General features: G+C 41.9%; 2 protein-coding genes across 3 annotated transcripts; both read left to right on the forward strand.

Moving 5' to 3' along the window:
* The first annotated feature begins 5,432 nt into the window (after positions 1–5,432).
* On the forward strand, positions 5,433–29,029 carry LOC113010250 (zinc finger protein OZF-like). Of its 2 annotated transcripts, XM_026149246.1 has the most exons (3): positions 5,433–5,670; positions 14,305–14,556; positions 26,899–29,029. In XM_026149246.1, exons 1-3 carry the CDS (start codon positions 5,508–5,510, stop codon positions 28,134–28,136), a joined length of 1,653 nt encoding a protein of 550 aa, XP_026005031.1. In that variant the 5' UTR covers positions 5,433–5,507; the 3' UTR covers positions 28,137–29,029. The 2 variants fall into 2 exon arrangements, with proteins under 2 accessions (XP_026005031.1, XP_026005032.1); XM_026149247.1 differs by lacking the exon at positions 14,305–14,556 and having other exon boundaries at positions 5,434–5,670.
* Positions 29,030–51,918: 22,889 nt separating this feature from the next.
* On the forward strand, positions 51,919–58,432 carry LOC113010262 (zinc finger protein 260-like). The gene is made up of 4 exons (XM_026149257.1): positions 51,919–52,174; positions 53,624–53,836; positions 54,293–54,520; positions 56,939–58,432. The coding sequence occupies exons 1-4, from the start codon at positions 52,012–52,014 to the stop codon at positions 57,901–57,903; spliced, it is 1,569 nt and encodes a 522-aa protein (XP_026005042.1). The 5' UTR covers positions 51,919–52,011; the 3' UTR covers positions 57,904–58,432.
* The last annotated feature ends 4,365 nt before the right edge of the window (positions 58,433–62,797 follow it).

Consider the following 62,797-nt stretch of genomic DNA (forward strand, 5'->3'; position numbering starts at 1 on the left):
ACTCTGTATGCTCAAATGTGACCCGTTATAGCCAACAGAAAAAAAGCGGAGGCCCGAAAAACAGGTGGGGGTCCTCCACCACCACCACTCACAGAGGCTGAGCAGTTGGCTTCCACATTTGTCATAATGTTGGCAGCATCACATATGATCTTCACAGTGCAGAGAACACAAATTAGCATCCATTACTATAATGAAATAATTTGTTAGTTTGAAATGCTACAGGGAACTATGTACCTGTACATTAATGCTGTGGAACGACTTCCTGTTCATAGTCTCCTTCATTTACTGAAGGAGCAATGATTGGAATGTGAGTGCCATCGATACAGCCAATCACGCCTGGGAACCGTGAGAATAAATGTAAAATTTAAGTAGTAGTCCAAGTATCACCACATCATGAATTAAGTTTCGTTCATCCTGATACCTGCAATTTTGTGGAATCCCTCTTTGATAAATCTTGTGGGTCTATGACCGGGGAACACCACAGACGAGTACAGGAGACGTTTCAGTGCAACTGTAACATTCCTGACTGCCCGACAGACGGTAGCCTTGGAAACGTGCTCAGTGTCACCAATATTATACAGAAAGCTCCCGTTTGCAAAAAACCGAAGTGCAATACAAATATGTACAGAACTGAGAGGATGTCCGCGATGTGTCACATGAGCAATATTAGGCCTGAGGATGTTATCCAAATAAATTATGGATTGTGCTGAAAAACTGTAACGTTCACACAGAAAATCATCAGGAAATGATAAAATGCGCGCAATCACTCTCTCCCGGCGGAGAGCTCTGCAGAGAATTTGGGCTTCAACATCTACTGGCTCTTCAAGGAAGGGGCACGCCATGTCCGACACTTCCTACAGTCAGGTTTCCGACAAAGAGGCGGAGAGAGTCGGGGTTAGTAGAAGTAAACCTGCTAGGGGGCAGGTTAGCTTCACGGAGTGTGTCATCATAGTAACTCACTCAGGATTAATCTAAACTCACTTTGTGAAACTGAAAACCCAGAGTTTTCGTTAACTCACGGTATGCTTACTCAGAGTTTGCACTAAACCGGCTTCCTGAAATAGGGCCCAGGTCCTCAACCGTACTCCATCAATGTCTTCTGAAGATGTTTCAGAACAAAAGTGGAGCACATAATAGCAAACACTGAACACACAACTCCCCTGTCTGCTAAGAGCATGTCTTCCTTTTTTATACCACCATCAGTGACATGAAAAAAGATTCAAACAAATCTGCGATGGTATTTTCAGATCAAGTTAGCCAATTAGTCATCACAGTGGACTTAATGCAGTCCACAATTCCTTAGGAGGTACCAAACATGAATTTAAACCAGCATGCAATTTAATTAAATAACACACCCCTCCCTCTCGGAGCTTCAGTAACACCAATTTGCATCAAAATCTTGATTAAATCAAAATTCAAGAATCGTCTTAACTGTCTGAGTTAGGTTCAGTCTTCACAGTCACTGGAAGCTCTAATCTTACCGACGTACAGGTTCCAGACCACAACTGAGGCAGCAAATAGTGATGGGTCGGTCGCGAACAAAATGGCTCCTAGAGCCGGATCTTTGAAGTGAACGATGCGAGCCGGTACAGAGAAAGGTACAGTAAAGAAAATGAGTGGCACCAAGAAAAGAAGCAAAGTCTGGAGCCATTTCAATCTTTTTGTCAAAACAAAGGCAGAGTGTAGAGTCTACAAGAAAAGGATATCATATAGAGCCGGCTCCACAAACAACATGCACAGGCACCTAAGAACTGTCCACCCATCAGTGCAATGGGAAGATAAAACGCAGTCAGTTGAGTGTGATATTATTATTTCTAAATGCCAACCTTTCCCTTAATTAAAGATCTGGGCGTTCTTTTTTTCACCCTTTTTTCCATATTTTAGTTTATATTTTACTGTGTTGTGGTTTGCAGTGTTTTGTGTTGTTTCACTTTAAATTTGTTTAAAAGGAAAAAGCTGAAAATTTAAGTAGTTAAAAGTTGAAATGTATGAAATGTAAATAGTTGGTTTTTGTATTTTATAATTTATTTATTTCATTTTTTGTGGAGTGAATAAATAAAAGAATATTTACAGTGGCCCCTAGAGACAAAGCACGTACAAACTCCAAAACACAACAGAAGTGCTCCAGGATGCTAAGGGCCGTGTTGAGCTTTTGTTACCTAGTGGCTACACAAGCCAGCAAGTACCAACAATCGGATTGGGTGTGTGGTAGTAACAGGTAAATGAAGTTTGTTTGTTTTTTCAATTATTTGAAAAAAAAAAATATATATATATATATAGTTTTTTAAAAACAAAAACAATAGACATATGCATTCGATTAGTGTAATTTAAGTGATCTAGGTAGCTCTGTATCAGAAGTTCAGTTAACGCTAGAAATGTGCTTTGGAATTTCTAAGTGCTTTGGAGTTTGTACGCGTTTCGTCTCTAGGGTTCCCCATAAGTATTTATATATAAACATACATAAAGAAAACCACGTTTTTTACATTACTATTTCCTTTTGTGCATACTTTTATATTGTTGTTGATAATTAATTAAAGCAACAAATCAACCTGAAGAGCCGGTTCGGAGCCGAAAGAGCCGGCTCTTTTTAGTGAGCCGAGTCGAAAGAGCCGGTTCTCTAAAAAGAGCCGGAAATCCCATCACTAGCAGCAAATCCAAAAGTGCTTTTCTCCACAGAACCAAACTAGGCCGGTCCTAAAAAGAAGTAACTAACAGGTGTTATACTAATTCATGTTTATCATTTTATTACACCATGCAGGCTGCACTTCATTTACCTCAGTGGCAATATAGTGAATTAGACATGTGTAATTAATCTCGTTTGACGTATAGATAGGTGGTCTTGTTATGTATTTAACCCATGTAGAAATTCTCTGCCCACTCACAATTTGAAAATTGTGAAAATTTGTTTATGCTTTATTTTTATTTATTCCTTCTATTGTCTAATATAACTTTGACCCGTGTCCACCAGGGGTGGTGAGTGACCTGGATGGACCCAGATAGCACTTTAGCTCAGTCCTACCACTAGTTGATACTAACTTACTTATATTTTTTCTCAAGTGAATTTAGTAATTCACGTAGCAAAAGTCCCTGTCCTTGAGATCGTCACTGTCTCCTCTGGCAGAGCTTCGACACCATTCAGAGGGAGACTGGGAACATTGAGTCTAAATGGACCATGTTCAGCACCTTCATTGCTTTTTTTTTTTTTTTTGCCTGTCCCGTTTGGCTCTTTTGCCATCAGAATTATTGTCTAAAGGCAAAGAAAGATGCCCACGGATTTACTTTACCAAATTGACCATCCCAGCCTTGCCATAATGGTCCATTTGATTCACCTTTTATTGTTTATTTTATTTTCACTTGCTGAATACGGGACGGAGGGAAGAGAAACAGCTGAGAAGAGGGACGGGGGAGAAGGGCAAAAAACAAAAACCAACAGAATGGGCAGCAAAAAAAAAAAGAAAAAAAGAAAAAGAAAAATGCATATATCGATCACCTGTTGAGAAAGAAAAAAGAAAACAAGCAGAAGAAAACAAGTGTAATAGAATAAACAACATCACAATGATATATGGGAATATGACAGTAAATACTAAATATTAAACATTATTGTGCAGCACATAAGATCAACAGAACACAGTGTGCTTTGAGGTAGGAGCCAAAAAGGGTGTAGTTTGTGGGTGTGATCACCCGTGTGTACACCTGTGAGCATGGACGCGCTTGTTTTTAAAAGGTTCCTTCATGTAATGATCTGCTAGAGGGTGTGGGGGGGCCACAGCCCCGTCCTCCAGGGCATGAAGCAGGTATGGAGGAGATCAAAACTCCAGACATCCAGAGGCCCGCAGAACACAAGAGACCAAGGAAGACCCACAGAGGGGCAGCCGCGCCACTGTCCCAGAAAGAGCTGAGGAGAGTCCCAGATGAGGGCTCACTCAGCAGCCGCGGAGCAGAAGCCAGGGGGAGTTGCAGTGACGCGCCCGTGAGCTCCGCCGGCAGCCAGCCGTGCCTGAGTGACCGAGCCCCAGGCCGAGAGGCCGGTGGCACCCCACCTCCGAAGTGGCCCGAGCGAGCCCCAGGCTCCAGGCCCCGATAAGCGGCTGCCAAGGAGTGAGCCGGTGTGTACCTGGACGCCCACCCCCGGACACAAAGAACCACCAACGCACCGATGTCTGAGGGAGTCCGCCACTGGCAGGGGAAGTGGGGGTGGGGGGAGATAGGCCTCCAAACCTTGGAGGGCCTAAGATGTCCCCAGAGAGGTGGCGTCTGATACCCAACCTGACATATAGACACAGACATACAGGCACACACAGACACAAACATCCATTCCCACCCTCATGCTCTCATATGCACTTACTCCACACTCAACCAACGTGGAGACAGACATAAAGAGACGCTGTACAAACGATCACACTCCCCAAGCATACTCTACGAACCGGGTCTAGGTACCCTTGCCCCTGGAGGGGGGAACTGCACCCAGACCCAGGTGGTGTTACCCTTTTCCCTGCGGTGGGGAGAGGCAGACCGCACCTTCATTGCTGAGGCTGCACCACTGAGCTGGGGTCCGTGTCGTGGTGGTAAACCCCTGTTGTGACTGTGGTTTTACATCTCCTATAAATACTACAAGATTTTTATTCTATTGTATATAGTATTTTATTTTATTCTAGTCTATTGTGTACAGTACCTTATTCTTATTCTTATTCTTATTCTTAACATCTTATCCTATTCCAGTGTTTTCTAATTTTTGCTGTGTAACTTTCTGCTGTAACAAAAGAAATTTCCCACATGTGGGACTCGTAAAGGTTATCTTATCTGATGTTATCTCTTATCTTATCACCCAGGACTGACCTGATGTATTAAATGCACTGAAAAAGTAAAAAAAAAAACAAAAAAACATGACCCTCACAGTGCTCACCAGCTGGCCCAGATGGGCGTAGGCACGATTGAGCAGTTATATCATGGCGTCCTCAGCCTCGAGGTGGGGCTGGTAACAAACTGAAGGAGATCCTGATGTGGCCTAACTATAGGGCGGAGCTGGTTGAGGATGAGTCTTTCCAGGCTCTAAATGTATGTAGTTTATTTATATTAATGTATTTGTATATTGTTATTTCACTTCCACTTCATGGACCGTACCAGAGAAATCAGGAGACCCTCGTTTATTAAAAAGATTTTATATAATTATTTTTAGAGTGACTATAATCAATGAAGGGATTATTCTTTGTTCTGTAAAATGATTAATGCTGGATCAAACTAAAGGGTTTTCCAATAAATCAAACTTAAATCAAAGTATTTTCTTCTTTCTTTATTCCAGGATATCACTAATAATCTCATGGCAAAATTGCAGTTTTCTGCAAAGTACCAGACTTTATGTTGGACTGGACTGACCTGATGAGGGCAGTATTACGCCCTTGATACCTATAAAAGAGCAATAAAAGAAGAATAGCGGCAATAGTGCCATTGAGAGATCCCGAGTTAAGTTTGAAGACGTTGGTTTGGCGGTATCGGTTGTTGTTGCAATAATGTCTTCAGTTCAGCATCTGAGAGAGTTCATCAAGGAGAGATTAAATGCTGCTACAGAAGAAATCTTCTCAGAGTTTGAAAAAACGATCGTCCGGCATGAGGAGGAGATCCGTCAGCTAAGACTGCTTAATATCAGACCCGGGATAAAGTCACACAATACAGGTGTGTAAATTTGTGGAGGCGTGGGGGGTTGCGGGATTGTGTGATTTACTTGGGCATGATCTAAATGCTTTGCATAAATGCATTGATCTAAACTAGTAATACACCCCAGTAAAGTGTATGCAGCTATATCTGTGCAGTGTTGAGAAGGTTACTCTTAAAATGTTTTCTACTACAGATTACAAATAAATGGCCCAAATGTAGTTTGAGTAACTTAAAATACATTTCAATGTGAATAATGTATTCTGAATACTTTGGTTTGGATTACTTGATATATTTTCCATTCTTTTTACAACTACATGAATGCACTATTGTCATGTGAATTATTGCTATTACTGAAGGCTACTAGCCACCTGTTACGCTCCTGTTTAGCCCCTAATCTCCTCAGTATGTTCAGCTGGTGCTAATTGGCCCCACCTAGTCTGGTGTTGATAAAAGCATACCTGAGGCAGGCTTTCAGGAAGCTCACTAGTCTTTGCCTTGGTAGCCATTTTAGCCAACCTGCTATGCCAATTTGAGATAAAACCTCTATCTCACTAACACTCTGGTATTCATCTCCTTTTTACTGTTGCGGCTCTTGAGCCGGTTTTCTGAGAGTCCATCCTACCTGACGAATCATCGTACCCATTGTTTCTGCGCATGCGCACAATACGAAATAAAGTTGCGAGCCGTCTTACCTTTGTGAAAATCAGCTAGAAAAATACTCTGACTGATAAAATTCAGTGCCAAACCATCCTGCCTTTGTGAATGTGACCTACTAGCATACTTTAACAGCTAAATTAAGTGGCAAATCGTCTTACCTTTGTTAATCTGAGCTAGAAACATACTCTGACTGGTAAAATCAAGTGCCACACCATGATACCTTTGTGACTGTGACCTACAACCATACTTTAATGTGTAAAATGTAGTGGCAAACCATCCTGGGCTTATGAATATGAGCTACAAGTATACTCTGATGGGCAAAGTTAAGTGGCAAACCGTCATACCTACTTAAATTTGTGGTGAAATTACTCTGTGAAAGCAGAAATGTGCACAAACTACTTGCAGTAGGACGTTTTGCCAAAGTAGGATGGTTTGTCAGAACACCGTAATGTCGTATAGAAAAAATATTCCCACCAAGCACACTCACCAATATTTTGTTTTCGAACTCCATTGCAGTTATTTCACACATTAAATCTTTGATAGAAAATAATAAAACGAAAGTAAACTGCAATAAATTACAGGTAGCAGTAAAACTAATAACTCTTTTATGCTACGTCCACACCAACATGGGTATTTTTCTATGCATTTGGTCCTTTCGTCCGCACGTAAACAGCGTTTCGAATCACCAAAAAGGTTGGAGAAAACTCAGTTTTTGCATTTACCTGTGGTCGAAGAATACGGAGTTCATCGCACAATGTCAGAGATGTGTGCCTTTCACATCACGCTGTGCGCCATGTTATTGTTTACATGAGATTAATTTCTGCAATGGCAGATTCAAAATACTGTTAATCTTACTATCTGCAGTTTTTACACACTTGCATATACACAAGCAGCTATTGTCCCTCCATTTAGAAAGGTGGAGGTGTCATGGTGTAATTATTTTACGTGTAGTTTTTCTTTTCCCCTGTGTAATAATAGTCAACATTGCTATCAAAAAGTGGGTTCAAAAACATAAACAACTGTGGGATACTGTTTGTGCATGATTTGGACAGCCTAGCGCATCCTCCCGATGCAGGGGAAACAAATTCTGTTGGGGGTACCTACTGTAGGAGCCATATGAGTTGTTCCTTTTTTGACTAAGTGGGTTGGTTTAAATGGACTCACTGTATTGGTGCACGGGTGTGGGGCGTGTCTCATGGGCAGTGTTGGGAAGGTTACTTTTAAAATGTATTCCGTTACAGAATACAGAATACATGCCCCAAAATGTATTCTGTAACGTATTCCGTTACGTTACTCAATGAGAGTAACGTATTCTGAATACTTTGGATTACTTAATATATTATCATGCTTTTTACAACAACGTGAATGTACTATTGCTGTGTGATTTATTACTATTACTGAAGGTCCGCGACTCCGAACTGTAGTAAAGGGACCTCTGACTAATACGGCGGGGTCCCTGTCGGCTCGTAGCCGAAAAATAGCTTTACTTTGTTGTGTGGGTCAACTTTTCTTGCGAGAGACAGAGAGAGGCGTTGAAAGACTGCTCCAACGGAACTTATTGTTTTCGGAGGAAAACACGAACACGGTGTACAGTCGAGTCTTAATAGCTTACTTACAACTGGGCTCGTCAGGCACTCTTCTTGGCTGCAGTGGTTATTATTATATTTACATGCTTCCAGCTCCCGTTTTTCCTCGACGACAACTCGTACCTTTCCACTCGCCTTTTTCTCCCTCCTCGCGCTCACAGACACATAACGTGTATGGCAGTGCATTCTCCCTGCAACACGGACTATACTGCCCATGATGCTGCATTCTTTAGAGCTATGCTTGTAGCATTCTGCCTGTTAGCTTAGCACAACAACAACAACGAAAAGGCGCTCTCTCACCCAGGAAACACACAGTCGCAGAAAGAGAGAGAGAGCGTCGCCCTGTAACCATGGCAACCGTAACGCTGCCGCCTGGAACGAAAGAACGTAGCTGTCAAACAAAACCCAAACAGTCCTGACCCGCGACAAAATGAAACAGGAAAGTACCGCAGTGTAATCCATTTATTTCAACAAAGTAACTGTATTCTGAATACCACCTTTTTAAACGGTAACTGTAACGGAATACAGTTACTCATATTTTGTATTCTAAATACGTAACGGCGGTACATGTATTCCGTTACTCCCCAACACTGCTCATGGGTGTGGTAGATGATAAATGTGGTTGCACTCACCTGTTCACAGCACCTGATGTTGATGAGCAGAAAGGTAGGGTGAGCATGAGGCAAAACTTTCTGTTGATCGCAGCTTGAGCGCAGCTTGAATGATCTTGATGTATTTTAACTGGAACTGAATGGTTTTTGTATATTTGTGCACTAATTGATGCCATGAACCAGGTTGTAATTTGACATAGTAGTTAGTGCAGTTATTGGAGAGTTGCAGTTATTGGTTTGTGCAGTCTGTGCATTTGTTTAATAGTTAATCCCATGTGCTGATTTATATATTGGACAGTTGCATGTGGAATAAAAGGAGCAAATGGTACAGAAGTGTATTTTATGCGTTTATTGTTGCGCGTCATCTGTGTCCTCATGTTTAGCCTGCCGCGGCCATAGGTTGGAGGAGCCGCAATACCTACCTTGGCACATGTGCAGGTGAAGCCAAAGGCAAGCTATGCTTCATCATATTTTCTAGTCTTTGGCTTTGAAGGAAGTTGGTTTGGAAACATATTCGGCGATGCTTCAACCTCTGCTTTGTGTTTTGTGTGGGAGCCCCGTCAAAAAAACCTGTCCGTTATTCTAGCAGTGTCCAAGCATTCTTTTCCTTTTTTTTTTTTTTTTTTTTTTCCTTTTAACATTCCCCCTGCAATGGCTCTGCACCCCCCACTTTGGGAACCCCTGTAGTAGGCTAACGTTGTGCAATGTGACGAAATATATCTGATGATGAAATTAAAACATCTATCGTTTTGAATTTCAATTCAATTCAATTTTATTTATATAGCGCCAAATCACAACATAAGTCGCCTCAAGGCGCTTCATAGATACAGAGAAAAAACCCAACAATCATATGACCCCCTATGAGCAAGCACTTTGGCAACAGTGGGAAGGAAAAACTCCCTTTTAACAGGAAGAAACCTCCGGCAGAACCAGGCTCAGGGAGGGGCGGCCATCTGCTGCGGTGAGAGAAGGAAGACAGGATAAAAGACATGCTGTGGAAGAGAGACAGAGGTTAATAACAGATATGATTCAATGCAGAGAGGTCTGTTAATACATAGTGAGTGAGAAAGGTGACTGGAAAGGAAAAACTCAATGCATCATAGGAATCCCCCGGCAGCCTACGTCTATTGCAGCATAACTAAGGGAGGATTCAGGGTCACCTGGTCCAGCCCTAACTATATGCTTTAGCAAAAAGGAAAGTTTTAAGCCTAATCTTAAAAGTAGAGATAGTGTCTGTCTCCCGAATCCAAACTGGAAGCTGGTTCCACAGAAGAGGGGCCTGAAAACTGAAGGCTCTCCCTCCCATTCTACTTTTAAATACTCTAGGAACAACAAGTAGGCCTGCAGAGCAAGAGCGAAGTGCTCTAATAGGGCGATATGGTACTACAAGGTCATTGAGATAAGATGGGGCCTGATTATTTAAGACCTTGTATGTGAGGAGCAGGATTTTGAATTCAATTCTGGATTTAACAGGAAGCCAATGAAGGGAAGCCAAAACAGGAGAAATATGCTCTCTCTTTCTAGTCCCTGTCAGTACTCTTGCTGCAGCATTTTGGATTAGCTGAAGGCTTTTCAGTGAGTTTTTTTGGACATCCTGATAGTAATGAATTACAGTAGTCCAGCCTGGAAGTAATAAATGCATGAACTAGTTTTTCAGCGTCACTCTGAGACAGGATATTTCTAATTTTAGAGATGTTGCGCAAATGGAAGAACGCAGTCTTACATATTTGTTTAATATGTTCATTGAAGGACATGTCCTGGTCAAAAATGACTCCAAGGTTCCTCACAGTGTTACTGGAGGCCAAGGTAATGCCATCCAGAGTAAGAATCTGGTTAGATACCATATTTCTAGGCTTTTCAGGGCCGAGTACAATAACCTCAGTTTTATCTAAATTAAGAAGCAGAAAGTTAGCGGCCATCCAGGTCTTTATGTCTTTAAGACATTCCTGCAGTTTAACTAATTGGTGTGTGTTATCTGGCTTCATGGACAGATAGAGCTGGGTGTCATCTGCATAGCAGTGAAAATGTATGCTATGTCTTCTAATGATACTGCCTAAGGGAAGCATGTATAATGTAAACAGAATTGGTCCTAGCACTGAACCCTGTGGAACTCCATAATTAACCTCAGTGTGTGAAGAGGACTCTCCATTTACATGCACAAACTGGAGTCTATTAGATAGATATGATACAAACCACTGCAGTGCAGTACCTGTAACACCTACAGCATGTTCTAATCGCTCTAATAGGATATTATGGTCGACAGTATCGAATGCTGCACTAAGGTCTAGCAGGACAAGCACAGAGATGAGTCCACTGTCAGAGGCCATAAGAAGATCATTTGTAACCTTCACTAAAGCTGTTTCTGTGCTGTGATGAGCTCTGAAACCTGACTGAAACTCTTCAAATAAACCATTCCTCTGCAGATGATCTGTTAGCTGTTTGACAACTACTCTTTCGAGGATTTTTGATATGAAAGGAAGGTTGGAGATTGGCCTATAATTAGCTAAGACTGCTGGGTCTAGAGATGGCTTTTTGAGTAAAGGTTTAACTACAGCCAGCTTGAAGGCCTGTGGTACATAGCCGATCATTAGAGATAGGTTGATCATATTTAAGATCGAAGAATTAATTAATGGCAGGACTTCTTTGAGCAGTTTTGTAGGAATGGGGTCTAAAAGACACGTTGATGGTTTGGAGGAAGTAATTATTGAAGTTAACTCAGAAAGATCAATTGGAGAAAAAGAGTCTAACTTAACATCAATGGTACTAAGAGTAGCTGTAGATAATATTACATCTGTGGGATGATTACTGGTAATTTTTTCTCTAATGATAAAAATTTTATCTGTGAAGAAGTTCATGAAGTCATTACTAGTTAACGTTAAAGGGATGGTTGGCTCAAAAGAGCTCTGACTTTTTGTAGCCTGGCTACAGTGCTGAAGAGAAACCTGGGGTTGTTCTTATTTTCTTCAATCAGTGATGAATAGTAAGATGTTCTGGCTTTGCGGAGGGCTTTCTTATAAAGCAGCAAACTATTTCTCCAGGCTAAATGATGATCCTCTAGATTTGTGACACGCCATTTCCTCTCCAGATTACGAGTCATCTGCTTTAGGCTACGTGTTTGAGAATTATACCACGGAGTCAGGTACTTCTGATTTGAGGCCTTAGTTTTCACAGGAGCTACAGTATCCAGAGTCGTACGTAGTGAGGAGGTGAAATTATTAACAAGATAATCGACTTCTGTTGGGGTAGCGTTCAGATAGCTGCTCTGCTCTATGTTGGTACAGGGCATTGAAGATGATAACAGTGGGTGGATTATATTCTTAAACTTAGTTACAGCGCTTTCAGAAAGACATCTACTGTGATAAAGTCTACTCTCCACCGCTGTGTAATCAATTATTGTAAATGTAAATGTTATCAGGAAATGATCAGACAGGAGAGGGTTTTCAGGAAACACTGTTAAATGTTCAGTTTCTATGCCATATGTTAAAACAAGATCTAGAGTGTGATTAAAGTGGTGGGTGGGTTCTTTTACATTTTGAGAGAAACCAATTGAGTCTAATAACAGATTAAACGCCATGTTGAGGCTGTCATTTTTAGCATCTACATGGATGTTAAAATCACCCACAATAATTATTTTATCTGAGCTGAGAACTAAATCAGATAAAAAGTCTGAGAAATCAGACAGAAACTCTGTGTAAGGCCCAGGTGGACGATAGATGATAACAAGTAAGACTGGTTTCTGAGTTTTACAGCTGGGGTGGACAATGTTAAGCATCAGGCTTGACACACTATTGTTTGTTTTGTGGTGTCGCAAAACACATTTACAGCAATATTTTTTCATTGGTTTCTTCACTGGCTATCAATCAAGATGAGGCAGAACCTGGTAGCTCCAAACAGAAGGACCAGCCAAAACAAATTGAGGATGTTATTCCTAAACCAGGGGCTCCCCCTGTAGGATGGACATTGTTTGGTTATGATAAATCTTACACGGATTAGAAAACTCAAACGCAAATTATGCCGCAAAGTGGTCTCCACCACAGACTCGAACACGACATTTCTGTTTGACCACCAATCATTTGAAAGGTTGTGGAGAGAGTTTATAGATGAGAAGCAAAAAAGAGCTGTCAGGTGCTCAAAATAAACCTTAGACTCAAGTGTAAGAACAGGCTTTTCCCCAAAACACGCCATATAATAAATACTCAGAACGAAAATGGCGGCCGTTACAACTTGTATCTAAAAATATATGGTTTAATGTGTTGGTCAAAACACAAAGACTTCCAGTCTGCCGTCTTAAAGTACTTTAAGCTTTCATGATCATATTCAGATCATGCTACTGTTCGTTCGTTTGCTTGTTTATTCACATTTGCATCCATCCAGAAGTGCTTTAGCCATGATATAGATATATTACAAATAGATATTAGCAATAATATAGATATGTGAGTATATTACAGAAATGGGTCTATTATGGTATGTTATAATGTACACGGTATGAAGTATGTTATGAATATGCTATATCTATAAGTATGTACAGGCTGTAGTGAGTACAAGCTATGAACAGGATATAAATATAAAAAACTATACAGAAATATGAGATATACAGAAATGTGAACTATGCAGGTTATAAACAGTTGTAGATTTAAAAAATTATCTTATTGTACAGAATGACTATTTACACAGAATTATACAGTAGTGCAGTTAAGATAAGTGAGGGTGTGGATAATTTCTACAGAGGCTATATAAAGTGCTAGTGGTTGTGAGTGGTGGTTTAGTGTGTGTGTGTGTGTGTGTGTGTGTGTGTGTGTGTGTGTGTGTGTGTGTGTGTGTGTGTGTGACCAGTCCATGTGTTAACGTGGGTCAGATGTCAGGAGGCAGAGTTCAGGAGTCTGACAGCTGTGGGGAAGAAGCTGTTCCGGTACCTGGTGGTCTTAGTCCGGAGGCTCCTGTAGTGCCTCCCAGAGGGCAGGAGGGTGAAGAGTCCATGTAATGGGTGACTGGGGTCTTTGATGGATTTTCCCAGTCATTTTCAGACACCGCGTCCTGTAGATGTCCTTTATGGCAGGAAGTGGTGCTCCGGCGATGCGCTGGGCAGTTTTCACGACCCTCTGCAACGCCTTCTGGTCCGAGACAGAGCAGTTCCCGTACCAGACTGTTATACAGTTGGTCAGGATGCTCTCAATGGTGCAGCGATAGAAGTTCACCAGGATGTCTGAGGACAGGTGGTTCTTCCTCAGAGTCCTCAAGAAGAAGAGGCGCTGGTGAGCCTTCTTGACCAGCTTGGAGCAGTTGGTCGTCCAGATGAGATCCTCGGAGATGTGGACTCCCAGGAACTTGAAGCTGCTCACACGCTCCACAGCCGTCCCCTTAATGTGGATGGGTGGATGTGGGTCAGCATTCCTCCTGTAGTCCACGATGAGCCCCTTGGTCTTCTCAGTGTTAAGCAGCCGGTTGTTTGTGTCGCACCACTCAGCCAGACGATCTACCTCCTCCCTGTAGGCGGCCTCACCGTTGTCACTGATTAGGCCAATCACCGTGGTGTCATCTGCAAACTTAATGATGGTGTTAGAACCACCAGCAGGTCTGCAGTCGTGGGTGAAGAGGGAGTAGAGGAAAGGGCTCATCGCGCAGCCTTGTGGTACACCGGTGTTCATTGTGATTGTAGTTGAGCAGTGGTTATCCACCTGGACATGTTGGCGGCGGTTGGTCAGGAAGTCCAGTAACCATTTGCACATGAGGGAACTGATGCCGGTCTGAGAGACCTGCTCACAGTGTAACTTTTTTTCTTGTGTGTTGTGTCCATCAAGACCTCCCACAGCAACGTGATTGTAAGGAAAATGTGGAACTGGATGACCCGCAGGTATGTAGCCAGGAGAGGAACTCCAGTTTGGACCAGCAGGACACAGATCCTCCACAGATTAAAGAGGAACAGGAGGAAATCTCCATCAATCATGAAGAAGAGCAGCTTGCACTGAAGCAGGAAACCAAAAGCGGCATCATCTGGACCGTGCAGCAGCTGGGCATCATGTGGAACCCTGAAGTAAAGTTGCACAGAATAGGTATGCAAAACCTTAATAGATCTAATTCACGTTGGGTCCTAATGAGACCTCAGAGATATGTTATAGAGGCACATGACAAATCTAAGGACAAACTGCAACAAGGAAACTGACGTAATATTCTAAGAGCCAAAATGTCTAGCCCTCACAGTGTCGCCCTTGTCAGGACTGTCCTAAGTTGGAAATAATACAGTTGAGTACAAGAGAGAGGAAGACACCCTACAATGAGTTGAAACATTGTTCCTGCATATACATTTTTGTCATTCATATTGTCACTTTGTTTGTCCCTCACGAATTGCAGTCATCACTCCTTCTGCCACATTTTTCAAGTGACCTATATTTGATATCAACATGTAAAAAAAAAAAACAAAAAAAACACAAACCTTAAATTATGCTTTTGGTGTGCCACCTCTGTTTTCAGTAGCCCGCATATGTCCACCCATATGAACAAAATTCGAGAGACACCCCTATACATTATGACCGAGTACATCCACTGGACCTTTTGTGGATAACATAATTATCCCCATTAGGACTGAACAATCAGTTTAAAATATTGATTTGAAACTGAGCTTTTAACAAACCACACAACAATATGGTAGTTGTGCCCTTGTGCCATGTGTTTCTGGTTCTTTCTTTTTCTGTCCCTTTGGATTCCAGCACAAGGCCTGTGCAGTGATGTTATTGGTGGATTTCCTGATTGTGTGGCCAATCCATCATCACTTTCTTTCAGAACTGGTATTGCTATTGGTTCCTGGTTTGTTCTTGACTACATTTTTTTTCTTTTTTTTTTTTTTTTTAATCTTCCCTGGCCACTGGATACAGTGTATTTGCTGCAAGCAGATGTTGATCAATGTCTATAACATCTGCTTGCTCCATGTTTATGAACTATAGAGATGTATAGGTTTGACCCTGATTTTAAAAATGCTCCGCTTGGTGGAATTTCTGACCTCTTGAGTTTCAAACATCTTTTTAACTTCTGTTTCTTTTTTCTTTCTTTTTTATAATATAATATACACCAACAAGTGGCCACCTGTAAATAAAACATACAAACAGATTTTAAGAGAATGCTAAGTGCCTTAACAGTACTGACCTTATAAAAGCATACAAGAGAAGAAAATGTACAAACAGGGTTCCATTGCACTAAGAATCATGAAACTCTCATTCCTTGTGTGAGGTGATATGGCATTATTAAAGAAAAGTCTCTCATATCCTATTAAAAAAAACAAAACAACAACTCCCACTATGATTTGTGCATAAATGATTCTTCAGTTTGTCTAACATGGCCTCCTTCACTCGGTTCATTTCTATTTTATTCATATAGGGAAATACAGTGGGATGCAAAAGTTTGGGCAACCTTGTTAATAGTCATTATATTCCTGTATAAATCGTTGGTTGTTACAATAAAAAAATGTCAGTTAAATATATCATATGGGAGACACACACAGTGATATTGAAGTGAAATGAAATTTATTGGATTTACAGAAAGTGTGCAATAATTGTTAAACAAAATCAGGCAGGTGCATAAATTTGGGCACCACAAAAAAGGACATGAAATCAACATTTTGTGGATCTGCCTTTTGCAGAAATTACAGCCTCTAAATGCTTCCTGTAGGTTCCAATGAGAGTCTGGATTGTGGTTGAAGGTGATTTGGACCATTCCCCTTTACAAAACATCTCTAGTTCATTCAGGTTTGGCTTCCGAGCATGGACAGCTCTCTTTAACTCACACTCCAGATTTTCAGTAATTTTCAGGTCTGTGGACTGAGATGGCCATTCCACAACGTTGTACTTGTTCCTCTGCATGAAAGCCTTAGTGGATTTTGAGTAGTGTTTCGGGTCGTTGTCTTGTTGAAAGATCCAGCCCCGGCGCAGCTTCAGCTTTGTCACTGATTCCTGGACATTCTTTTTTCAAAAAGGTCTCAAAGACTTTAGAGTCAGACCTGTTACAGATTGTCAACTTTTCCTTAATGTCAGGTGTGTTTCCAGAACCACTAAAAACTGCTGTAATCAAACCTATACTGAAAAGGGACAATCTTGACAAGACACAAATGAAAAACTACAGGCCGATCTCAAATCTCCCATTTTTAAGTAAGATCATTGAAAAAGCAGTTTCTCAACAGCTCAATTACTTCTTAAAACAGAATAACTGCTATGATGCCTTCCAGTCAGGTTTTAGACAGAACCACAGCACTGAAACCGCTCTGACAAAAGTGTTTAATGACATTTGTCTGAACACAGACAGTGGAAAAATGTCAGTCTTAGTTTTACTGGATCTCAGTGCAGCATTTGATACAGTTGACCACAACATATTACTCAAACGACTGGAGAACTGGGCAGGTCTTTCAGGAACTGTACTAAACTGGTTCAAAACATACTTAGAAAACAGGAAATACTTTGTATCAATAGGTAACGTCACATCTGAGCAGACTAGTATCACATGTGGAGTTCCCCAAGGTTCCATCTTGGGACCCCCTCTGTTTAACATTTACATGCTCCCACTGGCACAGATTATAAAGAACAACAAAATAAACTACCACAGCTATGCAGATGACACACAAATATATATCTGGCCTATAAAGCTCTGAATGGTTTAGGACCAAAATACATCAGTGACCTCCTAACCCAGTATGAACCTTCCAGATCCCTCAGGTCATCTGGATCTGGTCTCTTATCAGTTCCCAGAGTCAGAACCAGACACGGAGAAGCTGCATTCAGCTTTTATGCTCCTTATATCTGGAACAAACTCCCAGAAAGCCTCAGATCAGCTGAAACACTCAGTTTATTTAAATGCAGGTTGAAGGCTCACCTATTCTCAGCTGCATTTGAATAAAGCACCAAATCCACACTTTTAAGCTTAAATTTCAAAACGTACATTAACTACTGATCTTATCTAGTTCTAATTTTATCTGTTTTGATTTTACATACTGTTTTGTTTGTTAAGTGGGTTAGAGCTCTGGGTAGCTCCCCAACTGGGTCTAGACTGGGTCTAGAGAGTATTTTAAATTCAGGGAATTTAAAATAGAAAGTAGCTCGTCCACAGAAGGACTGGTAGCTCCCCTTACGATAAGGGTTCAGATCGCGCGAACAGGTGTGAAATGTGTGTGTTTAGTTTTGTTTGTTTGCTTGTTTTAATCAATTTTAAATCATACTTTTTATTTGTTTTTGTTTCTAATGTCTCTGTAAAGCACTTTGAATCACCTTGTTGTTGAATTGTGCTATACAAATAAATTTGCCTTGCCTTGCCTACAGGATCTGCTGATACTGAGTGGAATCCATGTGTCCCTCAACTTTGACAAGATTCCCAGTCCGTGCATAACACCTCTTGTTATGCCCAAATAGCTCATTTTTAGTTTCATCAGCCCACAGCACCTTATTCCAGAATGAAGCTGGCTTGTCCAAATGTGCTTTAGCATACCTCAAGCGGCTCTGTTTGCGCTGTGGGTGGAGAAAAGGCTTCCTCTGCATCACTCTTGCATACAGCATCTCCTTGTGTAAAGTGCCTGAAATGGTTGAACGATGCACAGTGACTCCATCTGCTGCAAGATGATGTTGTAGGTCTTTGGTGCTGGTCTGTGTGTTGACTTGGAATGTTCTCACCAATCGTCGCTTCTGTCTATCCGAGATTTTTCTTGGTCTGCCACTTTGAGCCTTAACTTGAACTGAGCCTGTGGTCTTCCATTTTCTCAATATGTTCCTAACTGTGGAAACGGACAGCTTAAATCTCTGAGACAACTTTCTGTATCCTTCCCCTAAACCATGATGGTGAACAGTCTTTGTCTTCAGGTCATTTGAGAGTAGACCCCCATGTTGCTACTCTTCAGAGAAAATTAAAAAAGGGGAGGGAAACTTACAATTGACCCCCTTAAATACTATTTCTCATTATTGGATTCACCTGTAAATGTAGGTCAGGGGTCACTGAGCTTACTAAGCCAATTTGAGTTCCAATAATTAGTTCTAAAGGTTTTGGAATCAATAAAATGACAACAGTGCCAAAATTTATGCACCTGCCTGATTTGGTTTAAACAATTATTGCACGAGGCAGGGCTGCCCACTCTCCCCTTCACTGTTTGCAATTTCTATTGAACCACTAGCAGCAGCAATTAGACAGAATTCAGTAATTAAGGGCATAAAATGCAAGAACGTGGAACTTAAAATCAGCCTTTATACAGATGTGTTACTTTCTCTCCAAAACTCACAAACCAATATCTCTGGCGTGATTGAATTGATAAAGTCTTGCAAGAATATCAGATTACTCAATTAACTGGCCAAAATCTACAGTCCTTCCGATTAATTGCTCCTTCCATTATTCTTCTTCTACACCACTGCAATCGGGGAAATATAAAATATTCAGGTATTAACGTTTTTCCCAAGCTTACAGATCTAACTAAATTAAACCATATCCCACTTTTAAACAAAGTAGAAGGTGATATGGCTAGGTGGAAATGTCTACCCATATCACTCATGGGAAGGGTTGCTGCTATTAAAAATGATGGTCTTACCAAAAATAAATTATTTATTCTCAATGATCCCAACTAAACCACCACAAGATTGGGTCAGGTCTCTAGATTCATGTATGTCCAAATTCCTTTGGAAAAATAAACTCCCAATTGTTAGCTTAAAAACACTACAAAAGACCAAGGATAAAGGAGGATTAGAACTACCTAACTTTCAGCACTACTTCTTCAGTTTATCTCAGGATGGCTAAAACATACCTTCTTAGACGAACCTTGTCTAGATGTAGAACAAGCACTTTGCAATAATCTAGAGATTTCAGACCTAACATTTATCAGCTCAAATATCCAACGACATGAATGCTTTAAAAGCGTCTGCATCAGCTCTTCTCTGACAGCATGGTGGGAGTTTCTAAAATTGACGGCGTCTTCATTAATCCCATGCAAACGTACACCTATCTGGAACAACCCTGACATATTACAAAACAATAATATGATAAACTTCTCAGATTGGAGTGGTAAAGGAATCAAATACTTAGAACATATATTAGAAGGAACAGAATTTATTCCATTTGACAGACTAGTTACACAATATGGGATCAACAAGAAAAGCTTTTTAGAATATCAACAAATTAAATCCATAGTAAAAAAGAAATTCAAACCGGGTCAAGTTGAACTAAAAACACCACCAAGTGTGGTTCAATTTCTTACTCTTAAAACCCTCAAATTACTTTCCAAAATATACAGAATGCTTTCTAAAACAGATGAATCAATATCACTTCCTATTGCAAAATGGGAAGCGGATTTATCAGCTAACTTAGACCAAAACTTCTGGTCTCATATATACTTAACAACCTTTCATTTAATTAGAAATCCCAGTCTTCAATTAATTCAATACAAAATATTACATAGAGTGCACTATACAGGTCATCGGATGTCATAGTTTGGTCCCACATTCGCTGTTGTGATTGGTGTGGGGGTAGCGACAGGCTTGGGGCGTCGGGGGATTCCCCAGGAGCATCTTCCTTGGAGGGCTCAACCCGGGGTTGCGGTCATGGCCTGTTTAGGGCTCTGTTGGCTCTTAGGCGACGGTTTCCTCGTGGCTGCGTGCAGCGGGGCTAGGGGAGGGTCTGTGCTGACGGACGTGGGTTACTGACCTGGTAGCCTGGCTGCCCTTGGGTGGGTCCAGGATGGGCATGAGGTTCTCGGGGTGCTCAGTCTGTGGGCTGGGGCCCTGGCTGGGCCTTGGGGGCTTGGGTCCTGTTTGGTGTGTTGCTGGGGTTGTGGGCGGGTGGGTGTATGGGAGCCCAGCCCTGGCGCAGGGTGCTGCCAGTGCATCGAGCCACCTGGGGGGCTCTTCAACTGGTGGGGGAGATTGTCACATCTTGCAGGAGGTCTCCTCTCTTCAGGAACTCACTCTGCAGGAGGGGGAGATATAGGAGAGATGGAGGAAGATCTCAGCCTGAGTGTCTATTGTCTTGTGTAGTCTGGAAGATGAGTGGATGACGGGGTGGGTGCAGTTTTCTGTGGTGGGGTCGGGTGGGCTGTCCCGGGCTCTGTGGGGCTGGGCGGCACTGCTGAACTGGGCCCCGGTCCGGATGGGCCTGGGGCCCCGGTCCGGATGGGCCTGGGGCCCCTTTCCCTGGCGGGTTGCGGGGAGGCATCTCCCCCTCTGTCCCCTTCTGGCCTCCTGTGTCTCAATTTTATCCCACAACTTAGACATTCACATTACTCACACTCTCATTACACATACATATAGGATCTTGGGTGTACATCAGGGTGTACAACCTCACCCCTGGCGTCGTTGCCTACCTCTCAATTTTAAATACACATAGACATTGAAGGCTATCGGGGGGGGGGGGGGGCTATGCGCTTTCCTGCTGCTCTCTGGCAGGTAGCTCCATGCCCTCCTGGGTTTTAAATGCACCTTAGAACACACATGCATCAACACTACATATGAGCGGGCGGAGCGAGGCTTGGAGTCTTCACACACCCCCGTTCTCTGCGGCCTTTTGGAACGTGGGGGCCAGGAGGAGGAGTTGGCCATCCGATTGGGTTCTGGAATGTGGGGCCTCCGTGCTGCTGCCGAGTCAGGGCAGTCTGCTTCTCTCCACCCCAGGGAAAACTGTAACACTACCTAGGTTTGGGTGCAGTTTCCCCCTCCAGGGGCAAGGGTACCAAGACCTGGGGCTTAGAGTACCCTTGGGGAGTGTGATTGTGTGTATAGTGTCTCTCTATGTCTGTCTCCACGTCGGTTGAGTGTGAAGTGCACATGAGAGCATGAGGGTGGAAATGGATGTTTGTATCTGTGTGTGCCTGTTTGTCTGTGTCTATATGTCAGGTTGGGTATCAGACGCCACCTCTCTAGGGACATCTCAGGCCCTCCAAGGTATGGAGGCCTATCTCCCCCCACCACTTCCCCTGCCAGTGGCAGACGCCCTCAGACATCTGTGCATTGGTGGTTCTTTGTGTCCGGGGATGGGCGTCCAGGTACACACCGGCTCACTCCTAGTGGCTGTTTGTCGGGGCCTGAGGCTCGCTTGGGCCACTTCGTGGGTGGGGTGCCCCCGGCCTCTCGGCCTGGGGCTCGGTCCACTCTGTCACAGATGGCTGCCGGCGGAGCTCACGGCACGTCACTGCAACTCCCCGTGGCATCTGCTCTGCGGCTGCTGAGTGACCCCTCATGGGGGGGCTCTCCTCAGCTCTTTCTGCAATAGTGCCGCGGCTGCCCCTCTGTTGGTCTTCCTTGGTCTCTTGTGTTCTGAGGGCCTCTGGATGCCTCAAGTTTTGATCTCCTCCATACCTGCTTTATGCCCTGGAGGACAGGGCTGTGGCTGAGCAGCTGTTGCTCTCAGTCCCCAAATCACGGTTGAAACTGAGAGGAGACGGAGTGTCACCCTTTTTAACTGAGTAGTCCAAATACAGTCAAATCCACAGTAATCTGTCATACAAAGTCAACGAAAAAAACAATATTTGAGAATCTACTCTTGTTGGGTTCAGTTAGGATCGTAAGGAGACTGGCAGTGGTAACTCAACTTAAAGACGGAATATCCCTCCACTCAGAATGAGACACTGACAACAACTTAAAGGGAGAAAAGTGATTTGAGTGTATTCAACATTTAAATGCTCCAAAAATAGACATGAACAAAAAATTTAGACCATTTCAAACATGTAAATCTCAACAATGTACAATATATCACTTAAAGTGTCCATAAATGTATCAGGTAGGCTGTCCATTTCAGTTCAGTGCACTTAGTATTCAGTGTTCTTAGTAAGTGTTAACTGTCTTTAGTCACAGTTTTGCTTTTTGATGCATCAGTTTTTTTGTGTTAAGTGGAATCAGATCTGACCCAAAAAAAGAAAGTAACAACATAAAGTGTCCTGAGATCTCAGAAAAAAAACGTTAATCCAAAAAAAATTGCAAATCGTTGTATCCTACCACCCTCCAAGGAAACAGGTGGCCTTCAGAGTGAGAACATCCTTTCTAGGCACCTCCAGTGGCATCCAGTCCTTAGATGGCACCGCTCGGTCCTTGCAGCAGATTTCTACCACGTTAAAAAAAAAAAAACCAGCCAGGATATTCTTCATAGAAAACATTAATTCCGTAGCGCAACACGTTACAAGACTGAATATCCACATAGCTTTGCGCATCTAGCTCCGTGCAGGCGGATGCAGTGAAAGAAAGTCACCACGCACGCGCTATGGTGCATTCACGGTACATGGGAAAACTCGGCATTTAACAAAACAGTAACACTTCAAATTAGAATAAAAACAGAATACAATTGGCAATAAAATAACCATGGGTTACACGAGCATTCTCTATTGTGGCTCCTAAGCTTTGGAATAATCTTCCTCTTCACATTAGGCAATCGACATCAGTGATTGTTTTTAAATCCAGATTGAAAACGCATTTTTATTCACTGGCTTTTGATTCAGTGGTTGACTGACTTGTATTTTATTGTTTTCGCTATGTTTATTATTTTATCGTATTTATTATTCTTATGGTATCTATTATGTTTCTGTTGTTCAGCACTTTGGTCAGCCTTGTATGTTTTTAAAGTGCTATATAAACAAACAATGATGATGATGCTCCGTGGCTGCTGAGTGACCCCTCATGGGGGGCTCTCCTCAGCTCTTTCTGGGATAGTGCTGCGGCTGCCCCTCTGTTGGTCTTCCCTGGTCTCTTGTGTTCTGAGGGCCTCTGGAGTCTTGATCTCCTCCATACCTGCTTCATGCCCTGGAGGACGGGGCTGTGGCTCCCCACACCCACTAGCAGATCATTACATAAAGGAACCTTTTAAATACAAGCGTGCTCATGCTCACAGGTGTACACACGGGTACTCACACACACCAACTACACCCTTTTTGGCTCCTACCTCAAAGCACAGTGTGCGCTGTCGATCTTACGTGCTGCACGATAATGTTTAATATTTAGTATTTACTGTTATATTCCCATAGATCAGACTTTCCCAAAGTGTGTGGCCTGCCCCCTAGCGGGTGCGCAGAGCCATGGCGCGGGATGAAAAGGTGGGGTGGGGGAGAAACAACGCTTGGACACTGCTAGCACGGGCGCCTACAGAAACTCAAAGCAGGAGATGAAGCATAGCTGAATATGTTTCCAAACCAACTTCATTCTAAGCCAGAGACTAGTAAATATGGTGAAGCATATCTTCCCTTTGGCTTCACCTGCACAAGTGCCAAGGTAGGCCTCCTCAGCAGAATTCCTTTTTCCCTTCGTCGGGAGCAGCGGTGGGGTGTTTAAATCACAGACAAACAGTATCCCATATTCGTGATTTTTAGTTCACAAACACTTGTTGTAATGACTAACTATTCCTGACATTTTGGAGATATACATACTATACTATACTTTATACAGTAAAGTTACAGTAATATCAGGCTGATCCTGCCACGATTTGTTCCCCCAGTTCAAATCACGGACAAACAGTATCCCAGTTTGTTTTTAAACCTATTTTGTACAGAGGCATTTTTTGAAAAATGTATTGATAGCAATGTTGAATATTATTACAGAGGAAAAAAACAACTACACGTAAAATAATCACATTGTGACACCTCTGCCTTTGTAAATGGAGGGACAGTAACTGCGTGTAAAACCTGCAGATAGTCAGATTAATAGTATTTCGTCTCTATCTGCCATTCTGCAATTCATCTCATGTAAACAACGTGGCGCACATACCTTTGACGTTGCGTGACGAACTCTGTATTCCTCGTCCACACGTAAACGCAAAAAAGGAGTTTGAAAAAAATCTCAGTTTTTGGTGATTCGAAACGCCGTTTACATGTGGACAAAACAGCTGCGTTTTCAAAAATACCCGTGTAGGTGCGGACGTAGCGTAAATTAGTTGGTAGTTTATTTTCTTACTACCTGTAATTTATTGCAGATTACTTGTATTTGCTTAATTGTTTACTAAATGTTTGAGGTGTGAAATAAACCGTAATGGAGCAAAATATGGGTGTGTGTGTGGTTGGAGGATGTGTTAGTGCGTGCATGCGGGGGGGCGCGAACATTTTTCTTGTAAAACAAAAGGGGACCCAGCAAAAAAAGTTTGGGAACCACTGCCATTTTTCTTTCTCAACAGGTGATCCAGGTGATTGATACATGTATTTTTTTGTCTGCTTATTTTGTTTTTTGTTTTTTGCCCTTTATCACCGTTCCTCTTCCCTGCTATTTTTCTTTCCCTCTTTCTTTCTCCCCTTTCTTTTCCCCAGTCAAGTCTGTCCCGTATTTAGCAAGTGAAAATAAAATAAAATAAACAAAAGGTGAATCAAATAGACCATTACGGCAAGACTGGGATGGTCCATTTGGTAAATTAAATCCGTTGGGCAGCTTTCTTCACTTTTAGACAATAATTCTGATGGCAAAAGAGCCAAACGGGACAGGCAAACCCCCCCCCCCCCCCCCCCAAAAAAAATCAAAACAATTATTGCACTTTCTGTAAATCCAATGAACTTCAATTCACTTCTCAAATATCACTGTGTCTCCTATATGATATATTTAACTGAGAATTTTTTATTGTAACAAACAACGATTTATACAGGAAAATAATGACTATTAACAAGGTTGTTCAAACTTTTGCATCCCACTGTAATCCCAACAACAGTGTCCTGAAGGGGGTTTATACTGTAAGGTAGGGCTGCCACGACTTGTCGACTAGTCACGATTACGTCGACTATCAAAATCAAATGGTAAATGGCCTGTATTTGTATAGCGCTTGACTAGTCCCTATTGACCCCAAAGCGCTTTACACATCCAGTCATCCACCCATTCACACACACATTCACACACTGGTGATGGCAAGCTACATTGTAGCCACAGCCACCCTGGGGCGCACTGACAGAGGCGAGGCTGCCGGACACTGGCACCACCAGGACCTCTGACCACCACCAGTAGGCAACGGGTGAAGTGTCTCGCCTAAGGACACAACGGCCGAGACTGTCCAAGCTGGGGCTCTAACTGGCAACCTTCTGATTACAAGGCGAACTCCCAACTCTTGAGCCACGAAATCAAATCCTTCAGAGGCTGCATTTGTAGGCCGATTGCGTTACAGCGACTCGACGAAGGCTGTCCAAATTCAAAGAATCCTCCAACTGCGGCCGGCAAATGTCCTTCATTTCCAGATTTGAAGGATGGGTCGGGTGTATCCTTCGCTGCCCAACCTATCCCAGGATTCATAGCGTGGCCCAGCCAATTCCAGTTTCCAACAATGGCAGCAGCTTCTTAGTTTTAATATTACCTTTATTACTCCTTCTGAAGCTCAATAAGGATAAAACTGAAATCCTCCTTATTGGCACCAAATCCAACCTTTTGAAGGCAAACCACTTCTGACTCACTATCGATAACTCCAGTTTTCCCTTCTCCTCAGGTTAAGAGCCTTGGTGTCATCCTAGACTGTTCACTTTCCTATAAATCTCACATCAATAATCTCACCTGTTCTGCCTATTTCCATCTACGCAACATTAACAGATTTCGTCCTTCTCTTGTCACCCAGTCTACATCCATTCTTGCCCAGTCTTGTTACCTCCCGCACTGACTACTACAACTCTCTCTTGCATGGTCTCCCCCAAAAATCCCTCCGTAAGATTCAACTGGTTCAGAACTCTGCTGCTCACATTATCACCAGAACTGCCTCCTACCAGCACATCACCCCTGTTCTTCAGGAACTTCACTGACTCCCAGTGAAATTCTGGATATTCCACAAGCTTCTTGTGCTCATCTTCAAGGCCATTCATAACCTCGCACCTCCTTACCTTTCTGACCTGTTAACCACTACCTTTTCTGTCCGCTCACTTTGATCTTCTTCTTCTATCCAGCTTTCTGTGCCTTCCTTCCGCCTCACCATGATGGGAAGCAGAGCTTTTAGCTGAACTCTATACCCCCAGGTATAAGAAAGATTGGTTCTCTCACCCAGTTTAAATCTCAATGAGCCTAATCAGGGCCACCTGATCCAGCCATAAATGTATGCTTTATCAAAAAGGAAAATTTTTTTAAGCCTAATATTTTTTTATTTTTTTAAAAAGAGTGTCTGTTTTCCGAATCCAAACTGGCAGCTTTTTCCACAGAAGAGGGACCTGAAAGCTGAAGGCTCTACCTCCCATTCTCCCCAACTTTAAGGCAATGAATGGTTAATCTAAACAATAAATAAATCCTGAAGTGAGTGTCCTGTAAAGTTTTTGAATAATTTTAAGCAAACTTTTAAATGTTTTGTGCACTTTGATAACAAAATTTAAGAGATACCACTTTGTGTGTGTGTGTGTGTGTGTGTGTGTGTGTGTGTCTTTATTTTCTCATCGTAGATGATCTGTCTAAGCCATATGCTTAATGGTTAAGCTTACCTTGTAATTTCTCAAATGTATGTTTTTTGATATGTCCCTTAAGATTTTCCACAACATGACTGTAAGGACGAGGATGGGCTCACAACTCAGCAGGTCTGTAACCAGGAGAAGAACTCCAGTCTACACCAGGAGGATCCTTCACAGATTAAAGAGGAACAGGAGGAACTCTGTACCACTGAAGTGGAAAAAACGGTTGTTCTAAAGCAGGAGACTGAAACTTTTCCTGCTCGTGAAGAAAGTGGCCACAGTGAACCAGAACCAAGCAGTGACCAGCTCCATTCTCACAAATCTCCTGACGCAGATCAGGATGAAATCAAGGATGGTAACTCGCACAGAAATGAGTGGGAGCAAATCGTATCAGGCCCGAGTGTTCAAAATTCCGAGACAGCACATTTATGTAGCACCTGTGGGAAAAGATTTTTTTGGAAGTCAAAGTTAACTAGACACATGCAAATTCACACAGGTGAGAAACCACATTCTTGCAGCACCTGTGGGAAAACGTTTAATCAGAAAAGCCATTTGAAAGTACACATGGAATTCCATGCAAATGAAAAACGATATTCCTGTAGCACTTGTGGGAAAAGATTTTATATAAAATCAAATTTGAGAAGCCACATGCGAATTCACACAGTTGAGAAGCCATATTCTTGTACCATTTGTGGGAAAAGATTTAGGTGGACGTCAGATTTGAGTAGACACATCAGAATTCACACAGGTGAGAAGCCACATTGTTGTTGCACCTGTGGGAAAAGATTTACTACGACGGGTCAGTTGAAGAGACACATGCGAATTCACACAGGTGATAAGCCACATTGTTGTTGCACCTTTGGGAAAGGATTTACTCAGAGGGGTCAGTTGAAGAGACACATGCGAATTCACACAGGTGAGAAGCCACATTGTTGTGGCACCTGTGGGAAAAGATTTACTACGAAGGGTCAGTTGAAGATACATATGCGAATTCACACAGGTGAGAAGCCACATTGTTGTGGCACCTGTGGGAAAAGATTTACTACGAAGGGTCAGTTGAAGATACATATGCGAATTCACACAGGTGAGAAGCCACATTGTTGTGGCACCTGTGGGAAAAGATTTACTACGAAGGGTCAGTTGAAGATACATATGCGAATTCACACAGGTGAGAAGCCACATTGTTGTTCCACCTGTGGGAAAAGGTTTATTCAGAGGGGTCAGTTAAAGACACACATGCGAATTCACACAGGTGAGAAGCCACATTCTTGTAGCAATCTAGAAAAGATTCAGGTAGAGGGAAACTTGAAATAACACATGCCAGTTCACAAAAGTGAGAAACCACACTGTTTCAGCACCTGTGTGAAACATTTTAGTTCTCCAGTACAGTTGAAAATGCAATTAGGAAAAGATGCTACATGCTAAGTTTCATTCTTAGAAAATGGTGGTGGTAGAACACATAAACAGTGTTTGGGTCATTGAAAACTGAAAATTTAAAAAGGCTTTCGGAAGCTCAGTTTCTGTTTTGACACATGGACAAGACAAAGTTTGTCTTGCACCATAAAATGTTTGCACCATTATCACCTTTTTCTGACATTGTTTTATAGTTTATAGGCTTTGTCTTTGCTGAAGTTTCTTCATTTTCTTTGGCATGGCCTCGACAGTGCTTGAGATATTTTTAGTGTCTTGATGTAAAAATAACTATTTCTCCAAAACACACTTGGAAATATCAGTTTAAAAAAAAAAACTACCCATGTAGTAGTTGGATTGACATTATGGCAAGTGCTTTTCAGATGGAAAGAGAATATTTTAGGGAATGACAATGTTGACAAGTTGATCTGTTCTCAAATTGTCTGTGATCCATATTTTAAGCTCATTTATTATTTATATTTATAACATAACTTATGGACTAATGTGTCATTTTAACAGTGTTGTGTTCCATTTTGACATTAAACAATCCAGTTTAAGATTGTAGATAATTCCGTTTAAAGATAAAATATTGATAATTATATAATAAAGGAGGAGGAGCTGGTGACTCATCTCCCATAAAGGAGCTCAGAAGTTCCCTGGGAGTCTTCATCTTTATTTATCTTTGTTTGCTTTTGGCCTCCATGTGCTTATGTCAAACATACTAGAGAGCTTTTTTTTTATTTATTTATTTTTTTTTATTTTATCTTGTATGTTCAATTAAAACTGTTGGCATCAAACTTTACATCTCCTGTAAATTTTGTGTTTTGGTTTAAATTGTGTTCCAAAACCCTGAATCAACATCTTTCCAGCCTGTAGAAATTCTGAAAAGCCTTTAAAACATGCGACTGCACAATCCTGCTGCTCTTTGAAAAACTAACAGTACTTCCAAACGAGCTGTTAAACAGGGCTTTGTGTGATCTGCCTTTTGGTGAAGCAACTGGCCAGGAAGATTCAACACATTCAAAGGGCTTTATCATACTAAGTTCACTGATTCTCGTCCTCACTTTCCTTTCCAGGTCCTCAACTGTACTCCATCAATGTCTTCTGAAGTTGTGTTTCAGAACAAAAGTGGAGCACATAACAGCAAACACTGAACACACAACTCCCCTGTCTGCTAAGAGCATGTCTTCCTTTTTCATACCACCATCGGTGACATGAAAAAAGATTATTCAAACAAATCTGCAATGGTATTTTCAGATCAACTTAGACAATTAAACATCAAAGTGGACTTAATTAATGCAGTCAACAATTCCTTAGGAGGTACCCAACATGAATTTAAAATAGCATGCAATTTAAGAACACACCCCTCCCTCTCGGAGCTATCGTAACACCAATTTGTATCAAAATCTTTAACTTCTTTATTAACCTATTAGGACCTGGCATCCACATCATAAAATATAAAAATTAATTAACTAGTGTTTTGAGGTCATGTAAAAAGGAATGTCATGAGAAATTATTAAATATGAATAAAAATAGCATTAAAGGGATTTGGAAAACATTAAATGCCATCATTAAAAATGGTTCTTGGCAGTTAAATTATCCTTTGTATTTCACTAATAATGCTAGTAACATGAGTGATGTGGTTAATGAGTTCAATAAATTCTTTGTAAGTGTTGGGCTGATAGAATTCCTGATACAAGAAATTGTGCAGAGAAAGAAACTAAACTCATTCAACGTAATCCTCATTTAATGTTTTTAACGGTAGTAGAAGAAAAGAAAATCATTGATATTGTCGGGAAATCACAAACACAAAATTCTACAAACTTTGATGACATTGATATGGAAATCGTTAAGAAAGATATTGATGGCATCTCCAAACCCTTAACACACACGTGCAATTTGTCTCTACAAACTGGTCAATTCCCAACACAAGTAAAAACAGCGAAAGTAATACCACTGTTTAAAAATGGAGATAGACACCAATTCACAAATTACAGGCCTGTTTCTCTACTTTCACAATTTTCAAAAATACTGAAAAAAGATTTCATTAATAGACTTGACAAATTTATAGATAAATATAAAATGATAATGGACAGTGAGTATGGTTTCAGACCAAACAGATCAACATCCATGGCGTTAATGGAACTTATTGAAAATATCACCAATAATATAGACAATACACAGTTGATGTTTTCATTGACCTAAAAAAAAAGCTTTTGACACAATTAATCATGAAATATTACTTGATAAACTGGAGTACTGTGGCATTAGCGGAGTGGTGCTAGAGTGAGTCAGGAGTTATTTGAGAGACAGGCAACAGTTTGTGAAGCTTGGTGAATATCAATCAGAGTGCCTGGACATTGTTTGTGGAGTTCCACAGAGATCAGTATTGGGACCAAAACTGTTTATCCTGTACATCAATGATATATGTAAAACATCTGATATATTACAGTTTATTTTATTTGCAGATGATACAAATGTTTTTTGTGCTGCAGAGAATTCACAGCAGCTTTTGGAAATTGTCACACCAGAAATGATTAAACTGAAAACATGGTTTGACAGAAACAAGTTATCACTAAATTTGAATAATACTACATTTATATTATTTGGACATTGTAAAAAGGATGCTGGAGCAAAATTGTTGATAAATTTTGTTGAGGTAGAGCAAGTTTCTTATACAAAATTTCTGGATTTGATAATAGACAACAAAATCTGCTGGAAACCTCACATAAAGCATATACAAGCTAAACTGGCAAGAAACAACTCTGTACCGAGTAAAGCTAAACATTTTTTTGCATTTTTCCAAAACTCCGGGTACTTTACTGTTCACTTATACTGCCATATTTGTAATACTGTGTGGAAATCCGGGGAAATACATACAAAACTTCACTTCAACCGTTATGTAAAATTCAGAAAAAAGCTACCAGGATGATTACTAAAGCAGGATTTAGAGACCACACTAACATTATGTTCTTGAAATTAAAAATTCTGAAGTTTATGGATCTTTTAAAATATAAAACTGCAAAAACTATGTACAAAGCCAGATAGAATATGTTACCAGGATATGTGCAGAGGATGTTTTTTGACGGAGAAGGGGACTATGAATTGAGGGGAAAATGAAATCTGAAGACTCTTACAGCACGGACAAAGGTTAAAATATTTTGTATTACCATTTGTGTGGTAAAACTGTTGAACAGTTTTCCTGTGGATCTACAACAATGTCCAAGCATTAGTCAGTTCATAAAGATGTTTCGAAAACTGCTTTTGGAAGAATATGAAACTGATAAGTTGATGACCCATTGTATATATAACTATGCTAAATTGTATCAAAATCATATCTATCACGGTAGCTAGGTTTATACATTTACTTCATTCCTTGTTTATTGTTTGGGGAAAGTAATGATAGGAATTAGGGGTAACAATGAATAGTAGGATTCAATAGAATGTTAAGTATGGTTTAGATATTAATAAGTATGTATTTACAGTGGCTTGTAAAAGTATTTTCCAGATTTTGTCACATTACAGCCACAAATATGAATCAATTTTATTGGAATTCCACGTGAAAGACCAATGAAAATCAAACCTTTTTCAGAGTTATCAAACATTATTTCAGTTATCAGTTATTTATTTGTAAAAAATGTTTGGAATCGTGTATGATTTTCATTCCACTTCTCACATGTACACCACTTTGTATTGGTCTTTCACGTGGAATTCCAATAAAACTGATTCATGTTTGTGGCTGTAATGTGACAAAATGTGGAAAAGTTCAAGGGGGCCGAATACTTTTGCAAGCCACTGTGAGCGACTATTTTGCACAGAGGCAGTGGCTTACGACACCAACTGTCGGCCATCTATAATCCAGTTTTGAGATCCCTTCCCAGACGCCTTAACGCCCACTCACACCCTGGGCAATCTGACCTCAAAAAAATCATATGATAGGGTGGGGCTAGGTAAATCTGGGTCTCTCCACCATTTGACTCTAGAACTGAATAAGCTTCTCAGGGGAGAGGTGAAACGTCTTCAAGCAACTTAAGAACAACTTAAGAAGTCCAGACACTTTTCTTTCCAAGCTTCTTAGACCATAAAAACGCAACTTTCAATTTTAGACAGTGGACTTCTTTTGCCTGAGTACAAAATATTATCTCAGTACAGCAGTGGCTTGTGGATTTTTAATTGTGGGATGTTTGGTTTGTCAAACGAAATGAATTTTCACTACACAGCTGTTATTATCAGAAGGGAAGAGAAAGGTGACCACAATTAAAACAACAGCCTCATCCTAATTGTCCGTGATCATAAATTTCTCTGTGCTCTAAATGTCTGTAATATATTTATATTAATGTATTTGTATATTTTTATTTCATTCCACTTCATGGACCGTACCAGATAAATTAGGAGACCTGGTGAGGGCAGTATTACGCCTTTGATATCTCCAGTCTACCGTAAGTTCAGTAGAAGAAGAATAGCAGCAATGGCGCCACTGAGAGATCCCGTCGCGATCCCGAGTTAAGTTTGAAGACGTTGGTTTGGCGGTATCGGTTGTCGTTGCAATAATGTCTTCAGTTCAGCATCTGAGAGAGTTTATCAAGAAGAGATTAACTTCAGCTGCAGAAGAAATCTTCTCAGAGTTTGAAAAAACGATCGTCCGGTATGAGGAGGAGATCCGTCAGCTAAGACTGCTTGATATCAGACCCGGGATAAAGTCACACAATACAGGTGTGTAAATTTGTGGAGGTGTGGGAGTTGCGGGATCATCGTGTGATTCATGTGGGCATGATCTAAACTATTGATCTAAACTAGTAATACACCACAGTAAAGTTTATGCAGTTATATCTGTGCAATGTTGAGAAGGTTACTTTTAAAATGTTTTCCACTAAAGATTACATTGGCCAAATGTAGTTTATAACGTATCCTGTTAAGTTACTCAATGTGAATAACGTATTCTAAATACTTTGGTCCGGATTATTTGGTATATTTGCATGCTTTTTACAACTACATGAATGTACTATTGCCATGTGAATTATTGCGATAACTAAAGGCTACTAGCCACCGAGCTAACATTGTTAGCTGGCTTTAGCTAAAGTTATAGACTAAAGACTGTTAGACTTGATTCATAGCATTAACATCCTGCTAGCTACAAACAATCATGTGCAGCAATCCCAAGTAAATTTTTAAATCCTGATGTAAAATGAGTAACAGTAGGGTGGACATTAGGTAAGGCTGCAGTTTTTGCAGCGATTTCGTATAGAAAACAATTTCTGTATCAGTAATAGATTTTCTTTCTGTTTGCTTTTAGAACTGCACATGATTATTTGCAGCTAGCAGGTTGTAATGCAGCCTTCAGTAATAGTAGTGAGTCACACAGCGATAGTACATCAAAGATTCCGAAGTGGGACATAACCTAGATAGCTACAACAACTAAAACAAGGTAGTTGTAGTAGGCTAATGTTAGGGCTGTGCAATATGACGAAATATGGGATGATTATATATATTATTGATTATATATAGATTATTATTATATATATATATAGATATAGATATATATATAGATATATATATAGATATATAGATATCGATATCTGATGTGGCACACCTGTGAGGTGGGATGGATTATCTCAATATAGCAGATGTGCCCACTACCACACATTTGGACTGATTTGTGACCACTGTTTGGGAGGGATGGTTATATTGTGTATCTGGAATGAATTTTAGGTCTCTACGTCCATCCCATGGGGAATGGGAGCAGTAACAAAGGTGTTGCGTTTATATTTTTGTTGAGTGTATATAATAACCACAATTGGATTGTAAAAATCCTGCAACTTCAGTGGTGTCAAACTGGCTTAGCTTTCGTCACTCAGATACACAACAAAGCACTATTTTTAGTAGAGCATGCTAGCGGGCCGTCGTTATTTTGTTATTATTGTTTTTTGGAAAATACGGCACACTTAAAATCAATCCTTTGATTTTTCTGAAAATCAACAGTGCCCCTTATAATCCCGTGTGTCTTATGTGTGAATTCTGGTTGTGTTTACTGACCTCGAAACAATTTTATGTGGTACACGGCGCTCGAAAATCTGTCAAATGTTTTAGTACGACTTTGCTGAGCTACGAAGCCGCACCGTTTGATGGATTGTCGGAGCATTACGGCTATCGTAGGCAGGAGCCTCGCGGAGTGATACGTACTGTGCTTCAACATAATATTACCATATTGTGTGTGCATAACCTCTTTTTGCGTTTTGTGGATATTATACATGGTTATGATGAGGATATGTCGGCCAATTTCCACCGGAAATAACTTTTGGTTAAACTGTCAACAAGGAATTTGCATTTGCACTGTTACATTTTTATATAAGTTTAATGCACATAAAACACAGCTGATTGTTTAAGTGAAAATACATTGATGGATTTTTTGGGGTTTTTTTTGCACTAATAAAGTTGTGGAGTTAATAAAGTATTTTGTCTAGTGTCAATTATATTGTCAGTTACATCGTTATCGTAAATTTTCAAATGTATATTGTGAGAAGTATTTTTGTTCATATCGCCCTGCTCTATAGCATATCTTACTTGCCGTTGTAAAATACTTTAAGCTTTCATGTCATCATCATATGCAGATCATGCTGCTGTTCATTTGTTTGTTTGTTTGTTTATTCACATTGTGTGATGATCACTGGCAGTCAAATCTAGAAATTAGACCCCAGACAGTTGTAAGGTTATCAGCATCACCCAATGAACAAATGACTATGACTGAATGTTTCTGTGGCAACATCTGCAAGAATGCAAGAGCCCTTGAAACCATAAGCTAAATTCTCAATAGGTGACCCCTTTTAATCCTTCTTGATCTTTCTTATTATCACATTAGTCACGATTTTCTTGTGTCTTTTTGTTGAACACGAAGGTCTGGATGATCAGCAGATCTGTTACCAGGAGAGGAGTCTCAACCAGGAGGACCCAGAGCCTCCACAGATTAAAGAGGAACAGGAGGAAATGTGTAGCAGTGAGGAAGGAGAGCAGCTTGAACTGAAGCAGGAGGATGAAGGGATTCATGTCTGGACCGGAGAACAGCTGGATTTGTTGTGGAAACCTGGACTAAAGCTGACCAGAATAGGTATGTAAAAGTGTAATATACAGATTTCATAATATGGAAATGAATATGACTCATAACAAAATGTCACAAAGACACATGGCGTGCATTACCGCCTGGGATACTGCCTCACTGAAGACATGTTTTCTGTTAGCACAGTAAAATAAAAACTGGGTTTCAAATCTTCTGTTGTTTAATAAAAAAATAAAATTTCCACCAGATTTAAGTCATGTTATCCCAGAATTGTACGCAGTATGTAGAAAAATGTTGAGACAATGAAAACTGTGGATTATTGGCCACAAGGACCAAGTTGGAGCAGCGAGCTGTACGCCTCATAAATGATGACTTTCTGCATGTAAACAGAATTATTCTCTGTTCACTGCATGAGAGAGAATATTTAAATATCGCTCACATATCTGAGAGACCTGCTCACAGTGTAACATCAAGACCTCCCACAGCAACATGATTGTAAGGAAAACTGTAGCCAGGAGAGGAACTCCAGTCTGGACCAGCAGAACACAGATCCTCCACAGACTAAAGAGGAACAGGAAGAAATCTCCACCAATCAGGAAGAAGAGCAGCTTGCACTGAAGCAGGAAACCAATGGCATCATCATCTGGACCGGGCAGGAGCTGGGCATCATGTGGAACCCTGAAGTAAAGTTGCACAGAATACGTATGCAAAACCTTAATAGATAGAGTCGGTTTTGTATTAAGAAATCTAACTCATGTTGGATCCTAATCAGACCTCAGATGTATGTTAATGAGACACATGATGAATCTAAGCACCAACTGCAACAAGGAAACTGAATTAATATTCTAAGAGCCAAAATGTCTAGCCCTTCCAATGTCGCTCCTGTCAGGACTGTCCTATGTTGGTCATAATTGTAATAAACTTGAGCCCAAGAGAGAGGAAGACTCCCTACAATGAGTTGAAACATTACCTTGTTATTTATTCCTGCATATACATTTTTTGTCATTCGCATTGTCACTTTGTTTGTCCCTCACGAGCTGCAGCAGCAAGGGACAAACTAGGCAGTATCACATTTAATAACAGGAAATGAATAGACATGTAATCTTTTCTTTTTTTGGCCACATTTTTCAAGTGGCCTTTATTTGACAAGATCATATAAAAAAAAATTAAAAACAAAACAAAACATTAAATTATGCTTTTGGTGTGCCACCTCAATGTTTTCAGTAGCCCCCATATGGCCACCCACATGAAAAAATTCTGGAGGCACCCCTGTACATTATGACTGAGTACATCCACTGAACCTTTTGTGAATAACATAATTATCCCCATTAGGGCTCAATGATCAATTTAAAAATGTAATATCGATTTGAAACTAAGCTTTTAACAAACCACACAAGACTATGATAGTTGTCCTTGTGCCATGTGTTTCTGGATCTTTCTTTCTTCTTCTGTCCCTTTGGATTCCAGCACAAGGCCTGTGTAGTGATTTTATTGGTGGGCTTCCTGAGGGTGAGGCCAATCCAACAATAATTTCTTTTCAGGATTGGTATTGCTATTGGTTCCTAGTTTGTTCTTGTCCGCAGTTTTTAATCTTTTCTGGTAAATAGAGCAGAGGACTTGTTGGAGGCAGCTGTTGATGAATGTCTGTAATAGGGATGGACCGATCCAATATTACGTATCGGTATCAGTCTGATACTGACCTAAATTACTGGATCGGATATTGGAGAGAAATAAAAAATGTAATCCGATCCATTAAATATCACAAAAGCACCTCACAAAACTTGCAACATGGCGTAACCCAGCTCATGACCTTAGCACGTCGGAGCAGTATGCGTCACATGATAGAGCAACTGTGGCCCGCAAGACCTGTCAGCGGTCTGGTTGAGCATTTGGAGCCTTGCTGCCAAACTGGCATCTCAGAGAAAGCTATACTAGAGAAGTAAAGCAAGTGTGTAAGTTCAACGCTGAACGTTTAGCTTAAAAACCTATTTATGGAGCGACTGCCTCTTTCTCTCCCTCCCTCTCCTGTTGCTACATCAATCATGAAACTGGTCAATGATCGGCTTTTCTGTCACGGGGCCTGTTTCTTTTGTTTGTTTATCACCCACTCTATGCCAGAAAGAGGAAACCAGCGGATAAACTTCAGCAGCACGTTAAAGTTTGCTAAGCTGTTGTTAGAATTTCTTTAATATTACTTTCTAAACCAGGATCCTTTTCTACGAAGCTGACAGCTGGTAACTGTGCAGGGGCGGGTCTAGTTTTGCCAGGGGGCCAGCTGGGGCACAAAGAAATACTTTTCTTTCTTATTGTCATTTAACATGTCTAGCTTTTAATAAATAATTATGTGAATCTTAATAATCTCGTAATCTTGTTAACGGGGGTGATGCGATGTCACTGGTATGCATGAATTAATTAAACAGTCCAATAACTTCAGCAGTTCTTATCTTGTCCTTTTTTGTGTTTATTCCAACAAGACATTTTAACATTTTAACATAACAGCGCAGTGGTCACAAACTGTTTGCCTTCTTACAATTAACAACACACCTGACACCGATTAGCTGCTACCTTTACATGAACCAGCCATATGAAAACAGGAAAAGGTGACCTCTAGCGGCCACATAAGGTATAAACCCAAAAATGGCTCCTACAGCCAGAATAGAGAGGATGGTGTAGGTTTAAGTTTATTATATTCATCAGCATTGCTGAACTATGAAATATTTTGGGTGCAGTGTATTTTTTTCAGGGAATGAATTCTCTTTTGGCTCTTGACAAAGGCAGTCGCACTTTTCTGGGATGAGACATGCACATTAAAACAAAAACTCCACAGTCTCCACAGTCCACAGTCACTTGATAACACACAAAATCCAACAGAGTAAAATTTATGAGAATCTCGTAGTTTGTCCTACAGATACTTTTTTGTGTTGTTTTGAAATCGCCCCTGATGTATGATTATCTTTTTATTTACATAAATTACATGTCAACCTTGAATGATACAAAAACTGAGCAGAAAGCAAGAAGTGAAGTGTTTGAGTTTAAAGTTTCCACCTCATGGGTTTTAATTTTTTCAGTCAATTTAAGGAATTCCAGGTTTCCTCTGCAGCATTGAATGAAAAAAATAATTTAAATAGATTTTGGACATGGATAAATGTAGTTAAATATTTATGCTCTGCTTTTTGGAATATACAATTCCAAACTTAAATTGATCACACAACAGGAGTGTTCTCAGCAAAACAGCTTCTCCCCCCAACATGGCTTTCATTGGTATATCTGTGCGACATGCTTACCACGTGGAGACCTGCTGGATGGTTAACTTGTAATTTTTCAAATGTATGTTTGTTGTTTGTTTTTTTTAATCTGTTGCTTCAGATCTTCCACAGTGTGACTGTAAGGATGAGCACACAAATCAGCAGGTCTGTAACCAGGAGAATAACTCCAGTCTACACTAGGAGGATCCTTCACAGATTAACGGTTTTATAATAATAATAATTTCAAAAATAAAACCGAATGACCTTTCAAACAAACGTAAAAATATTTCCCAAATTTAAAGGTCATTTACAACTGGTGCTCCTGGAAATGTGGAAGAAAATCCTTCTTTTCCCACATTTTCCATATTTCATCAAGATGTTTTTCCAATTCTGCCCATTACTTTGTCTCTTTTTCTCCTTCCAGCATCTGATTCTTTGCAGAGTCCTTGATGTCATAGTCTGTGTGAGTGTTCAGTGTTTTTCCACTCAGGCCTGGTCCTGCATTGTCCGCCTGGGTGGAGCTTGGAGTCCACACCTGCCTCCAATCAGCAGGAGGTGTATTTAACATCAGTGTCACCAATAGTGATGGTCAAAGAAGCTTTCTGAAGCACTGAAGCTTGTATTGAAAAACGGTTCATTACTCGAAGCTTTTTAACAGTCCTCTCTGGTGACATCTGGTGGCCAAAGATATGAAGAGCAGCTTGAATCCACAAAATAAAACCAACTGCTTCATTATGATTACCCACTCTACAGAGTGGAATTCTGTCTGATATTGGGCCGCTGTTGTTGCTTTGAACGTGCATTTTTTGGTGGTTAAAAAAATGTGTTTTATTTATTTAATAAATAGTTTTGACCAGTAAACTCTCCTTGTTTAAACATGCACCATGGTGTGGTCTTTCTTTGCTTATGACTTCTTGATGTTGGTACATACAATAATTGAAAAATACCACATTACATATAATTTAAACATATAATAATGTACAACACATTATGGAGTATGCTTCTGCTCTGAGGTCTTGCCTCCATGCACTTAATCGCTAGACGGGTGTATATATAAATAATATTATATTAGGGAAATTTTCCCAGACATATTTTTGACCTGGGGGTAGAATTGATTGTGAAATGGAAAAGGAAAAATGCTTATGAACTTGCAAATTAAAAACATGATGCATTTAAGGTAACCCTTTTCTATTTGTATTTAAGAAGAAAATTTGTTCTAGTGTGTGATGGCTGAACCTGTTCCTTTTCGTGGAGATAATTTCTCCTGCCTTAAGGAAAATCCCTTCACATGGCACAGAGGAGGCTGGAGTGCAGAGAAACTGGTAGAGATGCAGTTATACAGTCTAACTGGGCCCCACAAACTATCAGCTAAAGAGAATAAATAAATTAAATTGCTGCACATTTGGCAGACTAACATTTTCAGAGTAATTTTAAACAATAAAATATATATATTTTACAACATTACATGTAAAGAGTCAAGTGGAAGTTTTTCTAAAGTTATTTAATGATATTTATATTATGGAAGCAGATTTTTGACATTTTACCTTTTTCCTCATTTTCAGATATAATAAACACGCACAAAACAAAAGCAAACGGCCAGAACACAAAGCTGGAAAACCCACCCGATTTACAAAAATCAACTCAAAATTCTCCCACACAACAGAACCTCCGCTATTCCTCGCTGGCTCCAAATCTCTCAGTGGAATGATCAGTGGTTCGCTGTCACCATCAAAACACTCCACAAATCCCGCGAATGATTCGCTTCCTTATAAACCATTGAATCAGATACCGAAGCAGTTAGGCTCTAAATGAAGCTTCGGATGTCACTGATCACGTGACTCTGGCCAAACGAATCAAGCTTCGACACAGTGCTTCTGAAGCAGTGTGTTGATTTTTTTTGACACACGCACCGGAGCTTCAGCTTCAAGCGGGCCATCACTAGTCTCCACCAGTTCTCAGCCAGTCTGTCAGCTACCTTGTGGTTGTCACCAGGTCATGTAAAAGTTCTGTTCTATGTTATGATTGAAATTGACTTGACTCTCTTCTCCCTCCAAGTGGTCACGCCACGAGCCCATGTCACTTACCTCAATACCTTAGAGTTACCTACCTCTTCCATTGGCTGCTGATCTCACTCTCTGGAATACTGACCTGTCTGGCATCACGCTCCTCTGGATTTCCACCATCTCATCTGCTTCTTCTCCTGCCCACCAGTTTCTAATACTCCTGGAAAACAGATTAGAAGTTGTTTTCTCCTGGTCACTCACTCCGATTTTCCCTCCGATCATTAACTTTTCTCTCCTCTGTTGCAGTGCCTTTTACCCTGATATCCATTATCACTCACACGGCAGAACCAGAGCTCCTAGACTGATACCACGTAGCCATAATTGTAAATACACAACAAAGTAGTGAAAAGCAATTCTTGCCTCTGCAATGTGTCTTGCATTTGGATCCACGCTCTCTTTCTCATAGGCCACTTGGCCCTAACACTTGAGCTGTCTCATATTGCTAGGCAGCGCTGGGTTGTCTTCTTTGAATGTTGCAGGGATATTAGTAGCCATTGTAATCTCTCTCTCACTCTTCTGGTTCAAATCCTTGGGTTTTCCCCTTTTCTATTTCTTTTATCTGGATGTTAAATTTAATTAACTTACAATTTGTTTATGCATTTCCTTTTAGGTTGTTCTCATTTTAGTGTTAGTTTTTTGTTTTTATTAGTATTATCAATTCTTTGTCTACTTTTTTGAAAATCGTGAATATTAGTTTATTCTTTATCATTGCTCTGATCTTTATTTTAATCAATTGATCCCTTTTTTATTTCTTAATTGTTTATAAATGTATAATTTTTATTTTTATTTTTATTTATTACTTCTAATATAAGTTCCATCTGTTCCGACCAGGGCTGTGGGGTGACCTGCAGTATCAGCCTCCTTCCACCAGATAGAGGCAGATACAATAGCACTTTAGCTCAGTCCTACCACTAGTTGACACTAATTCACTCACATGTTTTCGTAAGTGAATTCAGTAATTCACCTAGCAGCGGCCCCTGTCCGTGAGATCTTAAACACTCACCTCTGGCAGAGCTTCGACAGCATTCAGAGGGAAACTGAGTTTGAATGGACCATCTTCAGGACCTTTATTGCTGAGGCTGCTGCACTGAGCTGTGGACCGTGTCATGGTGGTAAACCCCGAACCAGCTGGTGGACATCAGGCTGAGGAATGATTATGAGATTATGTCATGCTGTCATAAATAGGGATAGGTATCGAAAACCGGTTCTTGTTGAGAACCGATTCCCACTGTTTCAATTCCTTGGCCTTGGTTGCCATTTTTGCAAACGATTCCCTTATCGATTCCAGTCGCCCCGAATGACGTCACCACATTGCGGAGCGTCATTTACCTGGCAGGAAACACGGTGCCTAAGCTCAAACGCTCAAAAGTTTGATTATAGTTTACAAGAACGGATGACAACAGGGCAACTTGCAATACTTGCAAAGTAGATACTTCATTTAAGGGAGGAAACACTACGAATATGCAAAAGCATTTGCTCACAAAACACACGATGACCTTAAATGAATGTCGTGTTTTTAATTCCGCTCCGGATTCGTGAATCTCAACCCAGCAGCAGCGGTAACATTTGCACGTCCTCTCCCGTTAATGCGGCAGGTAAATAATCAACTAACAGTGCATATTATGTTACCGCGATCTGCCTTATTACAAAACCATTACTGTGCATTTAGGTGACCATGATGAGAGAGACAGACAGAGTCTGGCTCAGACGCTGGCAGTTCTCACTGCAGTCTACCGTTAGCGTCTCCTTTCAGGCCGGGATAGACGAATGTCACAGAGCAGAGACTAAGTTTGTGGTAAAAGGCTTGCACCCATTTGCCACAGCAGATGCCCCGATTTTCGGTAAGTGAATGTGTTTAATTGTAGGCAGGGACATTACTGGATATTCTTGTGTAATTGCTACAGAATAATTGATGTTATACTTTGTTATTGCTACAGAAGAATATTTATTTTATTATTTTACATTTACAATTTTTTTTTCCTGGGGACCCTGTGACACCCCATTGAAGAGCCGTAGGCTGGATCTCTTAAGATCTCACTGTTGGGTTTGTAAGGCCATGTTACTCCTAAATTTCTATCTTGTTCAAAGAGAAGATATAAAACAAAGTTCTAAGCTAATCGACCTTAGTGTTCTCCTTTTTTAAAAAGAATCGATAAAGAATTGAATCGTTAAACAGAATCGAAAATGGAATCGGAATCATGAAAATCTTATCAATACCCATCCCTAGTCATAAAATAGATGTTATCTGATATACTGAGACATTTGGAGTGGGTGTAGTAGACACTTAAACAAACTTCTCGTAATTTCCGTCCCAACTACAGCTGGACTGCATGCCATCGGGCATACCGGGCATTTGCTTGGTGTGAGCCAATGGTGATTTTTTGTTTTCATGGGCTGATATTTTGGAGTTTTGTTTGTTTTTTTTAAATAAATAACCGGTATAAACAATTAAAGGTGGTGGACTGGGCAAAGGGTCATGATCGACTCTGGGCTGGACCAATTACAGCCGAGGAGCTCCTCCTTGCTTGGGCAAAGGCCCTGAAAGCAATGTTATCACAGACAAACAGAAGAAAATTGTATTGAAGGGAAACCGAACAAGATTTTTCCCGTACTTCAGCTGAAAAAAGACACAAAGCTGGAGTTATTCTGTCTTTACCATGCGCATCTGCCTCTTCTTCTCTTTTCTCCCCCCCCCCTCCTGTTGCTACTTCAATCCTGAAAATGGTCAATGATCAGCTGATCGGCTTTTCTGTCGCAAGTCCCATCTCTCTTGTTTGTTTATCGTCCACTTTGCGCCAGAAAGAGGAAACCAGCGGATAAACAGCAGCACGTTTAAGCTTGATAAGCTGTTGTTAGAATGTGTTTAATAGTGATGGTGAGATGAAGCCTCGTGATGAACTGAAGCTTTCCATCCAACTGGTCGACTCATGGTTCGAAGCATTGTGATGATTCATTTGCTCTACTGCGCCATCAAGTGGACGATTCAAGTGAAACAGGCTCTGTGATTATAATGATGTGACGTGTAAACCTCTAAACTGAATAAATAAATTGTTTTCATGATTATTTATCCCGACTATTGTCTCAGTATGTCTGATACAAAAGAGAAAGAGGAAACTATCAGGACAGAGTTTTGGTATGATTGTGTAACTGTTAGGTTCAAGGTTCTTCAAGGTTCTTTATTATTTGTCACATGCATAGTTATACAGGTATAACACACAGTGAAATGTAGCCTGACACGCTCCTCGACATGTGCAAAAATTGGGGGGGTGTAGAGGAAGAACATTATATATATATATATATATATATATATATATATATATATATATATATATATATATATATATATATATATACATATATATATATATATACATATATATATATATATATATATATATATATATATATATATATATATATAATGTAGTACTGAGGCAGGTTATTGGTCGGTAGTTGGAGGGGACCGGTCCCTTCTTGGGGTCCTTGGGGATCAGGACCGTCCGGCCTTCAGTTAGCCATTCCGGGTGTCTCTCGTTAACTAGCAGCTGGTTCATTTGTGCTGCCAGACGCTCGTGGAGTGCAGTTAGCTTCTTCAGCCAGTAGGCGTGAACCATGTCGGGCCCTGGTGCTGTCCAACTCTTCATACTGGAGACCCTTTCTTGGATATCTGCCACTGTGATGGTTACTGGACCCTGTTCAGGGAGGTCGCTGTGGTCTGCCCTCAGATCCTCTAGCCACTGAGCATTGCCGTTATGGGTTGCATCCTTCTCCCATATGCTCTTCCAGTATTGCTCCGTCTCCAGCCTTGGTGGTGCTGTTCTCTTATTGTTCCCTTGCCACTGAGAGTACACCTTTGCTGGTTCTGTGGAGAACAGCTGTGGCTGTGAGTCTTTGCTTGGCAGTTTCCAAGGCCTCAGGTATGGACAGCTTGCTGTATTTCTTAGGCACCTTATTCGTCGCACCTTTCTGCAACTCCGTTAGTTGGCTAACCTCTCTCCGTGCTACTTTGATCTTGCCCTCTAGCCTCCTTCTCCATGGAGGGTACTGCCCCTTGTGGCTGTTCAACTTGTAGCCAAGCATCTCACTGATCACTGCTGCCGTATTGTAGATCAGCTTGTTAGTGTCGGTAATCGTGGTTGTAGGTATTGCCCGTAGTGCTGCATTAACATCATCTAGCAGACCTTCTGAGGGTACTTCACGTAATCTTGGTAACCGGCTACGGGGGATCCAGGTTTCAAGCTTGGCCATGAGGGACCTATGGAGATATATATATATATATATATATATATATATATATATATATATATATATATATATATATATATATATATATATATATATATATATATATATATGCATCGGTGGGCAAGAGACGAAAACAGGGCATTGTTGGAATGCTACTACGCAAGTAACCCTGGCGGAAGGGGCTACATGAATAGGATGAGGGACCTATGGATTCTTCGATACCCAACATCCACAATGACGGCGATCAATGGGGATGTGGCGTACAACACTAGAGGCCAACTCCAAGCCCATAGCACAAGTCACCATCAAGTGCGGGATCTACCAAGGAGATGCTCTGTCCCCACTGCTGTTCTGCATAGGCCTGAACCCCCTCAGTGAGATCATTAACAAGACTGGCTACGGATACCGACTACGGAACGGAGCAGTTGTCAGCCACCTCCTGTACATGGATGACATCAAGCTGTATGCCAAGAGTGAACGAGACATCGATTCACTGATCCACACTACCAGGCTATACAGCAATGACATTGGAATGTCGTTCGGACTGGAGAAGTGTAGTCGGATGGTAACAAAGAGAGGGAAGGTAGTCAGAACTGAGGGGATTGAACTACCAGAAGGCAACATTGCAGACATAGAGGACAGTTACAAGTACTTGGGGATCCCACAGGCGAATGGGAACCATGAAGAGGCCGCTAGAAAAGCTGCAACCACCAAGTACCTGCAGAGGGTCAGGCAAGTCCTGAGGAGTCAGCTGAATGGTAAGAACAAGATCCGGGCCATCAACACGTACGCCCTGCCCGTGATCAGGTACCCTGCTGGGGTAATAGGCTGGCCAAAGGAGGAGATAGAAGCCACTGACATAAAGACAAGAAAGCTCCTTACCATGCATGGAGGGTTTCACCCCAAATCCAGCACCCTGAGGCTGTACGCTAAGCGGAAGGAAGGGGGCCGGGGACTGGTGAGTGTCAGCACCACAGTCCAGGATGAGACAAGGAACATCCAAGAATACATTGGGAAGATGGCCCCAACTGACCGAGTGCTCAGTGAATACCTCAGGCAGCAGAAACCCAAGAAAGAGGAGGGAGACGAGGAACCATCATGGAAGGACAGAGCCCTGCACGGTATGTACCACCGGCAGATAGAGGAGGTGGCTGATATCCAGAAATCCTACCAGTGGCTGGACAAAGCTGGACTGAAAGACAGCACAGAAGCACTAATCATGGCAGCACAAGAACAAGCTCTGAGCACAAGATCCATAGAGGCTGGGGTCTATCACACCAGGCAAGACCCCAGGTGCAGGCTGTGTAAAGATGCCCCAGAGACAATCCAGCACATAACAGCAGGGTGCAAGATGCTAGCAGGCAAGGCATACATGGAACGCCATAACCAAGTGGCCGGCATAGTGTACAGGAACATCTGTGCGGAGTATAACCTGGAAGTCCCGAGGTCAAAATGGGAGATGCCCCCAAGGGTGGTGGAGAATGACCGAGCTAAGATCCTGTGGGACTTCCAGATACAGACGGACAAAATGGTGGTGGCTAACCAACCGGACATAGTGGTGGTAGACAAACAGAAGAAGACGGCCGTAGTGATCGATGTAGCGGTTCCGAATGACAGCAATATCAGGAAGAAGGAACACGAGAAGCTGGAGAAATACCAAGGGCTCAGAGAAGAGCTCGAGAGGATGTGGAGGGTGAAGGTAACGGTGGTCCCCGTGGTAATCGGAGCACTAGGTGCGGTGACTCCCAAGCTAGGCGAGTGGCTCCAGCAGATCCCGGGAACAACATCGGAGATCTCTGTCCAGAAGAGCGCAGTCCTGGGAACAGCTAAGATACTGCGCAGGACCCTCAAGCTCCCAGGCCTCTGGTAGAGGACCCGAGCTTGAAGGATAAACCGCCCGCAGGGGCGTGCTGGGTGTTTTTTTTTTTTTTATATGTGTGTGTGTATTCACATCATTTATGTTAATGAGAGTGTGGGGAGTGAGTTGGAGGGTGGGGTGGGCTGCTTTTAACTATGTAAAGCACTTTGTGCTACATTTTTTTTTTTTGTATGAAAAGTGCTTTATAAATAAAGATTGATTGATTGATTGATTGATTGATTGATTGATTGATTGATTTAACATCAGCGTCTCCTCCAGTTCTCTGCCAGTCTGTCAGCTATCCTATGGTTGTCACCAGGCCATGAAGTCTCTGTTGTATGTTTTGATTGAGACTAACTTTGATCTCTTCTCCCTCCAAGCAGTCATGACAGGAGCCCATGTCACACTGAGTTACTCACCTCTTCCACTTGCTGCTGAGCTCACTCTGTGGAATACTCACCTGTCTGGCATCACGCTTGTCTGAATTTCCAGTAGATTACTTCTGAAGCTCTAAGGACTCAAAAATGCAGAAAAAATATAGGAAACTAAAAGAACTGAATGTTGACCAATCCATGTGTTCTTCTAGAACAGGGGTCGGTAACCTGCGGCTCCCGATCTGTATACGGCTCTTTCATCCTTATACTGCGGCTCCACGTGGCTTGGGAAAATAAATTCTAAGTATTTAACTGAAGTGTATTTTATTTGTGTTAGTTCTTTTTTTTAACTTGTGGTTCTAAATTGGAAGATTATTGTGATCTTGAAATTCAAAAGTAAAATTATGTTTTATTATTTTCGTTGCTCAAAATATGTGTCACACTGGCAGAAGCCGGTATACCTCCCAAAACGCTGTGCATTTATTAAGACTTTGAACCCCAGTTAGGGCTAGTAAAGAGAAAAATGTAAGAAAAGAAAAATGTTCACATGAACATGCTTTTCTGCATCTCTTTATTGACCACTTTTCCCACACGTTTGCTGTACACACACAGCCAGCTGTAGCTTTCCAGCTCACAGCCCGACACATACCAACTCAACAGCAGAGAGAGCACAGACTTTAAGCCAGCGAGGAGTGATTGTGGATGCTGCTCAGGCACGTTCGCATCCCCTGCAGAGCATTGCAGACCACGCCCTGTCACACACATTAACCATATAAAATAAACATTTATGCAGATATTTTAATTTGTTTAAAAGAGACTTTCAACTGGGTGTCTTTCTTTTTTGTTATAATTTTTTTAAGAGTTCAAAATGTGTGTGTTCATTACATAAATAAAATGTAATTTTCTCTTTAGCACTTCATGGATTTCATAAGCAACACACTGTAGTTGTTTATACAAAGACTAAAAGTAAAAAAAAATATATATATATATATATATATACACACAGTGTTATCTTCATTTTAAATGTCAAAAAGTATTTGCGGCTCCCAGTGTTTTCTTTTCTGTGGAAACCAGGTCCAAATGGTTCTTTGGGTATTACAGGTTGCTGACCCCTGCTGTAGAGTGTAGTGGTGTTTTTAATCAAGTCCAGTTTATTATCCATGTATACTTCAAGGTATTTTTAGTCCTCTATAACAGCGGTCTCCAACCTTTTTTGCGCCACGGACCGGTTTATGCCCGACAATATTTTCATGGACCGGCCTTTAAGGTGTCGCGGATAAATACAACAAAATAAAACTAGTACCGGTACCGAAAAAAAGATTTATTCACAACACACGTGAAAAGACCCAGGAATACCGAGTTAACGATAAAAACGCTAACAAAATAACGCTGAAAACCGATAAAAACCCTGAAAATCATACATTTCACACCTGAGCCTCAACTCTCATGGCCTGGTACCAAACGACTTACGGACCAGTACCGGTCTGAGGCCCGGGGGTTGGGGACCGCTGCTCTATAACGTCTATAACGATACCCTGGATTGAAACAGGGGTCACAGGTTTCCTGGTCCTCCTAAAGTCCACAATCAATTTTTGGTCCTCGGTCACTTTGAGCTGCAGATGATTCTGCTTGCACCACTTGATAAAGGAGTCAACTACAGCCCGGTACACCATCACATCACCCTCACTGAAGCATCCAACCACCGCAGAGTCATCAGAAAACATCTGAACATGGCAGGTCTGTGCAGTGGCTGACGTCTGTGATGGGGAGAGGGCAGTTCCTTGTGGTGCCCCTGTGTTGCTGATCACCTTGTGAGACACATAATGTTGAAGAAGCACATTTTGTGTTAGATACTCAAAAATCCAGGACACAGGAGAGGCATCCACTTGCATCTCAGTCAGCTTATCTCCCAGGACGATTGGCCTGAGAAGCCGGAGAAGCTTCTTTCCGCAGGCGATACGGTCTCTCAATCACACCACCACATAGTACTGACCCACAAATATGGTTTTTACACACACACTGGACATTCTGGACATTTGTTTACATTTGTTTACATTTGCCATCTTGTTATTGATTAATCAAATCACTCTATCACAAGTCGCTTAAATAAATCACTTTTAAGCATATTTGCACTACAGACTGCACTACACTACAGACACTACAGACACTTAAATATGTGGATTGCACAACCCTGGACATTACATTTCTTTCATTACCATTTATTACTCGTACAGCTGCTTTTATTGTTCCATATTTCTTCATATATTCTTATATATTTTCTATATTGTGTATTTTATGTATTGTGTATTTGTACTTGTATTTGTTGTACAGTTATTTTATTTGTAACTTTAATTTTTATATTTTATTCTTTCCTAGTTAAATTTACCCTTCATTTTAATTTTCCTATTTATTTCCTATCCTATTCATAGTCTTTTATTTTAGGTTACGAGCAGTTGTCTAAGCATTTCACTGCATATCGTACTGTGTATGACTGTGTACGTGACAAATGAAATTTGAATTTGATGATAATAAATGCACTGGAAAAGATAAAAATGACCCTCACACTGCTTGCCAGCTGGCCCATATGGGTGTAGACACAACTGAGTAGGTAGATGATGGTGTCCTCAGGTCTGAGGTGGGACTGGTAGTTAAACTGAAGGAGATCCTGATCTGGCCTGACTATATGGTACTGCATAAGACAACTCGTGAAAATAACATGTGTACCAAACTCTTTAACATGAAGTGTTGTCGTAAGAAAAATGAAGAAAAGGCTAGTTTCTTTCAGATTGTATGCTGAATTGAGCAAATATGACTAAGAATTTTAGACATTGTTAAACATGTGGGTATCTTTCATTTTTAAGACCTGGGTAAATCTCAAAACATCACATTTTTACTGCTCACCTTCGGTATGCATAAAAGATTAACCAGTCCAATGTTGAACATCATATTGATGTCATGGTTGGACGTCAAAATTGTGGACCAAGTTTGGATATTGTGGTGGGGCGTGGTCTGCGGGGCCGTGCGGACGCACCTGCACGGCATCCGCAATCACGCCCGCCGTGTTAAAACACGGGGACTCAGGGGTTGGTGGTGGTGTGGTGTGATGTGAATCAAATAAAGTTTGGCTCTGAACGTCGCTCCGTGGTCCCGCCGTGCCTTATTCATGCCACATTGGTGCCGAAACCCAGGAGGCGGCATGGCGGGTACCTACCAGAGCCAGGAAAGGAAAGAGCTGGCCGAGAGGGTGGCCGAAATAGCGGCCACCCAGCGGAAGCAGGCGGCGGAGGTGCGTCGCCAACAGGAAGAGCTGCGGAAGGAGAGCGAACGCCACCTGGGGAAGATGGCAGAGCTGGCGGCGCTGCTCTGGGCCTGGGCGCCACCCCCACAAGTGTGTCCCGAGGACAGTGAAGCGGTGGAGGAGCCGTGTGGGTCACCTCGGCAGCCGGAGGTGGTGGACGAGCCACGCGGGGGTCCGAGCCTGCCGGAGGAGGAGGAGCAGCCGGGTGAAGGGCTGCTCCTGCCGGGAGCGGTGGAGGAGCCGCTCCAATCGGAGGCCGAGGACGAGGCGGGCGAGGGTCTACACCTGCCGGAGGCAGAGGAGTCGCTCCACCCAGAGCTGGGCGAGGGGCTGTGCCTGCTGGGGGCGGAGGCGCAGTGCGGGGAGCCGCTCCAAACGGGAGTGGCGGAGGCGGTGGCGGAGCAGCTGTGCGGGGAGACGGAGGTCCCTGCTCCAGGGCAGCCTGTGCAGCCGGAGTTGGAGGCAGAGGAGCGGGACAGCCCCGCTAGGCCGGGGATCGCTGGCTAGTCCAGCCTCGCTGCCACCAGTCGATTCTGCGCGCCTGACGTCTGCCCAGCCGCCTGTGTGCAGGAGCGCACGGCCATGCCTGTGGGGCCGTGTCCGCTTGCTACGCGGCCGACCTCCGGACCAGCTTCGCCGTGGCCGTTGGATGCGCGGGCGGCCACCAGAACGGACGCTTCCCCGTCGCTTGGTCAGGGGCTGGGGCGCCGATGTGTAGGGGCCGAGTCTCGCCCCAGTTCGCGGGGGGGGGGGGGGGAGTAGGTTCGGCCAGATTGCTCCCCGGCCTCAATCGGGCGATGGGGGTATGTGGTGGGGCGTGGTCTGCGGGGCCGTGCGGACGCACCTGCACGGCATCCGCAATCACGCCCGCCGTGTTAAAACACGGGGACTCAGGGGTTGGTGGTGGTGTGGTGTGATGTGAATCAAATAAAGTTTGGCTCTGAACGTCGCTCCGTGGTCCCGCCGTGCCTTATTCATGCCACAGATATGTACAGAATTGGTCATGGACTTAAAGACTCAATATAAACATTGAACGATGTCCAGTGTTTAGTAGAGGGAGTCTGACTGTATGTTGTTACTGGGAGGTGGAGTGGGGGAGTATGTGTAGCAATCACATACAAGAATATTATCTGTCTCAGGTCCTCGTTCCTCCAGAGTAGGAGTGTACCTGGATCACAGAGCAGGTATTTTGTCCTTCTACAGCATCTCTGAAACCATGACTCTCCTCCACAGAGTCCAGACCACATTCACTCAGCTGCTTTATGCTGGACTTTCTCGTTACAACGCTGGAGACATTGCTGAGTTCATTAAAATGAAATCGACCCTTTTCTGTTTATTAAATGTACTATTGTCTGTGTTTCAAAGAAACAGAAAACACTCTAATTCACGAAGCTTTCATAATGTTTTGAGCTTTGATCTAAATTTTAATGTTAAATGATAAATTCTTTATCCAGGTTTCTCCAAAGTACCAGACTTTATGTCAGGACTTGATTTTTGTTAGACTGACCTGATGAGGGCAGTATTACGCCTTTGATACTTCCAGCTTAAGATCGAAGAAGAATAGCGGAAATGACGTCACTGAGCGCTTGCATCGCGAGTTATATTTGAAGACTTTGATTTGGCGGTATCAGTTGTTGTCGCAATAATGTCTTCAGTCCAGTATCTGCGAGAGGTTATCAAGGAGACATTAACTGCTGCCGCAGAACAAATCTTCTCAGAGTTTGAAAAAACGATCGTCCGGTATGAGGAGGAGATCCGTCAGCTAAGACCGCTGGATATCAGACCCGGGATAAAGTCGCACAATACAGGTGTGTAAATTTGTGGAGGAATGGGGGTTGCGGGATCCTTGCGGGAACTCAACTCTGCTTAGATTTTACCATGTGCGCTTCACACTACCGTAACTTATCGACTATGTAAGCTAGAAAAAGAAATTACAGGGTTACTGAAAGAAGAGAGGCTGAGTTTTACGGGGATGTTTGGTGTCCCTACACACTGCTCCCCGGGCGCCCAATGGCTGCCCACTGCTTCACTGAGTGAATGGGTTAAATGCAGAGAGCAATTTCCCCACGGGGCTCAATAAAGTACAATAAAGTAAAGACACGAAGAAGAGCTTTACGAAACTTTACGGTGCATCATTAGAAAACACGAGCAGTGACGGTCCAATCACATGTATGGAAAAGTGGCAACGCTCCAAAAAGGCCTCGAAATTTAAAAAACTGAGTGGCCATTGCTCAAAAACTTTATTGTACATATTTAGTATAGTTGATGTTGTGTTACGTTTGTTCCTGTTGAATTAATATTAGGTTTGTAGCTTGAACCTATTCGCTTGAACGTTTAAGACAATATAATTACACAGCAAAGCAAGACACGAAGTAGCCAAAGTTCTTCATGTTTCTCGTGCGCGGGAGAGAACCGGACAAACCAGTTGCTCTCGTCCGCTCCCCCGTAACACTGCTCTTTTGAGGTTACATGAATATACATAGGTTCATTAACATACGACGTCTACATACAAACAAAGAGTACCGTGTGTGTGTGTGTGTGTGTGTGTGTGTGACCCCATAAATGACTTCCCTAAACAAAAGGCACTTAGCCTAAAACAGATATAGCCACGTTTATCCTACCATAAAACAATAAGAGAAGGTACGACCTCTCCCATGCTCCCAGAGTGCTCTGGAATGCAGACTATTAAGGATCAAACCTCTACCAATCTAAAACTAATTATAAAACTCTAAGCATATATGAGTAGATATTTCTAAGCATAAATGACAATCAACAATACAAAACCTAACAATATCAGTTTCCACTTAACTATAAATCTGTTGTTTCATTGCCATAACAATACAATAATGTAAAATGAGTGCCAGGGGGCAAAAGTATTCACTTTTAGTTTGATTTCTGGCCAGTTTACAGCCAAAATGACCAAAAATTACCAGGCGGCCTAAATGATGCTCGGTCAATAGCTTTCATGATCATATTCAGATCATGCTGCTGTTCATTTGTTTATTTTGTTTCTTTGCACATTTTGTGACGATCACTGGCGGTCACTTTTAAAAAATTAGACCCCAGACGGCTTTAAGGTTATCAGTGTCGCCCAGTGAAAAAATGGCCAGGAGTGAATGTTTCTGTGGCAACATCTGCAAGAACGCAAGAGGCCGTGAAACCATAAGCTTAGTTCTCAACTCCCTTTTAATTGTTCTTGATCTTTCTTGTGATCACATTAGTTACTGATTTCTTCTGTCCCTTTGCTGAACACGAAGGTGATCAGCAGGTCTTTGACCAGGAGAGGAGCTCCAGTCTCCACCAGCAGGACCCAGAGCCTCCACAGACTAAAGAGGTACAGGAGGAGGAAATGTGCAGCAGTGAGGAAGGAGAGCCGCTTGAACAGAAGCAGGAGGCTGAAGAAATTGATGTGTGGACCGGAGAACAGCTGGATTTGTTGTGTAAACCTGGAGTAGAGCTGACCACAACAGGTATGTAAAACTGTAATATACAGATTTCATAATACAGAAATGAATAAGACTCATATTAAAACATCAGGCGATGATATCAGAGTTGACTCCTCAGGAAGAGAGCTCACAATGACACATGCATTACCACCTGGCATACTACCTCACCTAAGACGTGTTTTCTGTTAGCACAGTAAAATAAAAACTGGGTTTAAAATCTTCTGTTGTTTAATAAAAAACAAAAATTTCCTCCATATAGATTTAAGTCAAGTTGACCCAGAACTGTATGCAGAATGTAGAAAAATACCCACAAGGACCAAGTTGGAGTAGCGAGCTGTACGCCTCATAAATTATGACTTTCTGTATGTAAACAGAATTCTTTGCTGTTCACTGCATGAGAGAGAATATTTAAATATCGCTCACATATCTGAGAGACCTGCTCACAGTGTTAATTTTTTCTTGTGTGTTGTGTCCGTCAAGACCTCCCACAGCAACATGATTGTAAGGAAAACTGTAGCCAGGAGAGGAACTCCAGTCTCAACCAGGAGGACCCAGATCTTCCAGAAACTAAAGAGGAACAGGAGGAAATCTCCCTCAATCAGGAAGAAGAGCAGCTTTCACTGAAGCCAAAAACCAAAGACGTCATCGTCTGGACTGGGCAGGAGCTGGACATCATGTGGAACCCTGAAGTAAAGTTGGAAAGAATAGGTATGCAAAACTTTAATAGACAGACTCAGTTTTGTGTTAAGAAATCTAACTCCTGTTGGATCCTTATCAGACCTCAGAGGTATGTTATAGAGACACATGGAGAATCTAAGGTCCAACTGCAATAAGGAAACATGATGTAAGAGCCAAAATGTGTAGCCCTCACAGTGTCGCCCTTGTCAGGACTGTCCTATGTTGGAAATAATTAAGTTGAGTACAAGAGAGAGGAAGACTCCCTACAATGAGTTGACACATCAACTTTTTAATTATTCCTGCATATACTTTTTTGCCATTCATATTGTCACTTTCTTTGTCCCTCACGAATTGCAGTCGTCACTCCTTTGCCTGTCCTGCGCCCCTGCACCTGCAGGCGCACTTACAGTGAATATCAAATTTAATAACAGGAAATTAACTAGGCATGTAATACTTTTCTTTCTTTTTTTTGGCCACATTTTTCAAGTGACCTATATTTGACAACAGCATGTTTAAAAAAGAAAAAAGAAAGAAAGAAACTTTAAATTATGTTTTTGGTGTGCCACCAATTAAAACTTTTAACTCGCTCAACCCATCTGGAGTACAAAATGAACAAACTTTGGACAAACTGCCCGAAATGCGTTGACAGAGACATTTCAGGGACTTTGACAGAACTAGAAAAATATAAAGGCTTTAAACAAGATGAGAACTAAGGATGTAACCAAAGCCGTGTGCCGCTTGTGGAGACGTGTCGTGCGAGCAAAGTACTTAAACACGACTAACTTGCATGAGAACGTACGTGTCCACCATCCTGCTCAGTATGCTCGGCTATCACCAGCTTCTACAGCTCTATCAACAAGCACTTGGGCGCACTCTGAGGAGGGTGCATTTATTTGAAGATGAAAGGGGGTGCTGTTAAAACAGCACTATTTATTTATTTATTATTTTTTGACTCCTTCTATTAGCTCCATCATTAATAGCAAACGTACTCATGGGCAAATAAATAAATAAATTGCCCGTGTAAAAACAATCTCCTATGGGCTCAGCCTATCGTCGATAGTCTATATATGCGTTCAGTCACACAACCCTAATAGTTAGGAAGGATTTTATGTGGCGGTAAGTTCTGCATTTGCTTGTGTGCAGTCGTATGGCATTATTACAGAAAAGTGTCCCAAATTTCCCACGTGTGGGACTAATAAAGGTTATCTTATCTTATCTTATCCTTTTTAATCAACTCCCACTATGATTTGTGGATAAATAATTCTTTAGCTTGTGTAACACGACCTTTTTCACTCATTCCCAATATGTTTTATTCATATAGGGAAATAATCCCAACAACGGTGTCCTGAAGGCTTTATACTGTAAGGTAAAGACTCTACAATATTAGAAAGAAACCACAACAATCGCACAACACCCTGTGTTACGTTTCCCTAAAAGGTCCGGGGGATGAGGGAAAGTAACAAAAAGTGTCCGGGTTGAAAAAAGGAGGTGGGGAGGCAAACTGGTTAAATTGAAGAGTTTTATTAATGTTTCTCTTAATAAATGGTAAATGGCCTGCATTTATATAGCGCTTTACATATCCAGTCATCCACCCATTCACACACACTGGTGATGGCAAGCTACATTGTAGCCACAGCCACCCTGGGGCGCACTGACAGAGGCGAGGCTGCCGGACACTGGCGCCACCGGGCCCTCTGACCACCACCAGTAGGCAACGGGTGAAGTGTCTTGCCCAAGGACACAACGACCGAGACTGTCCAAGCCAGGGCTCGAACCGGCAACCTTCCGATTGCAAGGCAAACTCCCAGCTCTTGAGCCACGATCGCCCCTAATAATTAAACTAAAAGAGCTGGAAAAGCCACTATCACATTTAGAAGACAACAAAACCCTGGAATTATTAGTCAGAGTAATATTTATGAGAATCTCACAGTTTTTGTTATAGCTGAATTTTTGTGTTGTTTTGAAACTGCCCCTAATGTTTGATTATCTTTTTATTTTCATAAATTAGATTTCCTCCATTAAATGATACAAAAACTGAGCAGAAAGCAAGAAGTGAAGTGTTTGAGTTTAAAGTTTCCACCTCATCGATTTTCATTTTATTTTTTTCAGTCAGTTTAAAGAATTCCAGGTTTCCCTTGCAGCATGGAATGGAAAAAAAAATACTTTACGACATTACGGTTTGGGATAAATATTGTTAAATATTTATGTTCGTTTTTTTTTTTTTTAAATGTACGATTCCAAACTTAAATTGATCACAGAAGAAGAGTGTTTATCATAGTTTGTAAATGAGCAGCCAAAATGGTCTCACTGAGTCAGCAAAACAGCTTCTCCCCCAACATGCCTTTTATTGGCTTATCTGAGCGACATGCTTACCATGTGGAGACCTGCTAATGGCTAAGGTTACCTTGTAATTTCTAAAATATATGTTTTGTTTTTTTGTCCCTTCAGATTTTCCACAACATGACTGTAAAGAACAGGAGGATCTTTTGCAGATTAAAGGGGAACAGGAGGAACTCAGTACCACTGAAGAGGGAAAACCGTTTGTACGAAAGCAAGAGACTCAAACTTTTCCTGCTCGTAAAGAAAGTGACCAGGGTGAACCAGACCTAAGTAGTGACCAGCTCCTTTCTCACAACTCTCCTGACACAGATCAGGATGAAAGCAAGGATGATAACTTACACAGAAATAGGTTGGAGGAAATCATATCAGAGCTGCCAGTTCAAAATTCCAAGACAGTACATTTATGTGGCACCTGTGGGAAAATATTTAAAAGGATGGAAAACTTGAATCGACATGTGAAAATTCACACAGGTGAGAAGCCACATTGTTGTAGCACCTGTGGGAAAAGATTTACTCTAAAGGCATATTTAACTGAACACATGAAAATTCACACAGGTGAGAAGCCGCATTGTTGTACCACTTGTGGGAAAAGCTTTAGTCAGAAGGGGCAGTTGAATAGTCACATGCGAATTCACACAAGTGAGAAGCCATATTTTTGTAGCATATGTGGGGAAAGATTTAATGTAGTAACAAATCTGAAAATACACATGAAAATTCACACAAGTGAGAAGCCGCATTCTTGTAGCACCTGTGGGAAAAGATTTAGTCGGAAGTCACACCTGACTAGACACATACAAATTCATACAGGTGAGAAGCCGCATTCTTGTAGCACCTGTGGGAAAAGATATAATCGGAAGGAACATTTGAAAATGCACATGGAATATCATACAGGTGAGAAGCCGCATTCGTGTAGCACCTGTGGGAAAAGATTTAATCGGAAGGACCATTTGAAAACGCACATGGAATGTCATACAGGTGAGAAACCACATTGTTGTAACACCTGTGGGAAAAAATTTAGTTCTTCAGTACAGTTGAAAATGCATATAGGAAACCATACTGCGTGCCAAGTTTAATTTTTAGAAAATGTTGATGGTAAAACAAAGTGTTTGGATCTTTGGAAACTCGGCGTCTGACAACTTTATTTTCAAAAGGTTTTCAGAAGCTCAATTTCTATGTTTACCTGTGGACAAAAAAAACTAACTTTTTTCTGCCTTTTTTTTTATTTGTGGGCTTTGACTTGGCTAAAGGTTCTCTTTGAACAGTGCTTGAGATACTTTTTGTCTTGATGCAAAAAGAATTTCTCAAAAATACACTAGAGAATATCTGTTTAAAAAATGGCTGTGTACATATCGAGGAATGGAGGGATAGAAGTGACAAAAATGAATTGATTAAATACACCATTAAATAATTCAATTCAATGTGTCAATAAATAGAGGTTTGGGGTAAACGCTGTTCGAGTTAAAACCATTGCTTTGGCCGGGTTGCCATTCTTTTTTCTGGGCGTTTCTCCACACCAACAACTGGCATGTGGAAACTAACTGAACTGTACTTTGAAATACCCTGTTTGTGTGTCACCAAATACACTATCAATATATTTTTTTAGCCAAGAATGTAGTGGTTTAATCTTCAGATATACAGTGGGGCAAAAAAGTATTTAGTCAGCCACCGATTGTGCAAGTTCCCCCACCTAAAATGATGACAGAGGTCAGTAATTTGCACCAGAGGTACACGTCAACTGTGAGAGACAGAATGTGAAAAAAAAATCCATGAATCCACATGGTAGGATTTGTAAAGAATTTATTCGTAAATCAGGGTGGAAAATGAGTATTTAGTCAATAACAAAAATACAACTCAATACTTTGTAACATAACCTTTGTTGGCAATAACAGAGGTCAAACGTTTACTATAGGTCTTTACCAGGTTTGCACACACAGTAGCTGGTATTTTGGCCCATTCCTCCATGCAGATCTTCTCGAGAGCAGTGATGTTTTGGGGCTGTCGCCGAGCAACATGGACTTTCAACTCCCGCCACAGATTTTCTATGGGGTTGAGGTCTGGAGACTGGCTAGGCCACTCCAGGACTTTCAAATGCTTCTTACGGAGCCACTCCTTTGTTGCCCGGGCGGTGTGTTTTGGATCATTGTCATGTTGGAAGACCCAGCCTCGTTTCATCTTCAAAGTTCTCACTGATGGAAGGAGGTTTTGGCTCAAAATCTCACGATACATGGCCCCATTCATTCTGTCCTTAACACGGATCAGTCGTCCTGTCCCCTTGGCAGAAAAACAGCCCCATAGCATGATGTTTCCACCCCCATGCTTCACAGTAGGTATGGTGTTCTTGGGATGCAACTCAGTATTCTTCTTCCTCCAAACACGACGAGTTGAGTTTATACCAAAAAGTTCTACTTTGGTTTCATCTGACCACATGACATTCTCCCAATCCTCTGCTGTATCATCCATGTGCTCTCTGGCAAACTTCAGACGGGCCTGGACATGCACTGGCTTCAGCAGCGGAACACGTCTGGCACTGCGGGATTTGATTCCCTGCCGTTGTAGTGTGTTACTGATGGTGACCTTTGTTACTTTGGTCCCAGCTCTCTGCAGGTCATTCACCAGGTCCCCCCGTGTGGTTCTGGGATCTTTGCTCACCGTTCTCATGATCATTTTGACCCCACGGGATGAGATCTTGCGTGGAGCCCCAGATCGAGGGAGATTATCAGTGGTCTTGTATGTCTTCCATTTTCTGATGATTGCTCCCACAGTTGATTTTTTCACACCAAGCTGCTTGCCTATTGTAGATTCACTCTTCCCAGTCTGGTGCAGGTCTACAATACTTTTCCTGGTGTCCTTCGAAAGCTCTTTGGTCTTGGCCATGGCGGAGTTTGGAGTCTGACTGACTGTTTGAGGCTGTGGACAGGTGTCTTTTATACAGATGATGGATTCAAACAGGTGCCATTCATACAGGTAACGAGTGGGGGACAGAAAAGCTTCTTACAGAAGACGTTACAGGTCTGTGAGAGCCAGAGATTTTCCTTGTTTGAGGTGACCAAATACTTATTTTCCACCCTGATTTACGAATAAATTCTTTACAAATCCTACCATGTGAATTCATGGATTTTTTTTCACATTCTGTCTCTCACAGTTGGAGTGTACCTCTGGTGCAAATTACTGACCTCTGTCATCATTTTAAGTGGGGAAACTTGCACAATCGGTGGCTGACTAAATACTTTTTTGCCCCACTGTATGGCTGGTTTGTCAAGATAGAGCCTGCAGAAGTTCTTCGATGATTTCGGAGATTGCCCAGCCCAGCCCAGTCTCATGGCAAAGCCTGTGGGTGTGATAGGAATGATGTGGAATCTGGTAATTAAAGGAAGGGGAAGGGGAATTTACAGGGAATGACACTGTTAAGCAATTGATCCATTTACTCGAATTGTTTGTGACCCATATATTTATGTCAGTATCTATGTTTATATCGTACTTTTATGTGAACACCTGTTGATACCCAGCTGCTGTTTTGAGCTTTAATAATTTGGATCTAAAAAAAAAAAAAGTAACTTTGACAGTGCTGTTTTCCATTTTGACAGGTTTGTGACATGTGTGGTGGAAACTAGACAAAGATGCATCTGGTAATTATTTTTATCTATATGAGTCATTTGGAAGGTCCAAGCTGTCCAAAGTTGTAGAATAGCCATCCATCTTCATCCGCTTTATTCGAGGCCGGGTCGCGGGGGCAGCAGCCTAAGCAAAGAGGCCCAGACCTCCCTCTCCCCAGCCACCTCCTCCAGCTTATCCGGGGGAATACCAAGGCGTTCCCAGGCCAGCCGAGAGATATAATCTCTCCAGCGTGTCCTGGGTCTGCCCCGGGGCCTCCTCCCGGTGGGACATGCCTGGAACACCTCACCCAGGGGGCATCCTTGTCAGATGCCCGAACCACCTCAGCTGGCTCCTTTCGATGTGCAGCAGCAGCTGCTCTACTCTGAGCCCCTCCCGGATGGCCGAACTTCTCACCCTATCTCTAAGGGAGAGCCCAGCCACCCTTCGGAGGAAGCTCATTTCTGCCGCTTGTATCCGCGATCTTGTTCTTTCGGTCACTAGCCACAGCTCGTGGCCATAGGTGAGGGTAGGGACGTAGATCGACCGGTAAATTGAGAGCTTCGCTTTTACACTCAGCTCCCTCTTCACCACGACGGACCGGTGCAGCGTCCGCATTACTGCAGCTGCAGCCCCAATCCGTCTGTCGATCTCCGGCTCCCTTCTCCCATCACTCGCGAACAAGACCCCGAGATACTTGAACTCCTCCACTTGGGGCAGGAACTCATCCCCGACCCGGAGTGGGCACTCCACCCTTTTCCGGCTGAGAACCATGGCCTCAGATTTGGAGGTGCTGATCCTCATTCCCGCTGCTTCACACTCGGCTGCGAACCGTTCCAGTGCGAGCTGGAGGCCCTCACCCGATGAAGCCAACAGAACCACATCATCTGCAAAAATCAGAGATGAGATTCTGAGGCCACCAAAGCGAAAGCCCTCCGCCACTTGGCTGCGCCTAGAAATCCTGTCCATAAAAGTTATGAACAGAACCGGAGACAAAGGGCAACCCTGGCGGAGCCCATCACCCACCGGGAACGAGTCCGACTTATTGCCGGCAATGCAAACCAAGCTCTTGCAACGGTTGTATAGGGATCGAATGGCCCGTAGCAATGGGCCAGACACCCCATACTCCCGCAACACCTCCCACAGGACACCCCGAGGGACACGGTCGAATGCCTTCTCCAAGTCCACAAAACACATGTAGACTGGTTGGGCAAACTCCCATGCACCCTCAAGTATCCTCGAGAGGATAGAGAGCTGGTCCAGTGTTCCGCGACCAGGACGAAAACCGCATTGTTCCTCCTGTATCCGAGGATAGCCTAATTACGAAAACTTGTACCTTACATTTGGTAGTGCAAATTGTTTTAAAGGAATAAAAATCTGAAGTAGTATTAATTGCTTCTCACTGTAAAGCTGACATAACAGCCATTATTCCTGACCCTATGAACTCACCTCAGTCAAGACCTGTCAAAATAAACTATAAAGATAATGGCTGAAGAGGTCATTGGAAGAAATCCCAGAAAGTTATGCAAGACAAGTGTTGATTATCATAGAGGAAGCAAAGTTTTTAAGAAAAATTTGATTTGGACATAATTAAGGAAATAAATCTTTGAAAAATTATATAATAAAGGAGGAGGAGCTGGTGATTCTTCAGAAGTGCCCCGGGAGTCTTCGTCTTTATTTATCTTTGTTGGCTTTTGGCCTGCATATGTTCAATATAACTGTCGGCAACAAACCTTACTCATCTACTGAATATTTTGTGTTTGGGTTTAAATTGTGTTCCAAAAGCCTGAATCAACATCTTTCCGCCCTAATGAAATTCTGCACAGCCTTTAAAGTTTGCGACCCCACAATCCTGCTGCTCTTTGAAAAACGAAGAGTACTTTCAAACGAGCTGTTGTGTGATCTGCCTTTTGGTGAAGCAACTGGCCAGAAAGATTCAACACATTCAAGGGGCTTAATCATACTGACTCCCTTGATTCTCGTCCTCACTTTCCAGGTCCTCCACTGCTTAGTCACCTGTAACCGCTCAGTTATCCACAGTGTCCAGCAGCTGTCTGCAGCTGCAACCGTTGAGCCAATATTCTGTGACACAGTTTCTTCAGCACCCTTCTTCAGAGCCCTTCTACAGGGAGTTGATTCGCTGCGGGGGATTCCTGAAGTAATGCTTGTTGATTTTCAGCTGCTCACCACAGTCATTGCCCAATAAGACAGAAAAATTATCCTATCTTGTAGGGCAACTGAGGTGAAGGGTATTAGCATAGGCCGAAGCGTATTTTTCTTTTCACCCACCGGCCTATTTTTTTTTTTTTTTTTGTGAACTGAAAAAGGCTTTTGCTCAGCCCGTGTCTGAGGGAAGTTCTGCCCTTGCAGAAGTGT

The sequence above is a fragment of the Astatotilapia calliptera genome, chromosome 18 (genome assembly GCF_900246225.1).
Source record: "Astatotilapia calliptera chromosome 18, fAstCal1.2, whole genome shotgun sequence".
NCBI lineage: Eukaryota > Metazoa > Chordata > Actinopteri > Cichliformes > Cichlidae > Astatotilapia > Astatotilapia calliptera.

What these genes read in the sequence shown, in the direction of transcription:
- LOC113010250 (XM_026149246.1), top strand. Translation starts at nt 5,508, where the DNA reads ATGTCTTCAGTTCAGCATCTGAGAGAGTTCATCAAGGAGAGATTAAAT. An exon ending in GATAAAGTCACACAATACAG is followed by an intron (nt 5,671 to 14,304) that starts GTGTGTAAATTT and finishes GTGTCCATCAAG; the next exon opens with ACCTCCCACAGCAACGTGAT. An exon ending in AGTAAAGTTGCACAGAATAG is followed by an intron (nt 14,557 to 26,898) that starts GTATGCAAAACC and finishes ATGTCCCTTAAG; the next exon opens with ATTTTCCACAACATGACTGT.
- LOC113010262 (XM_026149257.1), top strand. Translation starts at nt 52,012, where the DNA reads ATGTCTTCAGTCCAGTATCTGCGAGAGGTTATCAAGGAGACATTAACT. An exon ending in GATAAAGTCGCACAATACAG is followed by an intron (nt 52,175 to 53,623) that starts GTGTGTAAATTT and finishes CTGAACACGAAG; the next exon opens with GTGATCAGCAGGTCTTTGAC. An exon ending in AGTAGAGCTGACCACAACAG is followed by an intron (nt 53,837 to 54,292) that starts GTATGTAAAACT and finishes GTGTCCGTCAAG; the next exon opens with ACCTCCCACAGCAACATGAT.